Source organism: Rhipicephalus microplus, chromosome X (genome assembly GCF_043290135.1).
Source record: "Rhipicephalus microplus isolate Deutch F79 chromosome X, USDA_Rmic, whole genome shotgun sequence".
Lineage (NCBI taxonomy): Eukaryota > Metazoa > Arthropoda > Arachnida > Ixodida > Ixodidae > Rhipicephalus > Rhipicephalus microplus.
This window is the reverse complement of record NC_134710.1, coordinates 249,028,779-249,100,867: the sequence shown is the minus strand read 5'-3', so window position 1 is coordinate 249,100,867 and position 72,089 is coordinate 249,028,779. Positions and strand designations below refer to the sequence as shown.

Here is a 72,089-nt window from a genome sequence, read left to right as displayed (position 1 = left end):
AGCATGTTTGGACGTGTCGTTTACCTTTGTCGTCTATTCACATGCTGTGATACGAAATTTGGTATATGTGGAGCTAGCGAAACGGCCGCGAGCGTGCTACGAACATACCATGTAGTCATGTTTTGCATGACACGCATGCCATGGTTAGCATGTTTGGACGTGTCGTTTACCTTTGTCGTCTATTCACATGCTGTGATACGAAATTTGGTATATGTGGAGCTAGCGAAACGGCCGCGAGCGTGCTACGAACATACCATGTAGTCATGTTTTGCATGACACGCATGCCATGATTAGCATGTTTGGACGTGTCGTTTACCTTTGTCGTCTATTCACATGCTGTGATACGAAATTTTGTATATGTGGAGCTAGCGAAACGGCCGCGAGCGTGCTACGAACATACCATGTAGTCATGTTTTACATGACACGCATGCCATGATTAGCATGTTTGGACGTGTCGTTTACCTTTGTCGTCTATTCACATGCTGTGATACGAAATTTGGCATATGTGGAGCTAACGAAACGGCCGCGAGGGGGCTATGAGCATAGCATGTGGTCATGTTTTACACGACACGCATGTCATGATTAGCATGTCTGGACGTGTCATTTACCTTCGTCCTCTATTCACCTCACATGAAACCAAATTTTATATATGTGAAGCTATCGAAATGGCCACAAGCGCATCAGGAGCGTGGCATGTAGTCATGTTCTTACATGGCACGCATGTCATGATTATCATGTTTTCACCAGTCAACCTTCGTCATCCATTCACCTCACGTAATATCAAATTTGGTGTATGTGAAGCTGGCGAAACGACCGTGAGCGCACCATGAGCGTATGTCGTGTAGTCACCACTTACATGGCATGCTTGTCATGACTTCCATGATAGCGCCTGTGATTAATGTTCGCCATGCAGTCATGTCATACCATACCAGTTTTGCGAGATGCCATGTAATTAACTGATCGAATCTTATTCATTAGGCACAAGCCTGGACACGCCCCGCCGCGGTGGTCTACTGGCTAAGGTACTCGGCTGCTGACCCGCAGGTCTCGGAATCGAATCCCTGCTGCGGCTGCTGCATTTTCGATGGAGGCGAAAATGCTGTAGGCCAGCGTGCTCTGATCCGGGTGTACGTTAAAGAACCCCAGGAGGTCAAAATTTTCGGAGCCCTCCACTGCAGCGTCTCTCAGAATCATATGATGGTTTCGGGATGTTAAACCCCCTATATCAAGTCAACAAGCCTGGCCGCAACTCAAAAATATCGTGTGATCCAAGCACGAAACTAGGGAATGAAATTATCAGCCCCCTGCCTTTTTTATGTATGGTATACTCAGCAGCTTTTCTTTGCTCAGGTTTATGACGAACGTTATGACAAGGTAAACATGACTTGCATGGTTGAATTACACCAAGGTATTATCTCCTGGCTTTTCTTTTCCAAGTTTCTGTTATGACAACCCTGACGTTGCGCATGAAAGCCGACTTATTACCTGTATTCTAGACAAATGGACTTGCTGACTGCATCTACATAACGCGCTGCGGCAACATAACGTCCACTTGTATAAAGTTTATGAGACAAACTGCCACCAAATAGTAACTGCTGGAGCTTTATGTCCCAGAACCTTGCATGATATGTTTATGAGGGACGCCGTAGTAGAGGGCCACAGAAAGTTTGACCCCTTGGGGTTTTTAACGTGCAGTGAAATTTAAGTACTAAGGCAATAAATTCTTTTCACCTTCTTTGAAACCGTGGCTGTCGTGGCCGGGCTTCGATCTCGTGATGTTTGGGCAAGGAGTCAAGCGCTATGAGCACTAAACCGCTGAGGCGAGTGGACTACTTCTGTATTTGCTGTTAAAATACAAATGTCAACGGCTGCACAGCTCTAATCCAGCTGTATGAAACACTACCTAACTACCTAGACACGCTTCGAAGTGCTCAGAAGTTCGCCGCGTTACGATCAAATTTCTCAACACTTCGCAGCCTTGGTAGCATTGCTTTCAATACCATAGTGACTGCTGAAAAAACAGGTCACTGACCGACCTAAAAACAGAACAAGAATGACGTTTCGAAATCCGTACGGTATCCTTGGTCAAAATCCAAAACAGAACAAGAAGGGCGTTTTGAGATCCATACAAATCCCTTTGTCATAATTCAAAACAAAACAAGAATGACGTTTCGGCATCTGTATGGACCCGTTGGTCACAATCCAAAAACAAAACTAGAATGGCGTTTCGGGGTTTGTAAGGATTCCTTTCTCACAATGCAAAACAAACAAGAATGACGTTTCGGCATTCGTAAGGATCCCTTGCTCACAATCCAAAACAAAACAAGATTGATGTTTTGGAATTTGCACTGATCTCTTGGTCACAATCCAAAACAAAGCAAGAGCGATGTTTAAGGATCCGTACGGATCCCATGCTCACAAACCCTTGCTCACAATTGTGAACAAGGGATCCGTACGGATCCCGAATCGCCATTGTTTTGTTTTTACATTGGTCGGTGACCTGTTTTTTAACAGTGCCTTTACTTGGCCAGACGGTATTCCATCGAACTCTCGACTACCATTGTGACTCTAAGCTTTCACAATTTCTTATTAATTATTAATACATCCAAGCAACCAGGATGCCGGCTGCATGGTGAAAACAGTGAATTTCATTGCATATAAGTATGCACTTAGCAAATCAACATAGCACGTACTCCATCCTCGCATTTGTATTGGCTTGTTAAGCAGCAAGCGAGTGCTTACTGTGAACAAAAACTAAATTAAGAATGGCACACACAAAAGAGCTGAATCGCAAAGCGTTTTCTCTGCGTGCCATTCATTTTATCATTTGTTTATTGTGTCCTGTTCAAATTCACCACGAACCAGTATCAACTCGGCCAGGTTAAAGGCAAACTGCAATATACGCGGCTGATAAATCAACAAATATACCTTCATCTAGATTTCTAAGACACTGCTAGCGCTAACAATGGGTTGCTTTTCGTGCGGAAGTGTAACTTCTCGTAATGACAGTCCTAATAATATTAATATTATGTGAGGTTCCAAAATCACAATATGATTATGAAAAACGCCGTAAGGGACAGTTTCGAAAGTTTCCACCATCTGGTGTTTAATGCGTACGCCATCGCATAGTAAACGGGCCTCTACCATTTCACCTCCACAGAAATGTGGCCACCACGACTGGCATCCAACCCTTGACCTTCGGGTCAGCAGGCGAGCAGCCAAGTCACTATTCACCGAGGCAGACTTATTGACTGACATGCAGAGACGCAGTTTCATTCCGTCTGTGTAGCGGTTCAATAGTTGTATTAAGACCTTTTGAAGAATGTCAGCTACATTCTACCGTTCTAAGAAATACAACGTGTGATCTTGTGATATTCCAATGAGTGCACATTCAAGTTTATAAAAACCAAAATGCCCCATTCATCACCTTGAAATACAATTTGGTATTCATTAAAAACTATTCTTGTCTCAATCTATCTCTCATTCTGCAGACCCCCCCCCCCCTTTTTTTTTTTCAAACCAACTTGAGTCACTGAAGTTGTGCTTGTTCTTATGGGTAGAGTGTAGACTGAGGGAGCCAGATTATAAAGCAGCCATGGGACTAATTGGCCCACTGGATACGGGAACGCTGGCTATAGGCTCATATTCAATAAACCTTATTCGCCCGAACTTTGGTCGCTTTGGTCACTGTGTATGCGCAACGGGCTAACGCCATTCGTTAAGCCTCTTTGACGCCAATGGAAGTCACTGGCATGTACCGTTCTTCAATGATCAAAGAAAAATGTTTATGCAGCCCCGCCGCGGTGGTCTAGTGGATAAGGTACTCGGCTGCTGACCCGCAGGGCGCGGTTTCGAATCCCGGCTGCGGCGGCTGCATTTCCGATGGAGGCGGAAATGTTGTAGGCCCGTGTGCTCAGATTTGGGTGCACGTTAAAGAACCCCAGGTGGTCAAAATTTCCGGAGCCCTCCACTACGGCATCTCTCATAATCACATAGTGGTTTTGGGACGTTAAACCCCACATATCAATCAAATGTTTATGCAGCTCTGGGTGGGATCGAACGCGGCCCAGTTATACCGATACATTTTCCGGCGAGGCGCTTCAAACACGAGATTCGCCGTGGCGGCGCTAGGTGACGCAGCGTGCCCGAAGGGAAGGAAAGTGCTTCACGGGGCGCGATCTTGCGAATGTCGTAAATACAGAAAAATTTTTTGCAAAAATACTTATAGCGATTTATTTGAGGCTAAATTGACTTTTCTCCATCGGATGTACTGTGTTTAAACTAAGTGTCTATTGACTTTTTCTATTGAGTTACACACGAATATGTATTAGGTATCATTTTCGTGAATGAATTGAGCGTCTTTTAGGCGAGTCAAAAGGAATTATTGACCAGCTAGTGACTGTCTGTACTGAGTGTCAATTGAAAGATTTTAGGGCAGTGTATATTTATGTTTCTTCATATGATGTACTGTGTTTATATTAAGCGTCTATTGACTTTTTCTATTGACTTTTAGAAGGATTTCGCCACCTTGTTTTTATAGAATATCATTTTTGCGAATGAATTGAGCGCCTTTTGAGCAAGTCAAAAGGGATTACTGACCAGCTAGTGGCTGTCTGTACCGAGTGTCAATTGAAGTAATTTAGGGGAGCGTATATTGACTTTTATTCATAGGATGTACTGTGTTTAAATTAAGCGTCTATTGACATTTTCTATTGGGTTTCACAAGGGTATTAGCCACTGTGTTTCTATTGAATATTTTTTTTGCGGAATAATTGAGCACTTTTTAAGCGAGTCAAAAGGAATTATTGACCAGCTAGTGACTTTCTGTACCGAGTGTCAATTGAAACAATTTAGAGGAGTGTATATTCAACCATTATTGTGTTCGGTCAAAATCATCTGATATGCAAGCGTGTTATGCAATTGTCTAAAATTCGCGCTCAGGAACGTATAGGCTATTCGCAACATTTCTTGAAAATTTATCACTTGAATATTATGTTTCAGAAGCGGTACCGAATTAATTGATATCAGTGCATTCTTTAAGCAGTTGCTAGCAACAAAATAATGCTGATTATTGAAAACTCACCCGAGCGACAATTTCTTCTTGCGTGCATTATTTCAATTGGATACGCGTTCAGTCCCTCTAAAAAGTTGTAAACTGGGTGATAATTATAAATTAGGATACGGGTACACAATTCACATGAAAGTACCACACGCACACGCACACAACCAGTGATTCACGGTGTTCTATAAATTGTTCAGTACAAGAAGCACAACACAGATCTTTTAGCATCTATGTTTATTTTTATCAAAACGACAATAGAGACGACTAGGATCACTTATTTGGTGGAGCACCTGTTCCCGTATAACTAGGTTGAGGCCTACCAGTAAGGAAGGCAAGAAAGAGAGAAGGTCTTGTTATAAAAATAAAGTATCTACGAGAGGACGGCTTAATAACGTAAAGCCAAATAATTACGCAGTTGATTATTCCAAGAACATCCTACACACAATACTTTTTGGTTTTCATAACTTACGAATAGAACGTATGAAGGCAATGAAAAATGACAATTTTACCTTAAAAATAATCAACCGAGGCACGTGGTTTGAAGATCCAGCAAATACAGTGAATGTTTATCACAAATCAAGGTGACGGCGTCTATTTCCGTAGTTCGCAGAAAGGAAGCTGCGCTGAAGTCTTGCATGTAAGCGAGTTGTCAATTTTTTTCCGCTGGAAGGCTACAATGCTGGGTCTGATGAGCAGCCGTGCCGCCGGCACAAATGTCCAGGTACTGTAACAATTTCCTCACATGCAGCGGAGTAGCTTCTTCACTTTTGAGCGGATAGTCTGCGTAAATCGCAGCACTCACTTTCCTTGAAATCAGGGTAAGAAAAATGAAGATCACCGGACTCACAGGAGCCGCAAGCGTGAATCCGGTGATCGATTGTGAAGAAAGAAGAGTGGTGTGGAGGGATACACCACAAGCGCAAAACGACCGTCTCAAATTTACACTTCACATGGATGTAACTGGCAGCTAATACTGTGAAGCTCGTTTGAGAAATAAGTTTCAAGTTTTCATAACGCAATGTTAAACACTCTACAAATTTTTTTCTTGTTCTATTTTCTTGATCGCAACAGAAAACGGGCTCAGGCGCCTTTTCACCCGTCTAGTGGTAGCCAAATCCTCATGGTTCCTTCACGTTAGTGTCTGCACGGGAAACCACCACTGCTCTCGACTTGCTAAAATAAAGAGAAAAAATTGGCCCCGTATCTGCATGTTCCGCTGCAAACGCCGTCAAAAGACGATATAGTCTTGTGTGTGGAGAGAGTGAACAAAACGTTTCGGTATCGCTTGGTGCCGTTTGGGGTATCGTTACGGTGGACAAACAGACGAATGTACACACAGATAGACAGAAAGACAGACAGACCAACATATCTACGACGAAGTACTCCAAGAAAGACTATCGTCTTTTAAAGAAAGCAGCCAGACCAGCAAGATTTTGAACAACGGAGTGCGCCTTCCACACCCCACTCCTCTCCCCCACATGAGTCGACAACCTGAGCCGTGCTCTCGCAAGGGCTACAGAAGATAGTGCCTTTGTCCTTTCCTTCAACCACACATTCAGGGGGAAAAGGGCCAACCTTTGAAAGACGCGGCGAATCTGCAATCTCTTCGCGTAGAACTGCTACCACAACACGTCCTATCCACAATTCTACCACACTTTTTATGAATAATAATAATAATAATAATAATAATAATAATCTTCATTGTCATCTTGAGTTGCACAAAACAAATAAGAGGCATGTCAAAGCCAGACAGTGGCTTGGAGGACTTGGCCCGGCACATCGGCAGACTAGCGATGACATATATATTGAAAAGCTTTTCATGTAAACAATCAAAGAAAGAATACATGCAACTCATTTACGCTACATAAAAACACAATAACAATCGAGAATCAAATTAGCGGAAGCAATACTACCTAAACAGCAGAAATGTGAAGACAAGCATTGAAAAATTTGGAACAGATTATACCCAGGTATGCAAGAAACTAGAAAAAAATAATAATGCGATAACTGATGCACCATTAAAGAGACCTTAGGCTCTTTCGTAGACTGCGTTTAGTCGTTGCTGAAAAAACACTGTTGGGGATGTCATTAAAACAGTAGAGACATAGACCTTTCTAGTAGCTTTGCCATATCGTGGGAGGAGGAAGACGAAGTGATTCGTTTACGAAACACATCTTGCTCGTCTTTGTGCTTTTCTGGATTTTTCGCCGCAGTTGTGGGGTCTATCACCCCATATATCGTGGTGATGGATGTTCAACCTCACGGGGCACCGTCCGAGTCCGGTTCGACCTCTGGGATTGCTTCGAGGAAGCGAGGAAACGCGTCTAGTGAGAGTGAGGACACTGAGCTATACTCCGCATCAAGCGACGAGTCCTCGGACGACGGCTTCCAACGCGTCCTGTACCACAAGGCTAAACGACGGATCGTCAATGCATCTTCGGCATCAAGCACGACTACCGTGAAAACTGCCCCTCAGCGATGGCCTCACTCTATCCTGTTTGTGCCACTGAAGGCTACCGACAGTCTATGCGGGCTGAACAGGCAAGCGCTCTCTGTGTATCTCGAGAATATTACGCCAAGTCAGATCAAAGAAATACGTCTAAACGCAAGAAAGAAGATCTTGGCAATCGATGTGCTGAACCCACGTGTGCTAAACGCGCTTCAGAAAGTAACGCAACTGGGGAACATCAATGTCAAGTCTATAATACCAGCTGATAGCACCACTTCAACAGGAGTCGTTTATGACATCGCCACTGAAATTCCAGACTCGGATCATGACATCGCCACTGAAATTCCAGACTCGGATCTTTCAGTGCTAATAAAACCGGCAATTGAAGATAACGTCATTGTGAATGTCAGCCGCCTTGGTAACACACATTGTGTGAGAATTACGTTCAAAGGGGACTGTCTCCCCTCCCATGTGAAGGTTGGCCACTTTCGTCACCAGGTCCGACCATTTATTCCAAAACCTATGCGATGTCATAAGTGCCAGAAGATCGGCCTTGTGCAGGGAGCGTGCAGGAACTCCGAAGTGTGCCCCCGATGCTCAGAACCACATACCAAGGACAAATGCAGCGCAACCATACTAAAGGGCCCCAATTGTCAAGGTGCCCACAGTGCATCTTCCAAAGACTGTCCACGCATGAAGAAGGAGTTTACTATTCTTAGACAAATGGTGCGAGACAGCTCTACCCACAAAGAGGCCGCGGAAAAAGTCCGGCGAAGACGACGACGTCACCATAGAAGATCTTCGCGAAGAACGCAGTCAACTACAAGAAGCAAGCCAACGCATCTGGGAACGGCGCCCACTGCAGGGTACACCGCGGCGAACGCAGACGATGGAAGACAGAAAACAAGTAGATATTTCTCTACTGAAGATTGGCCGCCACTTACGCGCACGCAACTTGTGGAAGAACCACATCAGAAGCCGCATTCATCAGAGCAAGCTGCGACAACAGAGGAGCAGCGGATCTTGGATAAGCAAGTGATTGCTCTTCTACGACCCATAATAAATGCCATTCGCACGGTGTTAAATAACATGCGCACAACGTCAGCCAAAAGTGCACTTCAAGTACTGGACGCTCTGAGTCCAGTACTGGCGGCTCTAGAGTAGATAATGGCCCACCAGCCACTGTCTTTCAGGGAAGAGGTCAAAAAAGCAACAATTTTTCAGTGGAATGCACGGGAACTGAAATCACGCATTGCAGATTTCCGTCGGTTCGTTTCCACCAATATGTTTCTTATCATCGTCATCTGCGAGCCAAATTTATCGAGCGCTATTAGACTCTCCGGATACGAATCCTTTATGTCGGCTTGTTATAGTGGAAACAGCAAGGTCCTGCTGTTTATTCGACGTGACCTGACCTACATTATTCGGCCTGTACCACCTGACAACGATAACCAATATATATGCTTTACAGTGAAGAAAAGGGATCTTACTGTCACTGTTGTCGGTGCATACCTGTCGCCATCAAGTAGATTTGACCACAGAAGACTAGGACACATCCTATCATCCACTCCTGGCCCATGGGTGATCATCGGAGACTTCAACGCCCACCATACGCTATGGGGGAGCCCGAAGATCAGCGCAAAGGGTAGAAGTCTGATAACGTTTGCTTCAGACAACGAGCTGTGCTTGTTAAATGATGGCAGCCCAACATTTTTACGTGGCCCTGGATACAGCAGTTGCCTTGACTTGGCTTTTGTTTCTCGAGGTCTCGTCAGATGTGCCGGATGGTTTGCGGACATAGAAACACATGGGAGTGACCACATTCCCACATATGTCAAGATCAGAGGATTATCACCTTGCAAGGTACGCGAAACTATTCAAAGAGTGAACTGGACCAAGTTTGAATCTCTCATGGAAGAACGCTGTCAAGAGAACACCTCATTTGACTTAGAAGAGGTGGTCAAGTCCACAGAGCAAGACACAGTGTGCACCCTCACATGCTCTTCGAGAGTAACCGAATTTGATGTGGAATCAGAACGACTTTGGGCTCTCCGACGGCGTACGGAACGAAGGTACCGACGCACGAAAGCAATCGACGATTTACGAATCGCTAGACGTCTTCAGAAGAAGATACAACGCCGCATAGACAAGCTAGAGTCACAACGTTGGGCAGCCTTCTGCGCTTCGTTAGATCCCCGCAAGCCTTTATCACACTTGTGGAGGACAATAAGAGGGCACCGGACATCTTCCATTCAGCGGTCTCCATTCAAGGCTCTAGCCCTCTCTCAACAGAGATCGGAGGTCAACGTGGCAGAAGAGTTCTGTGCCAACTTATCTGGTCAACTCGCAGATCCCAACATCTCCACGCTCTCACGTGGTGGCACGACATCACACAATCACCACATGGACCAATTTTTTTCTATTCATGAGCTTAAAGCAGCACTGGATTTGTGTAGACGGACATCAGCACCCGGGCCTGATGAAATATCATACAGAGCACTGTGTCACCTTGGTGAGTGTGCGAGGAGTGCCCTCCTCGAGATATACAATGACTCTTGGCGAGAGGGCACCCTCCCAGTTAACTGGAAGACCAGCCGTTTGGTTCCATTACTGAAGCCTGGCAAGTCACCATTGGTGCTCACATCATACCGCCCGATTGCACTGGCTAGTTGCTTGGGCAAAGTGATGGAGAGGATGGTACTTGGACGGCCAGAATGGTTCCTAGAGCATCACAACATCTACCCAGACGCTATGACGGGATTTCGCCGTGGCCGGTCATCAATTGATAGCGTCATAGACCTGGTCAGCTACGTGCAACACGAAAAAGGCCGTAAGCGTCTCTGCGCTTCTTTATTTCTTGATGTTAAAGGGGAGTACGATAACGTCACACATGAAGCTGTCCTCACCGCTCTCAAGGAGGTAGGAGTGGTTGGTCGGATGTTTCAGTGGCTACGCAGCTATCTCTCTGAGCGATCCTTTTTCGTGAAAACCGAGGATGGTGACACTTCGCTACATTACAGCCACCGTGGTGTTCCCCAGGGTGGCATACTTAGCCCTGTACTATTCAACCTGACGCTAATAGCTCTCAATGAGCATCTGCCAAGTACTGTCAGATTGTCAATGTACGCGGACGACATCTGCGTTTGGACGTCTGCAGTAACACGTCTACAGCTGCGACCGCGAATTCAGAGAGCTGCCACTCAAGTTGCTATTTACCTCCGTCAACGAGGTCTGGAAATTTCCTCTGAGAAATGTGCACTAGTGGCATTTACGCGCAAACCAATGCATAACTACAGCGTTCTGATAAACAGCGAAAGAATACGTCACCTCCGATCATACAAGTTCCTAGGTGTTATAATTGACAGAGACCTCTCATGGAGCTCACATGTATCATACATGAAAAGGCGATTGACAGGCATCTGTCATTTGTTCAAGTTCTTCGCTGGAAAGAACTGGGGAATGTCCACAACTGCTATGTTGCGGCTATACAGGTTTCTTTTCCTTGGATTCCTTCGGTACAGCCTACCTGTGTTGACCAACGCAAGTAAAACAAGCCTACGAATGCTTCAAAGTGTCCAAGCTCAAGCACTCCGGATATGTTTAGGCTTGCCCCAAAGTGCGTCAACAGCGGCAACTATCGCCATCACAAGGGACAACCTCATCAAGACCCACATTAATGTGGAAGTGCTGAGGACACATATACGACACCTTGCTCGAACCCCTCGGCATCACCTAGCCTCTCTGCCAGTGGTCCGACCATGCACATCTTACTGCAAAACAGTGACCGCACATGGTGAGTCGATCCCAACTTCGTTCTCTCCTGCCGCTAGACCTGTGACTCCGCCATGGTGCATCGTTCAACCAATGATTATTATTAACATACCTGGCGTCGAGAAAAAGGCCAATTTGTCGTCACCGGCTCTTAAACAGCTCACACTACTTCTCTTGTATGAGAAATATCAAGACTCTACACATATCTACACTGACGGATCGGTTCAGCCGGACAGCTCTACAGGAGCAGTAGTGATACCAAGGTTGGCCACGACAATTAAATTCAAGACATCTCACGCAACAACATCAACGGCAGCAGAATTGGCAGCACTTCGTGCTGCGTTGCAATTTGTAGTTGATCAACCTACACGCAAGTGGACTATTTTCTGCGACTCGAAGGCGGCACTGCAGTCTCTACAATCAGCCTTACGCCGTGGACCACACGAGCAGCTGGTACTAGAGATAGGAGAGGTTATACACCACCTGACTGAGAAAGGGCACCAAATTACATTTCAGTGGTTGCCCAGTCACTGCGGAATCATCAGCAATTAACGGGCCGATCAAGCTGCCCGCTCAGCCCACACAGAAGATCATAAACTGCGACTACCACTTTCTAGAACGGATGCTGCACGAGAGCTCCACAGACTTGCTCGCCGGCAAACCACATCGCAATGGAATCAGCTGCACTTCAAGCATGCCCAACTGTACTCGCTTGACCCTACGCTAAGGCTTCAAGTCCCGTCGAGGCTTCGCCGAGCAGACCAGACCCTGTTATGTAGGGTGTGGTTGGGCGTTGGATTTACCAACGCCTATGCTTTCCGCATTGGGATGGCCGACACCGCAGCCTGTGGCCACTGTGGCAAGGAGGAAACCATTCAACATGTTCTTTGTGAGTGCCTAGCGTATAGTAGGCGGTGACTATGCCTTCGCAAAGAACTCAACAAATTAGATGATCAGCCTCTGTCGGAGCAGGAAATTCTGCAGTATCGTCAGGATGCGACTTTACATAAGAGGGCCCTGAAAGCGCTGCTGCACTTTTTGCTATTGACCGGCCTTGCTGAACGGTTGTAGCTGGGACGTCCTTCCTGTGTGTGCTTTCGTTTTTTTTTTATGAGTGCGCGTGCGTTTTTTTCCTCTATCTAACCCCCCTTTCTTGCCCCTACTTCCCTGGCCCCAGCGCTGGGTAGCAAACCAGATGCCAATATCTGGTTAACCTCCCGGCCTTTCCTTTCTATCTCTCTCTCTCTCTTGCCATATCGTGTTTTGACGAATGGTACAGAAAAGCGGGCACTTTTTCTAAATATACAAGGGGTAATGCATTCGTTTCTGAACTGAGAGCCCCAGAAATGCCGTAATACAACAGTTTGGTTAAAGGACGCTTTGAAAGACGGCAGGTGAAGTAGGGAAAATAAATTTATATTGTCTGTTGAATAACTACTATACACAATGAATTTCAAGATACTTTTTAAAATATTGTCAACCCGACGCTGCCATCGCGAAGAACAGAAAACAAATAAAGTGATGCCATATCATACGATACTATACGCAAGAGCAAGCATGATTGTCATTTTAATATTGGTGGGTGCAATTGATCTAATATTGAAAAGTAACCACGAGATTTTGCGTAGTCTGTCACAAATGTAAACCAAATGATCATTCCAGGACAGGTTGCTATGGAAGAATACACCAAGATATTTTATAGAATTAACATATTCAATGGGAGTACACTTACAGGAGGCGATATCACGGGCATGAAAAAGTAGGGGCACATTCGTAACCATTGCTTTCAATGGATTTTTAAAGCAAATTAATTTCGTTTTTTCTAATTATTCACCAAGCAATTATCTGTAAACCATGACGCAGCCTCATAAACACTGTCTTGTAGTAGTGACAACGCTTTATTGTAACATACATGTTTCGTTAACAGAACAGTGTCGTCTACGTACAGAAATACAAGACATTTTGGAACAGCAGCAGTAAAATTGTTTATGAATATATTAAATAAAAGAGGAGATAAAATGGATCCCTGTGGTACACCAGCTTATAAGGGAAGCCTATTACTGAAAGGTAACTGATTGTGTAACTGCCCTACATAGGAACGATCAGAAAGATAATTTTTAAGAAAGTCGTAGAACGGACCCCTAAAGCCAAGAAAATAGATTTTTTTCAAGCAATATAGAGTGGTTTACGGCGTAAAATGCTTTAGAGATATCAAGAAATAAAGCACAGGCAAACATGTTATGTTCCAAAGCATCATTGAGTTCATCGGAAAATTCCTCAAGTAGATCAATTGTGGCACGACCTGCGACAAAATCAAACTGGTAGCTTGAAATGAGCGAAAATTTATCTAGAAAGGAAGTCATGCATTGCAATAAGAATTTCTTAATGATTTGGGATAAGATAGGTAAAACTGAAATGGGTCGGTAACTATCAAGGCTATCTTTTGGTCCACCTTTAAATAGTGGCTTTACAATTCCTGTTTTTAAGTCTTATGGGATAGAAGCCGTCTCCAGGAATCCATTCAGCATGAAAAGCAGAATTTCTGATAATGCGTCCAGATTCCGCTGCAGCAAAGATACAGAAATACCGTCAATACCTGCTGGTTTCTGCCTTTTGAAGCCGGAAACTATTCTAGTGGGGTCATCTATGGTTAAAGTAATAATAATAATAATAATAATAATAATAATAATAATAATAATAATAATAATAATAATAATAATAATAATAATAATAATAATAATAATAATAATAATAATAATAATAATAATAATAATGATAATAATAACAATAATAAACATATCACCAATTATAGCAAGAATAAAGGCACTGCCTCTCAATGCACAGAACCTACATTGCTGTGAACAACAAATGAACGATATTTTTGCTAATCTCGAAGGCACATTTTTTTTCTTGTCAATGAAGAAAATGCATGTACAACACTTGACTGATACACGCTAGTGTGTATGAAATAAATATCCGTGTACGCAGTTCAGAAGCACGTGCGCCGCACAGCTAGTACCTGAAAACATTTCCTTGCGCATAGTTTTATGTAATATATTGCTGCTCCCCGCAGTGCTCTAACTGTATATATGCATTATGCAGGGCCCATAATGATGAATGCATCGTGCAGAAATATAACTATAATTAAACTGAAGAACACACACACACACACACACACACACACACACACACACACACACACACACACACACACACACACACACACACACACACACACACACACACACACACACACACACACACACACACACACACACACACACACACACACACACACACACACACACACACACACACACACACACACACACACACACACACACACACACACACACACACACACACACACACACACACACACACACACACACACACACACACACACACACACACACACACACACACACACACACACACACACACACACACACACACACACACACACACACACACACACACACACACACACACACACACACACACACACACACACACACACGTTTTGTGCGTTCGGCCCCTGATGTTGATGTAGCTAGGTGTCAACATCCATCATCGGTTATTCCTCATTGAGAGTGATCAATACTACGTCAATTAAACATCTAGTAACTGTGGTTCAGTTGAACGTTTCTTAACGCGTGTCAAATAAATATGTAGTGACTGCGGTTCAGTTGAACATTTCTTAACGCATGTCAATTAAAAGTGTAGTGAGTGTGGTTCAATTGAACATTTCTTAACGCGTGTCAATTGATAATGTTAAGAGTGAGAGTGAACCGGATTTGTCACACGTCATGCCAAATTAATTTTCAAAGAGTGCACTCATCAGAAGATGCCGTTTAATTGACCATCTATTGAGTAAAAAAGGCCTCGATACGTGGTCAATTGAAACATTAGGTTAATTTTTGTAAGAGAAATAATGGAACCGGGAGTTGTTAAACGTGCTAATTATAGTACATACGAATAAAGACTTTAGCTAAGGAGTACAAAAAATATTGATTTTGAAATCAATAGCCGAAATGTTTCGCAGCAGTGAATGGAGCAACCGTGTTTATTATACTGATCTACGTGCCTACGTATACTGGCCACTCCGTACACGTAGGCACTGGATCGCACATCAGCGTCCCACCACTCGCTGAAGCCAACGCTTCTCCTTCATTAAAAAATGAAAAAAATGGAGACGAAATAACACTTAAACATTCCCAAACCATACGCTATTACGCAACATTCACGCGATGTTCTCACAACTCTGCAACGCGTTTACTCGAGTTCCCCCCAGGGAAAGGTGAGCGCGGAATGTTGTCGTTTCTTTTGCATAGGAAACTTGTTTCACAAAGCCTTTCTTTCACTTTACTTATTCTAGAACAAGAGGCACGTAGGCTCTCTAGTACTGCTGCTTGATGACCAGGAACCCTTAACATGCCACCCTCCTAGTGCGGTAGCGACAACAGAAGTTTGAGTGGAGCGTTCTACTTACTGCACCGATACATTGTTTTAGCGCTGGTGTAAGCTGGCAGAGGTTCGTTGCGTCTTGATTACAAAGTTTCCACACAACGTACAAGGCATAAAAAAAGACGATTAAGACTGGGGCGGGTTGAGCTTGCCGCCGTTAAATTATATCCGAGAGCAAATATTTAGACAGGTTACGCTTATAGAAATAAAATTAAGAAATATGATAACACACACACACACACACACACACACACACACACACACACACACACACACACACACACACACACACACACACACACACACACACACACACACACACACACACACACACACACACACACACACACACCCCCACACACACACACACACACACATATATATATATATATATATATATATATATATATATATATATATATATATATATATATATATATATATATATATATATATATATATATATATATATATATATATATATATATGGGAAAGAGTTTAAACCTAAGGGCTCGTTTTTCCCTGTTTTGACACAATATTAATGAGACTAACAGACAGTAATGCCAAGCAATGTATAGGGGAAGTTATTAGAACAAATGGAATGTCAATAAGAAGAAAGGTGGGTGAAAAAGAGCCAGCCGTGACCAGGAAACGAACCTACGACCTTCGAATAACGCGTTAGATGCTCTAACCACTGAGCTATCACAGTGGCCTTCCCTCACCCCACTTTTTTGGGTTTATATGTGAATTTAGAAGTAGGAGTAGGCCTGCTCATGGCTGGCTCTTTTTCACCCACCTTTCTTCTTATTGACATTCCATTTGTTCTAATAACTTTCCCTATACATTGCTTGGCATTACTGTCTGTTAGTCTCATTAATATATATATATATATATATATATGTGTGTGTGTGTGTGTGTGAAGGCTAACCATTGTTTGTAAACTGTCACCTTATGGTGTGCGTGCTGAAAATAAACATGATGCGGCGGCTGCTTTTCCGATAGAGGCGGAAATGCTGTAGGCCCATGTGCTCAGATTTGAATGCACGATAAAGAAACCCAGTTGAAATTTTCGGAGCTCTCCACTATACTGCGTCTCTAATAATCATATGGTGGTGTCGGGACGTTAAACTTCACATATCAAGAAAAATAAACGCGATTTTAATCCTGTTCTTTATATTATTGTCAATTACGATTCACGGAATTTTTTTCTCTTTAAATGCCAAGACCTCTTCCTCGATCAGCCGTGTAGGCCGCGCACTTGTTGCTGAAGGCAGTTTGAAGTGCTTATCTAAAAAAAAATGTAATATATTTTTAAAGATTTCAGACGTAAGGTCACCTGTTTATATGGAAACGTTGTAGGGCGTATTTGAGCTGTACGGCACCTGTCTTTCACACCTAGATGCTATTTGATTCTCGAAAAACTGCCTCATTCAACTTGTAGAAAATGTGGTAATTATACGCATATTTTACCATAACTCATGGATCAGTGTTTTTTTTTTTTTGGAAAGATGGGGGGGGGGAGCGGTGCGGAAATGTCAGGTCAATGTGTACTGCGCTCTTGCATGGGCTTGTAGGTGTTCCTATTATACACATCTTGCAGCTGATGTATATGTCAGAGGGAGGCGTTCAAACGTTCTCAAATCTCTTTCTCTTTGACTAAGCTTATAATTATGACGGAATCACCAGCCTATTTCGCGGGGAAAACGATACTGAGCATTGCATTTTAGGAACGAGCAGTAATAGAGGCTGACAACAGTGAAGTAATGACAAGTGATTGCTTTTTTTCTGGTTTCTTTGTTTGATTTTACCTTAATTTAAACTCAGCTTCGTATTCTATGTTGCTGAATAGTGGCCTCGGTACCCGACAGATAATAGTACGCCAATTGTAAACGGGGTTGTTATTGGCCTGATTTGAAAAGGAGCCCAAACTCAAACTAAAATTTTCCAAACATGCCGTTTCAGTAAACTATGTCTCCAAATTTATTGCCAAGTAAACACAACTGGTAATATGAGTGGAGTTCTTATCATTGAACAAGAAATCATACTTCTTGAATACATGAACGAGCATAGAAATAGGAGCAAAGTTTTTTGTCTTCTTGCTTGGTCCTAAAGTTGCCAATAAGTAGCAAAACTAAATAATTTATGACAGATTTGTTGCGCCAGCGTAAATTTTATGGAGAATAAATAGAGTTTGTTCCAGATACACAGTAATTTTCTAACATTCCAGCAAACAAGACAGAAGGAACATTAAACGTTGAAGCAGTTTATCCTCTACGCCACAGGCCGAATATGATTTGTAGACTTTACGCATTACTAATCCAGTATTAGGATGTGGAAATGTGGTTGAAAATGAACAGCCCATCAATTTTCTCGCTGCTCTGTTTTTCTCAAGTTCAAACAATTTGCCCGCTGCACATCAGAATGTGAAACTTGCGTGCAGAATCAACATAGATGAGGAGCTCCGTGAGCAGCGTAATAGCCACGCCTTTGGTATCATTCTCGCAACATAGACACTCCGTAATGGGAGACGCGTCGCGCAATGCGTTGGAATTCCTCGATGCGCACCAACCTGCATGGAGGGGGGTAGCGTACGTTTGCTACTGCAAGAAATCTTCGAGGTTCTGTATTTTCTGTGCAGACAATACAAAAATTGGCTATTTAACACATCAAACAGGTTGAAAAATAGCCAGAAAGAAGACACGACCTGAAATTTACGTCGCCAGACGGGGGCGTAAAGTAGACATTCAAACGCAACGTAGCACAAACGGCGACATTGATGTTATTTTTATTATATTATATGATTCATTTTCATATCTGCACAGCTTAATATCTGCATACCCTCTCCTCATTGTTTACGCTGCTTGGCATTCTCAGAGCACATGAAAAGATCATCATCATCATCATCATCATCATAATCATCATCACAATCTTTCTGACTGTGCCCGCCGCAGGGCAAAGGCCTCTCCCACAATCCGTCAATCAACTCAGTCTCGTGCTTGCTGCTGCTACGTTACACCTGCGAAATATTTAATCTCATTGGCCCACCTAACTTTCTGTTTTCCGCTCACGCGTTTGCATTCTCTGGGATACCAGTCGGTTGCCCTTAAAAATGAGTAATTATCTTGCATACGTGCTACGTGCCCGGCTCATGTCTATTTCTTCTTGATTTCAACATATGATATCCTTAACCCTTGTTTGTTCCCTGACCCTCCCTACTCCCTTATTTTCCCGTAGGGTACCCTTATAATATTCCTTTTCATCGTTCACTGCGTCGTCCTTAATTTAAGCTGAACCCTCTTTGTAAGCGTCCAGGTTTCCGCTCCATAGGTAAGTACCGGCAAGATGCAGCTGTTATATATCTTCCTCTTGAGAGCTAGTGGCATATTACCATTCGTAATTTGAAAATGCTTGCCGAATACAATTCACCTCATTTTTATTCTTCTAGCTACTACACTCTCATGGTTCAAGTCCACGGTTACTACCTGTCCTAAGTAGACATATTCCTATACAAATTTCAGCGTCTCTCCACCTATCGCAAAGCGCTCTTTGCGGCCGAGACTGTTGCACGTTACTTTAGTATCATGCATGTTAATTTTCAGACCTACTCTTCTGCTTTCCGTGTCCAGTTCAGTAATCATGAGCTGTAATTTCTATTCTAAGTTCCTCATCAAGGCAATGTCATCAGCGAATCGCAGGTTATCAAGCTGCTCTCTAGTAACTCTTATCTCTAACTCTTCCCAATCTAGGGCCATGAAAACACCTTCTAAACACGCAATGAGTAGCATTGGGGAGATCGTGTCTTCCTGCCTTACACCCTTATTAATTGGGATTCTGTCGCTTTCTTTATGGATAATTATGGTGGTTGTGGAGATAATGTAGATTTCGCCGAGTATGTTCATGCAGGGTTCTTTGGTGCCCTGATTCCACAGTGCCTACAAAACAGCTGATGCCTTGACTGAGTCAAACGACTTCTGGTAATCTATGAAGGCTATGTATAGGGGTTGCTTGTATTCCGCATATCTGTATTACCTGAATGACAGTATGAATATTTTCTACTTTGGAGTGGCCTGTACGAAATCATGCTTGGTTCTTTGGTTGATTTACACCTAATATCGCCCTAATTCTATTAGGTATTTGTTGTAAATAGCTTGTAGAGAGTAGACTACAAGCTCATTGGCCTGTAATTTTTCAAGCCCTTGACGTCTCCTTTATTATGGACTAAGAGGATGCCAAGTTGGTTACCGAGTTTACTGGCGGAACATGGGAGAGGCGTTTGTCCTGCAGTGGACGTAGTCAGGCTGATGATGATGATGATGAAGAACATAATGTTGGCGTTATTCAAAGATATGGTACCCTTCCCATGAAGAGATACTTCGTATGTAAGGTGGCCAGTTTTTCTAACACAATTTCTCCGCCATCTTTCAGCAGATCTATTGTTAACTTATCCTCACCACACAGCCACGTATTGCCTCTTTGCATTTCGTTTAGGGCTTTCATTACTTCTGCTGTCATTACTGGTAGAATGTCGAATTTCGCTGAGATAATATTGCTTTTTACGATGCCATTCTGGTTGTTTCGGCTTCTGTACAGCTCTTTGTAGAACTCCTCCGCCACGTCAACTATTATATTCATAGTGTCAAGACGTTACCTTCCTTGTTCCTTAATGCATACATCCAATTTTGGAATATATGCGCAAGTTTGCCTTCGCAGCTTTTAGACTTCTGCCGCTTTTTACGGCCTGCTTGATTCTCTCCATGTTATATCTTCTGATGTCGCTTACCTTACGCCTATTGATTAACTTCGAAAGCTCCACTAGCTCTATTTTGTCGGTTGCATTTGAGGCTTTCATGGTTTGTCACGTATTTTCGTCTCCTGGGATAGTTTATCAGTGTCTTTTCTAATGACTGAACCTCCTACTTTTATTGCACACTCTTTGATGATACTAGTGTCATCGATTGGCAGATTGAGAGTGAACGATGAACTCTGCGCTGGAGTGCTGCATTCTGGCAGGGGCAACAGAAGGGAAACTACTAATGGAACACACGCAGTTCCTCTGGAGCAAATGGCAGGGTCAGAATGGAAGGCGATTGTGCGTCTCTTTTCGTGCCTGAGTGGGCACGCTGGGCAAAGAGACGCTACGCTAGCAAAACGTCAGCTCCGACGCGAGGGGCAACTGACGCGACCGGCGTTCGTTGACGCACCCATAGTTGGCACCATTTCAAGGCACGGGGTGCTTGCGACTTCCGGTCGAATCTGCCAATTTACGCAGAGTAGAAAATGTTGCTCCGCGGAGTAGATTTCGCGACGCAGCTGCTTCAGATTTGCCAATGAAACGTACAGAGAGGATTCACATTCTGCCTATGCAATAGACTTGCTCCGCATGGAGCAAAAGAAAGTATTACCGGAAGTGCTTCGAATCTACCTGTGGATGACACCATGTGTTAAGGCTAACATCGGTTTTATTTATTTACTTAAATTTCACCTACATCACCGTAATGCATTGCGTGGGGGAGGCACAGACAATAATTGACTATACAGTTTTCAATCGAAACAATAGATACAACAAATACAACAGCACTCAAGATATTTTAAGAGAAAAAGAAAAACACTCGAATGTTGGTGAGCGAAAACAACGTCACAGTCATGCATTTGTAAACACCCACATGCTTCGAGACAACAAACCATTCTTAGTGGCAGTGATATTGTAGGCGTTGTTACAAGGAACAAAAAAAGGATTCATTATCAGTTTCATTGACGAGATCATCCGGTAGACGGTTCCATTCCTGTATTGCTTTTACGAAAAAAAGAACTACTGAAAGAGTGGGTTTTGTAGCGGTATATTCTAATATTTTTCGTGAATGGTCTTGACGATTAGAGACGTACGTTGATGTGAACAGATAATCAAGAGGGTTGATGGCATTTCCATTTTAATATATACGATGAAGAAATTTAAGCCTCAGTTTCTGCCTCCTTACCATCAGTGTCTCCCATTTCAATGCTCGTTTCATTTCTGTGATGCTTGCAAAGGAATTATAGTTGTTGCTAACAAATCTGGCTGCTTGGTTTTGAACTTGTTCCACTGTGTCAATCAAATATTGCTGATGGGGATCGCAGATTACGCAAGCATAATCTAGAATAGGTCTTACATACATGAGATAAAGGGTTTGTTTCACGGTCTGTGAAGCTTGCCAAAAATTTCTGCGTATGAAGTATAGCATCCGGCCTGCCTTGGTCACAGTTATGTCAATGTGTTTATTCCACTTAAAATTGTCAGATATATAGACGCTAGATACTTATACTAAGATTCATTGCTAATTATTGGATTATGTATTTCGTATGTTATGTCTAGTTTACCTCGCTTAGAGCCACGAATCTATTCTGAAGCGAAACTTTGGATTCTTCTGCTTTCCCTCTCGCGGCTATCTCATTAATTGGCTTCTTGCGTATTAGTTTATGCCTTTCCTTTTTTTAAACTTAGACGAATCCGAGTTCTTACCATGTTCTGGTCACTGCATGGGATCTTGCAGTCTACTTCGACAACCTGTACAATGCCTGGGTGTGCACATAGATTGAGGTATATTTGATTTTGAGTAGCGCCGTTATGACTCCACCACTTCCACTTCGGTTAGCACGTTTTCTGTAGAATGAACTTAATATCTGTAAATTGTTATATCCTGAGAACTCCACTAACAAATCCTCTCTGGCATTTCTAGAGTCGATCCTATATTACCTCACTGCATGGTCTCCGGCCTGTTTCTTGCATACTTTGGCATTAAAGTCGCTCATCAGTATAGTATACTATGTCTTTATTTTATTAACTGATGACTCGACCTATTTGTAGAAGTGTTAAGCAAATGATCATTATGGCTTGATGTAGGCACAGGGGCGTGTACTACCTTCATCTTGTACCTTTTGTTAAAGTTAATTACGATACTTGCCACCCCCTCGTTGATGCGATAGTATTCCTCTATGTTGCAGATCTAATTGGCAGACCCAACGTACAGAGAGAATCGATGACATGCGAAGCACGTATGAGGGAGGTTGATATGTCACTTTAAAATCAGCAGAACGTAACGAGGTGGAGGCAAATTATAGCGCACATAATTTCCATGTCATGATTATCAAGTTTTGACGTTTCATCTAACTTCGTCATCTATTCACGTCCCGTGATACCAAATTTGGTATATGTGGAGCAAGCGAAACGTCCGTGAGTGTGCTATGAGTCTAGCATACAGTCAAGGTATACTTTACACGCATGCCATGATTATCATGTTTGGACGTGTCATTTATTTTCGTCTTCCATTCACGTCACGTGTGAACAAATTTGATATATGTGGAACTAGCGAAACGGCCGCGAGCACGCTATGAAGATAGGATACAGTCATGTTTTACATGACACGCATATTATGATTATCTTGTTTGGACATGTTATTTTACTTCATTGTGTATTCAAATCACGTCACACCAAATTTTGTATATTTGTAGCTAGCGAAACGGCTGCGAGGGTGCTATGAGCGTCGCATGTAGTCATGTTTTACTCGACACGCATGCCATAGTTATCATGTTTGGACATGTCATTTATCTTCGTCGTCCATTAACGTTACGTAATATCACATATGGTATATAAGACGCTAGAGAAAAAGCCCTGAGCACAACAGGAGTGTGGTATTTTGTAATGTTCCTACATGGCACCCATGTGATAATTATCATGTTTGGACGTGTCAATTTCCTTAGTCGTCCGTTCGCGTTACGTAATAACAAATTTGGTATATGCGAAGCGACCGCGGGCAAGCGAAACAACCGTGGCCGCACCATGAGCGTGGCGTGTAGTCATGACTTACATGACATGAATGTCATTATTTCCACGTTAGGGTATGTCGCTTGTGTTCGCCATGCAGTCATGACATGCCATACTTGTTTTGGAACATGTCAAGTGAACTAAACTACCACAAGAGCAGCAAGGCCATGTAATGTAAATCATGACATCCATGACATACATTACATCATTTTTATGTCATGACTAGTCACTTATGCTCGTCATACAGTCATGTTCATACCCAGATATTCAGGACATTGCTTTTAGTTCACCGTTTTTCACACCACGAGGCGTACAGACCTTCATGCCATACATCATAATGCACACCACATCTGCAGAGTTTTTTTTTCGAGGTTTTACCATGATCAACGTCCACTTTCTCACAGATTTACCAACAAGTGATTTTTTTACCCCTTTTTGCTGCTTTCCTGCACTGTTTGTTTGCGAAAGCTCTTCAGAAAAAATCCACCCATCGTAATCCTACGAAATTGAAACACAAAGAGAGGTTGTTCTACCGTATGTACCACTAGAGTGCAATTAGGGAACAACTTATCGTTGCGCTACAATTAGCTTTCCAAATATCACCCCATACATTTTCAACGAATACACAAAATTGTCTCGAGAAAAGAATCCAGCTGGCCATTTAAAACTAATCACGTTGTACAGCATATAAAGACGTTGTCAGTATTAAGTGCCTGAAGCGCGATTAGCAAAAAAAAAAATGACCCCGTATCTGCATGTTTCACTGTAAATGTCGTCGAAAGACTATAGTCTTGCGCCTGGAGAGAGTGAACAAAACGTTTATTTGATGTTCTGCGCGAGAAAATCGGTGAATGGTATTCTGGGGGCGCTGCGTTAGAGTGCCACGATGCGTGCAGTGGAGGCAAACGAGTGCATCGAGGCACGTGAGACATGAACGCTATCTCTGGCAGGTATCTCGAAAAAACGAAGTGCGCGGCCTGCGTGCCCGTCTTGGAGGCGATAAGGTGTAGAACACAAGGCGACGGGTAGGTGCCACCACTGTGTCGTCTTAGCAAAGCGTTGTAAATAGTTGCCTTTTCATGCATAGCATTGCATTGTCACTGTAGCGTGATGAACGCTACGATCCTTAGAATTACTTATGTATATCTTTTCTACTATAAAGAGCCACATACAGAATATTGAGGTGTTGTTATTGTGCCTCAGATATGCGCAATATTTGCTTTTTAATTGACAATCACAAGTATGATCGCCAAAACTTGAGCATTATTGGTGGGCTCTGTTCATTTTAGCCGTTTCAAGTACCGTTTCGGATGACAGACAGACATCTCCCCCGACATACATACATACATGCATGCCTACATACATACATACATACATACATACATACATACATACATACATACATACATACATACATACATACATACATACATACATACATACATACATACATACATACATACATACATACATACATACATACATACATACATACATACATACATACATATACATACGGACAGACAGACAGACTAAAATTTTTGCGTTGAAGGTCCCCAAGAAAGACTATCGCCTTTGAAATTAGGCATCGCTCAGTAATCATTTTTGAAAAACGCTCCTCATAGCGTTACGCCCGGTGCTTCCCCTTGGGATCGGCTTTGCCGCACTAGTAGATTTCCCAGATTGCTGGACATATACCAAGCGATTCGGGACATTGCTTGTAGTTCACCATTTTTACACCACATGGCGTACAGATCTTCATGTCGTACATCATAATGCACAACACATCTGTAGACTTTTTCTGAGGTTCGGACTTGATCAATGACCACTTTCTCATCAATTTACCAAAAAGGAATTTTTTTACCCCTTTATGGCTGCCTTCCTGCACTATTGGTTTGGGAAAATTCTTCAGGAAAAAAATTCACCCAGCGTAATCCCACGAAATTGCAAACACAAATGCAGGTTGTTTTACCGTACGTTCCACTAGAGTGCAACGAGCGAATAACTAATTGTTGTGCTACAATCAGCGTTTCCGGTCTTCTGCTTTCGGCCGGTCTTCTGGCTTTCGCTGTGCCTGTGCTGTGCCTTCCGCGCAAGCCTGGCGTTTTTGATATGTCCATACTGTAGGGGAGCACGAGATGGGATACTGTTATTCTATTTCCATTTTTTATGGCCCAAGCACATAGCGACTTTATGTGTGTAAAGGAGGACACCGGCATTTGCCCCCAGCCAAAATAAAGTTGAGCATTGGCTAGAATGTAACGAAACACCACTAATTAAAGTAAACACATTTATAAATAGAAGGTAATGGTTAAAGTAAAGATTTGTACGATGCAAATGCGGTATCAGAGAGCAAGTTTAGGAAAGCAAAAGACGAATTATTCGTCAAGATACTTAATGAAAGATAATTGAATGATACCATTAATAGAGGAGACTGTCTACTCGTGGGTATGTTTTATCAAGATGGCTCATACTCACAACACATCAATCTTATTTCATTCATCCTTTGACTTATTGGACTGGAAGGTGGTGAAAAAAACAATCCTAGAGGATTGTCAGTGTATACAGGATGGGAGAAGGCCATGGGGGCCCACCAGTTCCACTACTGTTTCGCAGGTTCGTGGATGCAATTTGGAAGAGAGGTACGGTGGGGGATGTGGATGAGGAGAAAAATATAGAGGGTTTGGAAAGTAATATAGAGTAATGATATGTTGTTTAGTGGAAGGATGGGAGAGGGTGTGGTAGAGTAGGCGGAAGAGTGTTGGATAGTATTGTGTAAGAAAGAAACAGTTGAAGACGATGTGACTACCACCGGGAATACTAGCACCACCTCTTCAAAGACTGGGCTTGCGACTATCACAACCTGATCTTTCATTTGGAGCATCTACACTGGGTTTCAGCCACAGGGATGTTTTATTCGCTGTTCAAAAATACATCACTGCGACCAAACGATTTTCTTGCTAAATTACTGTCTCACTATTTTTCTTCTTTTTTTTCTGCAAACTTGATATCGGTATTTTAAATCAAAATTAAGTTACAAAAAATTTGTAGGAATGACGCATTGCTGAAAGTTTAGGGCAAATTCACCTCATAATCGGCCAATCTCCTTCTTTGGGTACGAGCCATTTGCACAGGGAAACAACAACAACAACAACAACAAAGCACGAGCAGGTGCCCGGCCGACACACCAGCGAGCATTTATTGAACATTCTTTGAATATGTTGAAATGTTAGGTAATGTATATATTTACTTGACGTAGAGTTAAACAATTTCAATTTTATGTTACGAGATTTCTGGCCTTATAGAGGTTTTTTTTTTCATCCAGTCTCTCACCTTCTATAGATTCGGGGCTCTGGTTCCATTGGATCCAACAAGTCTTGAATTTCTGGGTAATCTTGAAGGATGAAGTTTAAGCCACTTTATTATTATTATAATTTTTTGCTTGTATTTGCGTATCAAGTTTAGTTAGTGTCGGCGTCAATGTCACTTCGTGTCTTTTGTGATGTTTTGTATACTGTCTTGATAGTCTTCGTTTTTTTCTCTTTGAGTTTGAATTACAGTGCCTGTGGGAAATCCTCGGCCTTTATTTCCCACAAACACTATGAATGCATACAATAAAGCTATGAAAGTCGATGACCAAAAGTGAATCAGAGTTCTAGGAAAGTAAACCAAATGTTCACGAAACACCAGTGGCTAGTGCTACTAAACACTAAGATAGCATAATTTTTTTTCTTTTTTTAACGACAGAAGGCCGACGATGTGGTCTTCCCGTACCCATCGTGGGAACGCTCCATACCCAGTCTTGTCCTTACAAACAATGGGGCGAAGATTCTTCTGGACCCTGAATAAGTTTACTGCTTACATACCTGGGCTACAACACAACTGTGTACGTGCCATTGAAAACTATCGCTACGCGCGTTACAGATATGATAGAACCTATCAGTTCTGGTGGAACAAGGCTTGCAAAACAATATTCAGTTATGCCAATTTTGCCTAGATGAAGCAAGTCACCTAACATAAACGTGAAAATGACTCAGAGAAGAAATTCATAGTGATAAGTTATAAAATGCATAAGAAGCAACCCTGATTCTCTTCTCTAAACAGCAGCGTTTCGTTACAACGAAGCTGTCATTTCTTGTCAGTCAACCAATGGACCACTTTCACGTTCGTGACGCCCCCTGGAGCGCTCTTTTGACAACGTAATGTGTGACGAAGGCACCGGAAAGGCAGGAAGAGTGGCACGAGATTGTTTTCTTTTTAAAGCTTGTGGCGACTTCACGGCAGTCGTTGCACTCCTTCATTCGCCCAACTTGATGGTTGCGGCTTTCTCTGAGCGTGATAGGCGTAAAAAATAAAACTAAAAAGAAGTCTGCCTGAAGAGATTCAGGGGCCCTTTGACGCTTCGCATGTGTCGATCGGCAGTCGGTGTGTCCGACCCCTATACACTTTCACGCCACCGAGTCTGTCGCCGACGGATACCGAAGGGTCGTCTTGCTCGGATAGCCAACACTTTCACGCCACCGAGTCTGTCGCCGACGGATACCGAAGGGTCGTCTTGCTCGGATAGCCGATGTATTGCATACTTCGGTGCACCAGAACAGCTGCGTAGACAAGGATGAGTGCTGTGCCGTTGACGTACAACCTGCAGAATTTGCACCACTGTGGAGAGTACTTTTCGGTATTATCACATCGAGAACATGTTTATTACAGCCCTTACACGCTCAATTACTTCTTGGCATATGCAATACAGACAAAATGTTCACAGGAATTTGGGAATCTAGTCTGTGGAAGATTTCCAAGTGACGCATTCATCATGGCAATGAGTGACAAGGCCGCTGATAAACATTTTATGGGGCAGGCTGCCTATGATGGGCAGTGAATGCTGGTGATTATAAATCCATCGCAGGAGATAACAAACTGACACAACAATTAGAGATTGCTGATGATCACAGAGGACAACAAAGCAGAAAACTGGACAAGTTTGTATGTATTCATCGTTACTGGAGAGCGCACAATAACGACGCAGACAGAGGACTATACAGTAAATATTGACGAGAGTGGAATTCACATTAGCGCTTTGCAAATATTGGAAAACAATCAATCGACCTGTAGGGACCACCACTGCCGTTTATCATATTTATTTATTTATTTATTTATTTAATGCCGACAGCAACCGTTTGGTCACCAAGGCAGGGGTGGTGACAATGAAGAGAAGGTTACATTTGTTACAATTTAGTGCTGTGTTATACCAACAAAAAAAAACACGGTAAAATACATAAGCACCGAAAGAGTCATGCGATGAAGAACGATGCTAAGCTTGGGATTTCGAACGGCATAATAATAATGTGGGGGGAGGGGGGCTTAACGTTCCAAAACCACCATATGATCACGAGAGAAGCCGCAGTGAATGGCTCGGGAAATTTCAACCAAGTAGGGTTACTTAACGTGCACTCAAATCTGAGCACACGGACCTACTGAATTTTCGCCTGCATCGAAAATGCAGCTGCCAAAGCCGGGATTCGATCCCGTGACCTGCGGAGTAGCAGTCGAGCGCCATAACCGCCGCGGGGCCATTCAAAATAGAAGAGCCCAACATTTGATGCAATGAACAATCATACTATAAAAATTGCAATGAACAATCACAAATAAGTAAGTCTCTTTAAAAAAAATCGCACCCGCAAAACAAAAGCAGAAAACAATGGCCAATAAAAAAGTTCAGGCGCTGACGTGCTCACCACCTCGCTTGAGAGCCAATTCTACTCAATTTGGTCATTGGGCAAAAAAAAAAAACAAAACAAACATCACAGGCATTTGTTCTGCATTTGCGGCACTAAGATGCACCTTGTGTTTCGTTCTAGTAGGTCGCGACGTATTAAAATGCTTGTAAACTATGATACTCTAGTTTAATCCGACAGTTATTTATGTTGCACCTCATCTTGTCATAATGCAACTTCCGCCATGACGCGATTGGGTGAAGACCTGAGACGTGCCTACCATATTCATTGTAAGTGGAACAAGGCGCCTTTTTCTGTATGCGTTTTTTGTGGCTAATTCATGTTTTAGCGTATATGTTACCCAAACTACATCGGTATATTCATGTAATGGTTGAATAAGGGATGTGTATGCGACTAATTTTGTTTTGCTGTTACAGTGTTTCAAGCGATGCATGAGCAACCAGAGGTGTTGCGAGGCTGTAAAGACAATTATTTTGTACACGGAGCTCCAGTTTAATGCATAGTCAATAGATAAATTTAAGTATTGAAGCTGTTGAACACGGTAATTAGGTTATGGTTTAATTGCCTGCGTAGGAAGAACTTTTTTACGTGTTACTGACCTCTGGGCGCACTTCACAGCAGTCATCCCGCACGATTGCCAACAATTATTTAGAGTCATTAAATAAGTAGACTATTAGTACGCTTTGATCCTCCATTGCATCAATATTGTGATAGATGACACAGTCGTCTGCAAAAGGACGGTTGTTCACAGAATAGGTGATGGCTAAGTCGTTCAGATAAATAAGAACAGATGGGGCCAAGGACGGTGGCTTGAGTTACCACAGAAAGGACTGGTACTGCTTAAGATTTCAATTTTGCAGTTCACAACGTGTTGAAAGTGATAAAAATATAACAATCAGGCCACTATGCAAGATGATTGTCATCTAAAGTGCTGTATGTTTTGCCATTATATTTGAATTGTACACATGGTCAAATGTTTTTTTGGAAATCGAGAATGACTACATTCATTTGACCACCTTCATCCAGCGTTGCGATAAGCTCGTTCGTAATAAGAAGCAGCTGCGACCCCATCGACGGGCCCCGCTGAAAACCATGCTGGATACTCACGAAAACGTTCAGAGTTTCCGTAAACGGGTTCATATGTTTAAGTGTGAAGTTTTCGATTACCTCGCTGGCAGTTCGCTATTCAAAAATTGGCCTATAGTTTATTGAAATATGCTTATCAGCAGATGGAGGAATCTATATCACCCGTGCCATTTTTCAATATTCAGGAGCGTCATCTTTATGAAAACTTCCACTGAGGATAATAAATAAAAATTTCGTGCACCATTCAGTGTATTTGTAGAAAAATCAGTCTGCAACATCACCCGGCCCGGATGACTTAATCGCGTCAGCGTTAAGGGCTAAAAAAAGCCTTGTTGGCTCATACGAGGTAAGGTACATTTTGACTTTTGCTATAAATTCGGCAATGGTATGTGTTCTTCGTAGAAAATCGTTCAAAAATTGGTCACTAAAAGCTTGCGTTATTATACATGTATCTGTAACATCAGAGCTGTTATGGCGAAATTTGCATAGATGCCTCTCTTATTTGTTAGACGCCTCCAGAACGTTTGCGGATTTGCATGCTAAAAAGTGATACTTTGATGAACCAATGTTTTTATGAAATCGATTTCGAGAAGACCCTACAAGTCGTGAATGGGAAGGTCTCTCTCTCTCTCTCTCTTTCTCTCTCTCTCTCACACACACACACACACTCTCTCTCTCTCTCTTTCTCTCTCTCACACACACACACACACACACACACACACACATATATATATATATATATATATATATATATATATATATATATATATATATATATATATATATATATATATATATATATATATATATATATATATATATATATACATTGCCACAAGGCAGTAGTGGGATTGGGGCATAAAGCGGTAGAGGGTCTCTGCCTGAAAGAAAAGACTACGAAGTGGATAGAGGCTGGTCCCAGCCCGCCTGTGTGCCAGCCATTGTCGCGTGTGTAAACATCGTAAATATCCGCAAATATACGTTTCCTTGTATGATTATAGGTGGAGGGTCTGGGTACGCCTACCTGGCTCTCACGGCAAACCAACACAAAACTTCGGAGTGGTCGCCACCTTCATTTTCCTGGAATGGCTCAACAGGCCAACCCACAAGAGCAACAGCAGCCGCAGCAGCACCGGCCTCCTCTGATTCTCCTGCCTCCACGAGACACCGGAAACTTCTCGGGCTCAGGCAAGGATAAGTCGAATATTGGGTCGCATTGTATGAGCGCATGAGCGAATACTATAGGTGGGACCGTAGTTGATGCTGGCCAACGTTGTATTTTACTTGCGGGATACGGCACTCATCTGGTATGAGACGCATGAGTAGGAGTTGACCAGCTGGAACATTTGCAAACTGAAGCTTGTCGAGTTGTTCAGCAGGCCATTTGGGTGACAGCAGGCCACGAGAAAAGATCTGGTATGTCGCGTGCAGACATCGACGGAGTCATATGTGTCTTATATACTGTACGTATTGGGCCTCTGTCGAAAGGTGGACGAGAACATGAGCGAAACTGACCAAATCGCCCACATATTAAAGGGAATTGCCGACGAGGCCTTTAATCTGTTGATCGTTAAAGATCGCGCCACCGTCGACGCGGTGTTAAAGGAGTGTCAGCGCTTCGAGCACGCCAAAAACAGTCGCATAACCCACCCGTTTGCGTGTCTGCTTAATACTGCAGCCACTTCGACCTGCGAAAACTGCCCCAAGTTCACGCAAGCTACATCATCCGAAAGCTACGTCACCCGAATCGTTCGCCGCGAACTCGAAGCAATGGCTCCTGCAGCCATCGCTTCCAATGGCCCTCAAGATAACGCATCCACCGTCTCCCTCATCTAAGCTGTCGTTCGCCAAGAAATAGCAAATCTCGGCATCACACCTGTTTGCGCTGTTCGCACTACCGAGAGTTCGGCTTCGGTTAACCAGATCCCGGTGTACCCTTCACGCTACCCTTCCCGCTACCGGAACCCTGCTGAATGGAGGACGTCGGTTGATCGACCAATCTGCTTTCACTGCTTTCGCGCCGGACACATTGCGCGCTTCTGTTGCAATTGTTGGACGTCCAATTCATCCTGGAACACTGGGGCATGGTGTCGCCTTGAAGGCAACTCTCGTCGTTTTTCTACTCTCTATGATCCCCAGCCTGTTGTTATTAACGTTCAGGGCCGAAGGTTCAGCCGGTCACCATCACCCCAAGGCCGCCGATCTCGCTCGCCGATGATTCCTTGATCCAGGTCCCCTGCACGACCTCGACCCTCAACCTCGGGAAACTAGACGATGAAGCTCCCAGAGTTGATGCTGCATTACCGACCCGGTCTGCAAATACTCCGTTGACAATTCCTACACGCCACAGTATTTTGGACCTTTTGGTCGATTACGTAACCGTTACAGCCCTCATAGACACTGGCACACAAATTTCAGTCATGAGCGCTGCTCTCTGTGTTAAACTGCAAAAAGGGATCACACCTCCTCTTAAGTGTGCAGTAATGCTTGCCGATGGGAGCACATCTACCGTTCTCGGCATGTGCACCTCTCGCTTGTGTATTGATGGCCATCAGACCGTCGTATTGTTCACCGTGCTTGAGCAGTGCCCACATGATGGGATTCTCGGTCTCGACTTTCTCTCTGCGCACTCTGCCCTTATCGACTGCTCGACGGGCCTTCTTCAGCTGGAGCTGCCTTTTGACGCCGCTGTTACCCGTGATGCTCAAAGTCGCCTTTGTGCCACCGAGTTCCTGCATCTTCAGCCGCAAGCCGCGACTTACGTGCAGCTCATGTGTGATCCGCCTGTGCACGATGGTGAATGTGTCGTTTCACCCACTACCGACGTTGTGCTAAAGCATTTCATTGCTGTCCTTTCACACCGTGGTGAGAGTACGCCACAACCAGACCTATTTGTCGCTTTTGAACTTTGGTTTCTTCGCGCACGTGCTGCCTGCTGGTATTAAACTAGGCGTCGTGTCGTCGTTGCAAGAGTGTGATATCTCTGAACTGTCAGCTGAGCAACCTATTCCGCCCGTCAACTTGCTCACTGCGCCCAACCTTTCAAGCATTGACATTGCCAAAATGATAGCGCCAGATCTTGCGCTCTACGAAGCACAAGAACTCCACCATCTTTTGACATCCTATGTGGACATATCCGATCTTGACAACCGCCCTTTAGGCCAGACATCAGTTGCGACCTTTCGCATAACACCGGCGATGCCAACCCAATACATCGCCGCCCTTACCGTGTCTTCGCTGCCGAACGCTCTGTCATCCGGAAAGAGGTCTAGAAAATGCTCGCCAAAGGCGTCGTCGAACACTCATCTAGTCCATGGGCATCCGCAGTTGTGCTTGTTAAGAAGAAGGACAACACATGGCGGTTTTGCGTCGACTATAGGCATCTCAACAAGGTCACTAAGAAGGACGTTTGCCCCTTACCAAGAGAGTCTCTGATAATCATATAGTGGTTTTGGGACGTTGAACCCCACATATCAATCAATCAATTACCCCTTACGAAGAATAGATGGCGCCCTTGACTGCCTTCATGGCGCAAAGTCTCTGCCGCCTTTGGACCAAGATAAAGTTCTCACTTACTCACTTTTCTCGCCCATTGCCCTTCGATCTGGTTATTGGCAGATCACTGTTGACCCACGGGACATAGAAAAAAACAGCATTTGTAACCCCCGATTGGTTATATACATTTAACCAATCCGGACAAAATTTGCGCAGAGACCCAATTTCCCACACCCTCTTCTCCTAAGGATGTCCGGAGCTTCCTTGGTTTGTGCTCCTATTTTCGCCCCTTCATACGGAATTTCGCCGATATTGCGCGGCCTCTCACCGAGCTTCTTAAAAAAGACGTCCCATTTACTTGGAATTGGCCTCAAAGTGCTGCATTCACGGTGCTCATTGCAGCCCTTACGACTATGCCAATATTAGTCCACTTTGATCAGACTGCAACGACAGAAGTTCACACTGACGCGAGTGGCCACGGAATAGCTGCTGTTTTAGCTCAGGGTCAGCATGGACGTGACTGCGTCATCGCCTACGCCACCACCTTTTGTTCCCTGCCGAGAACAACTATTCCATCATTGAAAGTGAGTGTCTTGTTCTTGCTTGGGCTGTCACTAAACTTCGCCCGTACCTGTTCGGCCGCAGTTTTACTGCTGTAACTGATCATCATGCGCTCTGCTGGCTTTCGTCGCTCAAGGATCTGACGGGGGCGGGGGCTGCGGCGGCTGCATTTCCGATGGAGGCGGAAATGTTGTAGGCCCGTGTGCTCAGATATGGGTGCACGTTAAAGAACCCCAGGTGGTCGAAATTTCCGGAGCCCTCCACTACGGCGTCTCTCATAATCATATGGTGGTTTTGGGACGTTAAACCCCACATATCAATCAATCAAGGATCTGACGGGGCGTCTCAGTCGTTGGTCTCTCCGCCTCGAAGAATACATTTACTCGGTCGTGTAAAAATCTCGTCACCTCCATCAGGAACCAACATCACTTCCAGCTGGCCTCCTTCATCTTATTGAGATCTCTGCTGAACCAATTTACCGCGTAAGGCTCGACCTTCTCGGGCCATTTGTCACTTCTGCATCCGGCAACAAATGGGTTGCCGTGGCGACCGACGACATGACACGTTACGCGATCACCCGCACTCTCCGAACCAGCTGCGCTACTGATGTCACGTTCTTTCTACTGCACCACATCATTTTGCATCACGGTGCTCCTCGACAGCTTGTTACTGACCAAGGCCGATACTTTTCATCTCGCGTCATCCAAGATATCGTACGTTCCTGTTCCACAAACCACAAGTTCACAATGGCATATCTATCCACAAACTAATGGATATACAGAGTGCATGAATCACACTATCACCCACATGTTATCGATGTATGTTTCTCCAGACCACGGCGACTGGGACGCACTGTTACCCTACGTCACCTTCGCTTACAACTCCTCGAGACATGACACCACAGGCCATTCCCTGTTCTACCTTTTTATGGACGTGAACCCTCTCTGCCTCTTGATACACTCCTTCCCGCTGGTTCAAGCTCTCTGTCACATACGTCCGCGATGCCATAGGACAAGCCGAAGCAGCACGACAGATTGCCCGAGAACGACTCATACTTTGTCAAGCCTCTCAAAAAGATCGGTACGATCGTCACCACCATGAAGTTTCGTATGCACCCGGTTCTCTAGTACTCTTGTGGACCCCATGCCGTACATCGGCCTCTCAGAAAAGCTCTTATTTCGCTATGACGGACCATACAAAGTCCTATGCAAGGTCACTAACCTCACCTGCGAGATACAGCGAGTCGTCGATGAAGCGCACTCAACGCCACCACCATCTACTGTTGTGCACGTCGTAAGACTGATACCTTATGTGTCTCCCAACACTGCGCTTTCATGACAAGTGCCGGGTCGGCGCTTTAACGCCGCGGGGTAGTGCCACAAGGAAGTAGTGGGATTGGTGCATAAAGCGGTAGAGGGTCTCTTCGTGGAAGAAAAGACTACGAAATGGATAGAGACTGCGTGCCAGCCATTGTCGTCGCGTTATCCACAAATAAACGTTTCCTTGTAAGAATATATATATATATATATATATATATATATATATATATATATATATATAAACGTTAGAGAAAGTATAAGGGCAGATATTAAACTGAATTGTAATGTAATTGTGAAGAAAGAAAAGTGGGTGAAAAGATAACTTGGCTTGGGCAGGAACCAAACCTGCGAACTTCGAATATATATAGGCGGCGAAACAGCCACAACACCCGTTCGTCGGTCAAGCTGTTCAATTCCCTTTCTTCTTCGTCGTTCTCCGCTTCGCTACCCTCCCCGCTTCTCGCGCAAGCAGATGAGCGGCGTTTCTGTGCTGGCCCTTTACACACGGCCACGATGCGGACCTGGCAAAGAAAAATGAACAACAGTTCAGTCCAAACGACGCACTCGTCTTTTGAACCATGACAATATATATATATATATATATATATATATATGTATATATATATATATATATATATATATATATATATATATATATATATATATATATATATATATATATATATATATATATATATATATATATATATATTTATTTTCAATACTGCCAGTCTCATTCCGAGACCATAGCAGGTGGGCGTACAGATTGTACATGCAGGTGGTACATTAACAGAAATGTAGTGAAATGACAGTCATCACAAAGTACAAGCGCGAAAAATATACAAATTGTTTACATCTGCAAAGACAAAGAAACCATCACCAAAAAGAACACAAATTTTGCATGAAGTGCAGTGGTACACAGGCAAACAAATAGCTAACTTCCAAACACTCCAGTTGACACTTGTACACTCCACTAATACGCTTTCACTGGTGGCGCAATGCTTCTGGTAATGCGAGTATTGCCGCATTAAGAGAACATATTTTCTAATTTTAGTGCAAAGTCGGATACCGATTTCGCACTAGTTATGGAGGAATCCAAACAGTTCCATTCCCTTATGGCAAGTGGAAAAAAGGAGTGTTTGAACGCGTCATTGCGGTAGGAGTACTCTTTCAGTGTGTATGAATGTTTGTGCCTAATAACGCGGGAGTCTGACGGACGGATGTACAATGATGGGTCAATTTTATAATGGTTGTGAAGTAGCTGAAAAAGAAATTTAAGGCGCGCTTGTTTCGCTCGAATCGCAAGTGTTTGGAGGCCAGAGCTTGCTAACATATTTGTAGGAGAATCAGTGCACTTATATTTGTTGCAGATGAATCTTGCTGCCTTCCTCTGTACGTTTTCTAGCTTTTGAATGTTAGTGACTGTATAAGGAAACCATATTGTGTTAGCATATTCTAATACCGGTCTTACGTAAGTAGTATAGGCTAAAAGCTTGGTTGAGTGAGGGGCCAACCGAAGGCATCTGCGAAGATAAAGGAGCTTGCGCAGAGCAACCGAAGTAATGTTAGAAATGTGCGTATCCCATCTGAGGCTTGACGTTATCGTGACGCCTAAATATTTGTGCGCATTCACCTTTTCAAGCCTGGTGCCTTTAATCCTGTAGTCATACTGGATAGCTTCTTTTTTTCGGGTTATCGTCATGCACACTGTTTTTTTGGGGTTAATCGACATTTGCCACATGTCGCACCAGTTGGAAAGATGGTGTAAAGAATCGCTTAGTGCAAGGTGATCTGAATGACTGTTAATTTCTTTGTAAATAATGCAGTCGTCGGCGAAAAGCCTAATGGTGCAAGAGATACTGTCTGTGATATCGTTAATAAAAACAAGAAATAACAAAGGCCCCAAAACGGAGCCTTGTGGTACTCCGGACGTAACAGGCAAGTTTTCTGATGGTACTTGGTCATACAGGACATATTGTGAACGATTAGTTAAGAAGTCCTTAACCCAATTTGTTAATATTCCATCTCCAATAATACTTCGAAGTTTTGCAATTAATTTGTTGTGGCATACGGAATCAAACGCTTTTGCAAAGTCTAATAGTATAATATCCGTTTGCGTGCAGTTGTTAATAGATAATGCTAAATCGTGAACAACTTCTGTTAGTTGCGTGGTAGTCGATAATCCACTGCGAAACCCGTGCTGGCAAGATGACAAAACGCCATTACTTTCTAAAAGAACGGTTAAGTGTTTCAAAATTATATGTTCTAATATTTTGCATGACGTGCTGGTTAAAGATATTGGCCTAAAGTTTGAAGGATTATCGCTATTTCCTGCTTTGGGAATTGGTACTATTTTAGCTTTTTTCCAGTCGTCTGGAAGTTTTGCTACGGCGAGAGATTTGCGGAAAACCATACCAAGGTATTTGCTGCACCATTCGGCATATCGCTTAAGAAAGGGATTGGGGATGTCATCTGGTCCCGAAGATTTTTTGGGGTCTAGGTCGAGCAAAAGAGAAAATATTCCTTCATCAACTACATCTATAGGGCTGATTCCAATATTATTCATGTGTGCAAGCTGTGGAATTTTTCCGTCATCTTTTGTAAAAACAGAGTGGAAATAGTTGTTGTACATATTAGATTTCGCCGTTTTCTGTTGCAACGAAAGTTCAGGACTGCTGTTTTTTCTACGGCTGAAATGCTTCCAGAACATTTGTGGGTTACCAGTAATGAATGACGGTAGCGTTATTTCAAAATAATGTTGTTTTGCTTGCTTTGTTTTGGCCTTAAAGTGTGAAATAGCTGTTTTTAATTTTGATGTATTCGCACTGCAGCACTGTTTTTTTACTGCTTTCCGAAGTCGTTTGACTTTCCGCTTTGCGTGTAGAATTTCTCTTGTGATCCAGGGGTTATGTCTTTGCGGCCGTGTACGCCGCAGTGGTATAAATTCATTCATGCAGTGCAGAACAATGTGCTTGAACCTTAGCCAAAGGTCATTTACAGTTGTGGCGGGATCACAGTTCAATTCCACAAACTCGTAAAACTCATGGGCTAAATAAGTTAGTACGCTGGCGTCGTCTGCTTTACTGAAGTCTGGGACATGGTTTACTGTTGATTGCAGGTATAATCTGTGATCAAATATTAACCGGCAAACAGGCACTCTGTGGTCTGAAATGCCCTCTACAACATCAACTTGAGTGTCCACATGGCTAAGGTGACTACTAATAAGTATTAAATCTAGTACACTTGAGGCTGTTCCTTGAACACGAGTTGGGCATGAAACAATTCGATGGAGGTTGAAATTTAACATTAAATCAAATAAATCCTCTGATCCCTGTGAGGTGTGGTGCATGGTACTCCAGTTTATGTCAGCAAGGTTAAAATCACCCATTATCACGACTGCAGAGCTATGGACATGCTGCTGAAGAAAATTGTGGATGGAAACTATGCATTTCGAACCAGAGGATGGGCTACGATAAACGCAACCCGCCACTATGCTTGTGCTATTGCACAAAATTTTGCAGAAAACCGCTTCTGTGTCCGGAACGTCTGGCAGTAGTGTGTATGAAATGGAACGTCGAATTAACAACGCGACGCCTCCGCCTCGAGATAGTCTGTCTTTTCGGATGACAGAATAGCTAGGGGGAGTGAATTCGTGGTCGAGTATATCTGATGAGAGCCAGGTTTCTGTGATTGCTACAATATCTGGTTCATGAAGTAGCAACAAGTTCTCAAGAGAACTTGTTGTATATATATATATATATATATATATATATATATATATATATATATATATATATATATATATGGCACAACGGGAGCGTTGTCAACAAAGATGAATATATTTATTTATTTCTCAACAGTTTCGGGAGGGGTCCTCCCTTCATCAGGGGATGAGTTATACTGACATGAACTTCCAAACTTCGTTGCTGCCGCGTCCCTCTCGCCTTGAAAGATGTTTGCGAGAGTAAGAGGGACACAAAGAGCCATCCAGGGTCCCAGCAGTGATGACGTCGCCACTCCCACCAGCGAGGCCTTACAACACCAGGCGGACGAATGCGGCGAAGACCAAGGCGGCGGCTTCCAAATGACACGGGGAAACAAAAGGTACGGGCAGTCTTAAACACGCATGGTCCCACTCATTTCTATCGATTGGGAAAATCATTGAAAAGCGGGTGAAATACGAAAAACACGCGGAACAACTAACCAAATATTTATCTCACGAAATTGCAACTAAGGGCCTCCGCCTAGCCTGCAACCCCTCAATGTCTACACTAAGTGAAGCAGAAAGCGGGAAGTGGGAAAAAATATTACTAGAAGCGTCCTTGCAACTGACTCGGGTAATTGCCGACCATAGTGAGCGTAAGGCCGCCGAATACAGTGTCACGGAGGCCACGCAGAAATCGGTATCTAATCTCGGAGAGCATGAGGCAAGAGAACTGGAAAGATATGAACTAAAGAAGAGAGGCGAAATTTCAATAGTAAAAGATAGAAAATTCAAGCGGGACTCCAGTAGCTCCACTGCTCTGCAACAGGAAAATAGGAATTAGGCCGTACAAGAACGCCAGGGACCACCCGTACCACAACCTAACTTTGAGGAGAAAAATGGGAACTCGAAACTACAGTGCAATCCTAATCAAAACATCCTTACTCTCAAATATGACGCTGAAACTCCCGTGCCACGTGATAGCCAAGAGCAGCCGAAAACTTATGAGAAAAATGTCATCAATCTGTCAAACACAACACTCACACCCGCTCAGCTTCAACTTTTGTCGAGAGGCTTAACCGTTTGTCCATCATCCGGTAGATTCAATGAATTTGAACTGTACCAAGACCTCGATAACTTTGCGCGTAATCTCCGCCTCCGTGAATACTTTCATGATCGCAAGGACTGTACGGACGAGAATAGAGTGATTGGTGGTGACAGATCATGGTGTCCGGGTGAGCAGAGGGACAAACACCTCGATATGTATATATCAGCAGTTAAAAAAGATATCATCAGAGCGTATGAAAAAAATCGGCCATTTCGAAACAACATATCAAAGTCAGAACGAAGGGCACTCGATGAACTACGAAAAAACACTGGAATTACTATCAAACCGGCTGATAAAGGGGGCTGCATAGTAATTATAAACACGTCGGACTACCTAAAGGAAGGGGAACGACAACTATCATACACAAAATTCTACAATGAACTTCCAACGGACCCGGCTCCCGAATTTGAAAGGGAGATAAAAGTAACCCTAAATAATCTCCGCCGGGACGAGAAAATTACCGGCAAAATGTTAAAAGCAATGTTACCGGCCCATTCTGTTCCCGGTCGATTATATTTGCTCCCCAAAATACACAAGGCAGGTAATCCGGGACGTCCGATAGTATCCAGTAACAGCACATCAACAGAAAATATATCAGAATTCATCAATTCCTTAATAAAAAACATCCCCCCAAATTTTCCCTATTACCTAAAGGACACAAACCACTTCATCTGCGAAAATTCAAGTCTCGACATCCCAGGCGGCAGTTTTCTGGTGACCATGGACGTCTGCTCACTGTACACCAACATACCCCACCATGACGGAATAGCGGCTATGATTTCTGAATATGTAAAATCTGACTCATCAACTAGTGTAAGTGGTGAGGTACTGTTTACACTTCTTGAACTTGTACTAAATTATAACCATTTTGAGTTCGATGGCAAGCATTTCCTTCAGGTCAGCGGCACTGCAATCACCACGAAAATGGCCCCAAATTTTGCGAGCACCTTTATGGCTTCACTTGAAATCTCATTAATTGAGGGACGCACCTTGAAACCTTTCTACTACAGAAGATACTTAGACGATATTTTTAGGATATGGAACCATGATGAGGGAAGTCTTTTCCGCTTCATAGAGGATTTTAACAAGTGCCACCCGTCAATAAAATTCACGCACAAAATTTCTAAAACTAGCATTAACTTTTTGGACGTCACTGTCACGGTCGAAAATGACCGCTTGTCAACAAACCTTTACAAAAAGCCTACAGACCGTCAAATGTACCTACATTTCAACAGCAGCCACCCAAAGCATTGCAAAACGGGTATTCCATATTCTCAGGCCTACCGGTACCGAAGAATATGCACCGATATGCGGGAATTTGACAGACACGCGGAACACCTAAAGCATTCCTTATTGAAACAAAATTATCCGGAAGACATCATTGACGATGCCATACTACGTGCTCGCAACGTGAACAGGAATGATATAATTAAGGGACCAAACAGAGTATCTAAAACGACTTCCCAAACGAACCTTGTACTAACTTACTCCTCATCAGCGCCACGAATCAACAACATACTTTCCCGCCATTTCAACATAATCAGGCAAAGCAAACGACTAACTTCTATTTTCGCGAAGCCACCTCACGTGGTGTACCGCCGGGATAAAAATCTGAAGGACATTCTTGTCAAAGCAAAAACAAACACCCCCAAATTTCAATCAGGGTGCCATCCCTGCGGAAAAGCTCGATGCAAGGTATGCCCACAACTGGTCACAACACGTGAATCCAAAGCGAACATCTCAGATTTCACATTCTGCATAACTGAAAGCCTTAATTGTGACTCCAGTAACGTAATATACATGCTACATTGCAACATCTGCGGACAAGAATATATCGGCCAAACAGACACGCCATTTCGGCTGCGGTTCAATAATCACCGGTACCACGCCACTTCACTTCCGAGGCTACCTTTATCTAGACATCTGCGACTGTCAAACCACAGTTTTGAAAATATCAGCGTAACTCTTTTGCAGTCCGGTTTCTCAAACAGACGCGAACGCGAACAGCGTGAGGCATATTTTATTTTCAAATTTCGAACATTAGTAGCCGGCATCAACGAGGACCCCGGAAAACTCAACTGCCTCTGAGAAGTAAGCCAGGAGGAAATTCGTGACAAAGGTTGATAGCTGGAGACCATAATTTTTTCTGACTGGCTCGTACGTGTACACTGTCCTTTCTTGTTTTTTGTTTTTCTTCTTTTTTTCTTCCTTTTTCCTTCCTTTTTTTTCTTTTTTTCCACATGCACATACAAAGTGTTTACGTTCGCCTACCACTTCATGACCATTGAAGGGAAACGGACGAAGATTAAAGGTAAAAAGCCGACCGACCCATTAAGGGGAAACCCTTTCTTTACGCACGCCGCACGCCGACCGACCCATTAAGGGGAAACCCTTTCTTTACGCACGCCCTCACGGACCCTCCCGCCACCGCGGCGACAATCTTGGGTGGCCCGACACACGTCGATAACTGAACAGCACGTGATAAGAACCGTATGTGGACGTACACGGACAGTTGGTTTCGTTCTCAGTGTTGACAGTGGTTTTTCCTCTTTTTCACTTTCTTTCTTTTCTTTCATTTTTCTTTTTCACCTTGTTTCTTCCCCCTTTTTGTTTTTTTGTTTTTTTCCCTTTTCTAGTTCTCTCTCACTTTCGCAAACATCTTTCAAGGCGAGAGGGACGCGGCAGCAACGAAGTTTGGAAGTTCATGTCAGTATAACTCATCCCCTGATGAAGGGAGGACCCCTCCCGAAACTGTAGAGAAGGGTATATATATATATATATATATATATATATATATATATATATATATATATATATATATATATATATATATAATTTAATATAATAATATAATGTTAATAATTTTATAATATAATAATATGTAATATAATATATATAATATAATAACAATAATAATAATAATTTATTATTATTATTATTATTATTATTATTATTATTATTATTATTATTATTATTATTATTGCTGATATCAGCAGAGAGTGACAAACAAGGAACGAAGCAAGAGAGCAACAACAGACAGCACGAGCGCGCACTGCTGTACCAAGTCAGATAAGACAACCTTTCGTGCTGCTTCAATGCACCCCTCTAAAATAACAAGGCACTGGCTGAGTAGCAGGAAATACACGCCGCAGTGGTTCAGTGGCGATGACGTTCAGCAGCTGTGTGCGAAGCTGCGAGGTCTATTACCGGCCGCGGAGGCCGCATTGCGACGGGAGCGGAATGCAAAAAAAAGTCGATATGCATTAAAGAGGCCAGTGGGTGGACACAGTTATTGCAGAGCACGAGGTACATTACGACATCTCTGATAACGCCGGAGCTGCCTTTGCGCGTAAAATCTGGCGAATATATTGACTAACGGGAAATATAATCCCGCCCTGTTGGCAAACATGTATTCGGTGACTCGTTCAGCAAGATTACTAATTTTGTCTATTGGACACGTCACGCCAATTATTAGCCTGCGTGTGCCTCAACCAGCGAGCGGTCGTCGTTAGCCTTCTGTTTCCCGTTCACCGGAAAAAATATACGAAAGGTGAGCTGGGTCACTTCAGAGCGAGTGCGCATTGTCGCCGTCGCTGTGATACGGCAGCAATGAAATAACAACGTCTGCACACTGGTGGCTGTCGTGACAACGCTGATAGTGCGATAAGACTACAGTTCCCTTTGGAAGGTCGACGTGGACTTTCCGTATCACACTTGGTTCTCAACGTGCTGTCTACGCATCCGTCGTAGCAAGGTATGTATATATGCAGAGACTGTGCGCATGTCGAGAAAATCAAAAGCAGAACGTATCGTATAGCTCGAGCATAGCATGTTGCATTTTTTTTTCATTCTTTCGTGCAAAGGGACGTACAGGAAGCCACAACCGTGCCGTCGAAGCAGGTATCAAAACAATTTAATGTGCCGTGCCACCGTATGCTGTCAAGTCGCGAGGATCTGTTATTAGGGTTCATTCATCAGCGCTGGTTTACCTTTACGGTAAATATACGGAAATCACTTGCTGCAGTGGGTGGGGCATATCATTTCTTATTTTTCCCCCACCCGATTAACCCCGCCTTTCCTACAAACACGCACACACGAACGTACGCAGACTTACGATTCCCCGGTGGTAAAAATTACTGTGCTCTCTATAATGATATAGTGTTATCAAACACTGCTAAGCAGTCTTAGTGGAGTCTGCGGAAACCAGCACGGTGGTGAAGGGTTCCGAAAGGGGAAAAAGACAACCGCCCGTTTGTAGCACGAAGTGACAAGAAAGTGCATACGCATTTCTCAGAAAGAAAAACCTTTAAATAAAAAAAAGGATGACCATAATTTTAGAGTTGGTGGTCCCATGCCGTCAATTTCCCACAGGGTGGGTGCCCTCCCAAGCGACTATGAGCTTCTTACTGCCGAGCACCAGGTCAGAAGTGCGCTTATATCTATTTAGCCAGTAGGTGCCTGGTGTCAGCAATTCTCTGCCTCCCACATCACCGGCGGATGCTCAGCTGTTTCACAAAGGCTGTGGTAGATTAAGGTACGCCTAGGTGCCTTCGCGGAACCTTATGGGGCTACCCTTCGAGATGAGTACCAAGAAACAGCCACCCCGCCGCGGTGGTTCAATGGCTGAGGCACTCGGCTGCTGACCCGCAGGTCGCGGGATCGAATCCCGGCTGCGGCGACTGTATTTCCGATGAAGGCGGAAATGTTGTAGGCCCGTGTGCTCAGATTTGGGTGCACGTTAAAGAATCCCAGGTGGTCGAAATTTCTAGAGCCCTCCACTACGGCGTCTCGAATAATCATATGGTGCTTTTGGGCCGTTAAACCCCGCATATCATCACCATCATCATCAACCTAGAAACAACTAAGCGCCAGGTCAGTATACTCCTCTACTTATAGGAAAAAACCGGTGGGTTCCCGCTTGGCATTGGGAATCGAACCCGCTACCACCCTCATTAGAAGCGGACGCTCTAACCTTGTAGCCACCGCTGCGCAGTAACCACTTCTGAGAAGCAAATTGGATCTGTACATGGAAAATCGTTTCATTTACAGTAGAACATCACTGTCAATTGGTTAGTAGACGCTCTTTTAGTTTCAGAAGCCCTTGGTTAGTAGACGCTCTCTTCTAACGAAAGTTACTGGTAATCATCATCCACAGACTATATAATGCCCACTGCAGGATGAAGACCCCTCCCAATAATCTTCAACCCACCTGGCTCACCCTGTTTCGGGCACGCTGGTTTCATTTTATGCCTCGTAACTTCTTCAGTCTCGTCGCCACCCCTAACCGTTAACAGTTTTTGGTTGCGCTTCTGATACCTTAGCATCCATTTTGAGGTTCACACGAACCATCGGTGACCTGCACAGGCTCATTTTTTTCTGTTGATATCTACTTGGAGATCGTCGCCCTCTGCGTGTACTCTGATGCACTGTGCTGTCCTTTTGTGTCTTGGAATAACGCCAATAATTTTCTTTTTGTTCTATTGCAAGATGGGTGGTGCTTAGCTTCTCAAATTTGTTATTCTTCAGGCTTTCGCTTCATTTTTCATAACTGAGACAATACTTTCTGAATGGCAATGACGGGAGGAGGTGTCAGGTAGTTTGTAAGTATTTTCAATGGACATGATAGCCCGAGGACAGTGTGGTGAGTGATGGGCTACAGATATAGTAGCAATTAGTTTACTAACGAAGAGGGAGTTTTTCTGATGAACAATCTTGATCGAAGGCGTTTGTTCTCTGAACTACTTGCACGTCATAGTGAAGACCACGGCGTTAGAACCATTTCTAATCCTGTAGGCGAGACATTCTTGCTAGTTCTCTATTACCAATTCATGCATTGAAATTGTTAATTGTTCAAGTGTGGCAACCTGTGTCCCTTGAAAGCTTGACCCATAAACGTTCAAGCGTTAGTAAGCTGGTTCGTAAACATACTGGTGCTCCTTTGAGAACAGAGTGTATATGTAGTATTCGTGAATATGAAGGGTTCTATTAAAATGTCGGTTACTATATTACCAGAGCGATCATGCTGGTGGTACATGAGAATCAACAACTCTTTCAAAGTATACTTGCACTCCTTAAAATAAAGATTCACTTATACAGTAGACAATGAGAGGGGAAGGAGCTAAGATAGGCAAAATTAGGTACGTGGCCTCCTATGAGGATTTTCGGGCATCTTTGCAGATCGCGTTGCGTGGCTCACCAGCTGAGCAGCGTGGCCTAAAGCCCCAACTCCGAGCAATACAGCAGGTAGAAATCTGCAGTGAGACACAGTTTCTCGGCTGCTGCTAGGCGGTATTACAACTTGTAAACCGCCAGGAACTGATTAAAGTTATTCACTCACTCATTATGAGGATGTAATGGCAGATTACTAACATAATGACATTTCGAAGACCTTAATTGTAATTAACTCGAGCTCCATAAGCGTACAATGATCAACCAACCTTTCACTAGGAGGTATTTATGTGGCCCGAACATTTTGTGAGGATTATGCAGCTGCTCATGGAATTTCCTCTTTATTCCTGTGGATGAGTGAAGCTCATTTTAGTCAGAAAGCCGTGCTCTGAGGCAGTATGCGAATGTTGAATTCTCAGCGCTTTTTCTCCATCTGAAATCTCTCGTCAAGCGTTGCGCATTTCTAGATGGGGGCGAAATTAGCATGCCGGGTGCACCGAGCTCAGATTGTCATTGTCGAGCAGACTGGCTGTTTCCCAGTACCAAAATCACGGTCGCTGGTGCGTGTTCAAACGTAGTGTGCCTCTGCGAAGGCGCCTTTAGCGCTTATCTCGCGCATGATCACGGGTGTCTGCACAGCTCACACAGAGCCCTGGAGTATATAGCGTTTATACAATACGACTGAACAAGTGCCAGAATTTATTTTCGTGGGCATTTTTTTGCATTCTTTTTGTACTTCATCTTTATCTTACGACAGCCGAATTCTCTAACCGGGGACACGTCACTGCAAGGCAGTGCACGGGAGGCAAAGGGTGTAGGAGAATAGTGGGGCCTTAATAGACAAAGGCGTGCAGGCGCGCGGTAAGCGTGAGATGACGCAAATTCGAAAAGACACTTCGTACGCTGGTGCATTAAACTTGTCAAAAAGCGAAGCTTCTGTTCCGAATGAAAGGGTGCGTACGTACTGCCAAGCACGAAAATATGTGATCAAGAAAGCATGAGCATTACGTTATCGAAACGGAAGTAAATGCATGCAGCCTCGTGGAGACAGATAACACAAGCTAATTTAGGAAGCATAGAGTTTAATACAATAATATCTAAACGGGAGTCGGGCTCTAGTGTCTACTCAGGCGCTTGTACCCCTATGAGAATTATGGGAAGTACAGGCTTCGGCTCTGCTTTGGGTGGATCACACTCTTGAGATTCGCGACGCTTGTTTGACGAGTGTAAAACAAAGTGATATGAAGTTATTTTCAGTCCGAACCTGCTTCATTATTTTGTACGTAAATCTCATTGAAGAAAGTTTCCGTCACCATGAGATAGTAGAAGTGAGACTTTGACAAATTTAGCCACCAGGGCACGCATTGCTCTGCCATTGCGTAACAAATTCGATATCAAGACATAATGAAATATTTTTTTACAACACTTCAAAACAAACACTCTTGTCTTTCCCTCGAAAGTCTACATTTTCTATTTATTGAAATATCACAGCACTAAGGGAAAAACACTTACCATATGATCTGCTGCGATGCCAGGTGCTTTATCTCAGTGGTATGTCCCTAACGCGCCACTCATTTTGTTGTGAAGTCGAGTCAAAGGAGTGTAATGGTGCATATGCTTAGCTTTGTCTTCGCTTTGCAGCTGATTCGACAGAGTTTTGGCAAGACGCACTTACGAGAAGACGTGAACTCGATGCAATATTCTGCACTTGCATCATACGCTGCATCTATGGGTAGCGGTGAGTGGACGATGCTTTGGTTAAACTTGAACTGGTATAGCGCATTACGGGGAAGAAGAAACGACCGAGCAGACCAACACAAGAGGACAGACCACTCTGTCCTCTTGTGTCGGTCTGCTCGGCCGTTTCTTCTTCCCCGTAATGCACTATACCAGTTCAAGTACGACGAGCCAACTCGCCCAATCTTCAACACTCGCTTTCGTTAAACTTTCACATACAACCCGTAAAGCTCCAAAGTCGCAGAAAATCAAGAGGCCTAGTGGTCTTCAGCAACTTTGAGTAACAAAGGCACTGCTTCATTCCTTTGCACCGCGCCCCACTACCCATGCTGCGCGAAGAACGAAGCTGAAACTGTAGAAAAGATCCGTAGGCAGTTTGTTAGCTATCGCAAGCCAATACGAAGCCTGTATTTTCCATAACTACCATTGGGGTAAACAATCACCACGCGAGATTACTCTTTAGGTATTTTTTGTATGAAACTCTATGTTGGAAAGACTTCGTTTGTGATTGTGGGCGTACTTAGGCCTGCTTATCGGAATCTGAGTCACGCCTGTATGCTAGCGGCCACTCCCCATATGTATAATAAGCATAAGATTACAAATGAGTGCCCCTGTTTTCTGACGTGTTGGCTGCATGCGCTGTTGCTATCTACCCGCGGTTTATCCCCTTCCCCCTCTGAGTGTCAGGTAGCAAATGAGATGTTTGCTTTGTTTAACCTCTTTGTTACATTTTCTCCACCCTCGCATGCCCCGCCGTGGTGGTCTAGGGGCTAAGGTACTCGGCTGCTGACCCACAGGTCGCGGGATTGAATCCCGGCTGCGGGGGCTGCATTTCCGATGGAGGCAGAAATGTTGTAGGCCCGTGTGCTCAGATTTGGGTGCACGTTAAAGAACCACAGGAGGTCCAAATTTCCGGAGCCCTCCACTACAGCGTCTCTCATAATCATAGCGTGGTTTTGGGACGTTAAACCCCACAAATCAGTCAATCATCTCCACCCTCACAGCCTCGAATTCTTCTGTTTCCGGCCTGCGTGAAAAAAATGAAGTGGTGCGTATGCGATACGTGTTGTCGCAAATCGGATAAGTTTCATTATGTTACAAGGCATCGAATATGTCTGGTCGCGTGCGCGAAGTTCATGTTCAGAATGGCGTCACTTCTACTATGTACAGCTGAATATCCACATTTTTAGTTGCGTTGCATGTCAGTTAGGAGTAATTGTTGTTTAACAATCCAGGACCAAGATAAGAATACTAGGAACGGCGTTGTGAAGGGCTCTAAAAATTACATGTACTGGTGTTTTTTATTCTAATCATTGTAGTGTTTAGTTTACGCTAGTGGTCACCTCAAATGCAGCTCTGATTTGATTTTATTATATGCCCTTATGCCTGTTCATTGCAAATCATCGTCTTTTTTATCTTTTTATATTTTGAAGGCCTGTACCTACTTTATTTCTTTTATTTTTATTGTGTTTATCACTTTCTAAACATTACAAATGTGTATCTCCTCTGCTAAAACCCTATTTGAGAGTTGCAGCATTCAAAAATAAGTATATTTTAAATAATTTTATAAAACGTGGCTGATTCCTCTGTTTAGGAATCAGTATAACATGAATGTGAAACGTGTATTCAGAGAGGTAGTTAAGTGTTTATTGTGGATTGTTTTGCCACAAGGGCGAAGGAATGAATGCTAAAGAAACAAATTGCAAAGTCACGTGAGGAAGAGCAAGCAGCTCGGAACTTGCAGTGCGCACCTCAAGCAGAAAGCACGCACTAAATGAGCACACACAGGAAAAGCGTTTAAAATCAACTGTCACAGTTTGACATTAAAACCGCGTTGCTAAAAAAGACAGAAAGACACGTGAAACGAACACACAAGTATACCAGCACCTCCTTTATTTTATAAATGCCAGCCAGATGCGCCCGATCCAGCCATTCACCTCCCTCTTCTCTAGCCTTTTCCTGCTCTCTCCCATCACCTAGCCTTCGCGCGTGCTTTGCGGTAATGGTGAGAGAACCCCTTATATGGTGCCTCAGGACGGAAATCGGATTAATTATTGTTTTGTTCAGTTGTGTACAGATCCGTGGGGTGGCGTCTTGAATTCCTTGTGTTCACCATGTTGGCGGTCACGCTGGTTCTGTAAAAGATTCGGTGTTTGATATAGCGCATCACCGTTCTTAGCAATATGCGGGAAACCAATTGGGAAACGTCACTTCAACGTTTCTATAGGCACTGCTTGGTGACGCGGCGGCGACATTGCTTTGAGCCATGAAATACGAGCACGAAGGCACAGATCTAACAGACGTATGATTTTGGAGAGGGAAACACGTCTATTGCATCCACGGTGTAAGAATATACAGTTGCTGACACTTTCCCTGCAACGCGTTGAAAAGCGCAATCCCATCGCGTCCAAATAATGTTTGAGCCGTTATCAGTTATATCGTAGATGTTGCATGCTACGACGAGCAGGGTAAGCCGTCATGGAGGAGGAAGAAAGTTTAAGCGGAAAGACAGGGTGGTTAGCCAGTTCTTAGACAAGCTGGCTACCCTGTGCTGGGGAAAGAGGTGAGGGGAATAAAAGATGTTAAAAAGAAATGTTGTGAAGAGAGAGAGAGAAATCTTAGCAACACGCTCGGCAGAAACGTGCATGCTGCTGATTCTGGGTCTCTTTGTTGGCATGTGTGACCACATTGTTTTGAAGTCAGGCTTTTTTCTTCGCGCATGTCTAATTCTATTCTGCCGACGAAGGTGACATCAAATTGCTAAAAAGTTCTCGAAATGGCTAGAACATGTTTTCTACCGACTTGTCGTTCTGGCTTTGAAATTGTCCGGAGCGTGTCCCTCTCTTCAAAGTGCCATCTGACAGTGATCGTTTGATGGTGCTCGTTGACATAAATATATATTTGAATCCGAATCGCAACATCTAGCCATGAACAACCGCGTTGCTTTAGTGTGGTGTATGTGAAATTCTTGCGTGGTTCAAATATTTATATTTCGTGCCCCAACTGCATTTCCCTTGTGCTCTTGTTATGGAATACTTGCGTGTTTCAAATATTTACTTATGTCGCATTCACATTGAACAAGTGCGAGTGCTTCAATGATTTCCTTTGTCAATGAATGCAGTGGAACGCATAAAATACGTTTAGGGTGCAGTAGGGAGTCTTTTTTGTTGGAGGGTAATAATTATTAATGGTGGTTTACGCGTCCAAACCATGATTTGATTACGAGGTACGGTATCGTGGAGGGCTCCTGTCTGATTTTGACCATCCGAGCTGTTTAACAGGCACCTACATCTAAGAACGCGGAAGTTCCTTGCATTTCTTTTCCACGGAGAAGTACTTTGATGGCGGAATAGCACGCTGGCTAACAGTTTTTATTTATTTTTTTTTGTCTCGAGCGATACTGTGAAAAGACGAAAATACTTGTGCGCATGAGTGGAACTATCCGTGTTGACGACGTTCCCACCCTGCACAAGGCACTTTCGTGTTAATGCATCTCTAAACCTAGTAAAATTCTACCTTTTATTCTGAAATAAAAAAAAATGCCCTTCGCACTTTGAGTGTTACTCACACCACTTGGAACGAAAACATTGGGGAGGCAGAGGAATTTGAATGCACCAGCACTGCTCTCTGGGTACGTTGGCCGCGGCGCTATCTGACGGCTCGCAGCACAGCGCGCCCGCGAGACCGAACATTATCTGGCCGCTCAGGCGCGCTCAGAGTCAACACCTGATTATTCTTACACCATGATTGCATCCCTGTGGGAAATCGCTAGGACGCATGTCGGACGCAAGGAACCCTACCCCTAATGTATAGCATCGCATCACGACCACTCCATGAACTAAGGCAGACCGACGGCTCCCGTGCATGGGAGTGCCAGAGAAAAACATGTAAAACAGATGTTTTTAAGGATTTCAGTAGAGACAGGTGGGAGGCGGCCCTGTCCAGCCCAAACTAGGAGGAGGGGGGGGGGTCAAAGAGGCCCTAGTGGCCCGCTCAAGGACCGGGGCGCAAGCCAGTGGGGTTCTAGACTAGGAACTCCACGCATTTCTCAATAGTAGTAGTAAAGTTTTAAATCATCATCATCCCGTGAAGGAGCACGTGTATCCATTGACATTGAATGAAATAAAGGAGGCGTTGGCTCTACACTTCGCACGTCAGCATAAATTACACATATCGGTAAGTTTTGCGAGCCTAAGGTAAAACCCAGCGCACGTAGTGTCCGCACACTTTCTGTACTTATTACGTACCCACTAGTGCTTATTGTGTGCAGCGCATTAAAATACATTATTGTGACCATTGAATAAGACAGAAATATCCCCATTTCGAGTGAATAGGTGTCATTTCTTCTAAGCACACAAACAATGCACATTTTAAGTAATCTGCATAAGCGTGTGTGAAACAAATAAACAGCACAGAAAATATGAGTGGTATGCTGCTGTTTGTTTTATCTGCAGAAGACGCCATGAGTGCCTAGTAAACGTTGTAAAAATAAGTTCCCTTTATCTGGTCATAAGCCGATAAAATTTACCTGGCGTTGCTTGAGGCGCATTCATCAATGATCTACGGGCTCACTTTAGCGAAAGCACTTAACAATAAGGGGCTTACGAAAACAGTTTTTAGTTCAAACTTCGTGCTATTACCAAGAAAATGGCGTTACTTGTGCAGCGGAGATTGTGTGTTGGTTTTATTTATTGTTTTGCAGGAAGTGTTACCTCTTCACACAGAAGCTGCTAAGCCCCATGAGCAGCAGATGAGCTGTCATTTTATGAACATATGGGCTTCTGTGCAAATTTCGCTATTAGTTGCATTTACTTTGCGTACGGTGCGCACAGAGGTAGGTCGCTTAATTTATGAGAGAATAACCTCAAAATAATTTGCGCCCAAGACATTCGTACGAGAAATAAAAAGCATCATGCAGACTTTGATAGCTTATGATGTTTGATTGACAGGCCTCCAAGCCTGAATCCGAATTCACTCAGCAATTATTTTGTAAGAATACTTTGACATTGGGTGGCCACCTTCGTTAGCGATGCGCCCAGCACCAGGGTTGGTCGAAATTTAGTCTTAGGAGCTGGTCCAGCAAAAGAGGTTTTTTTTCGAGTTTGGTCCTGATGTTCATTACCGTAGTTCTTTGCCGCATCCCAGGGGGGAGCAGAAAACTGGACTGGATAGTTAAACACAATGATGTAGTACGTATACGTGCAGTTTTCTGGCACAAGACTCGCGAGATGTCCTAATCACGGGCTGCAGACAGCGTCGTTTCATCGCATTGAACCGCACCCTGGTGGGGTGCGAAGAATGACTCATGCACGCTGGAACAGTTGGCATTCTTCAGTGCTGAAGTCACAGTAGGCCTTAGTGACGTCTGTGGTCGCGCTTGTTGAAACATAGCTAAGAAAATAATTATTAGTTGTAAAACAGGAACTCAGACAAAAAAAAAAAGGACATGGAGAATCCCTCATTCGTAACACTATTTCGATGCTTCACTTAATAAATCCTCACGCATGGGCAGTGCTACAATGAAATGTCCTAAAAGATATGAACAACGCGGAATCACATCCTATTAGCTAGAAGAGCACACTCGTTTTCTAAAAGAGACAATGAAGAAACGCTGCATTGGTCTTCGAAGTTCATTATGCACATAGCATCTTCTAGTTCCCGAGCACTTTGTTTTGCTTTCTCCGTGAAAACTGCATGTTACGCAGCAAAGGCTCTCACATTCACTTGCAATGATACGCCTTTTTGCTGATGGGATGTGATTAAGCGTAATTCGTGTCTTGAAGGCTCATTTGTTGTAGTATTGTGCACATGCATGAGTGTTTATGAAACCAAGCATCGAAATAATATATAATTCATTTGTTAGTGTGTGCTTGTTTCTGTCTTTTATTTCATCCGGGTTGCTGCTTTGCACCCAAGAATTACTTTCCCAGTTGCACTTAACACCAGCAACGGCAACGACGTATGGTTGCCGTTGATATTGCCTTCAACGTTGCGGCGTTGGAAAAGCCTCTGGGCAGCTCTTGTGCCACATACAGCAATGTATGCCAGCAGCAAGGTATTGGGAAAGCACACACTCAAGTCCCAGTAACCCACCATCAATGTGTTTATGTTGTTTCATCAGCGCGCCAAAATACACATGTGAAACAGCAGGTCAACAAAAACAAAGCATGTGGTCATTCCATACAAGCAGAAGTCGACCCACGCAATCGAGAAAGTTGGGGACATGTTTGGTGTCAAGGTCGCGTTTTCTGCAAAAAATAAACTTGGCAGTATGTGCCCAATCGTTAACCAGAACTCGCGACTTAAGAAGTATCGTAAATTAAAGCATGAACAAATGCCCCAGTACCAAGTTGTCCAGTGATATGATATAGATACATTGAACCACTGGGACGTTGTATTAATAATGTACTAAGAGAACGCAATGCCCCTTTCAAGATTGTGGCCAACACTAATCTTGTGATGTGAGTGCTTCCCAGTGGTCACAAACACTAAGATCATTGAAAAGAATTCCCATAAAATTAACAGAAATGTAGTAGAAGCGCATGATATCGTTAAAGAAAAAGAAGACCATCAGCGAAACTTCAGTGGATATGCCTGATAACAAAATTAATTTGCTCCAGCAATTGTTTCCACGTTCTTACGCAGACAAGACAGCGGCAGGAATCCGCCCCGCCACGGTGTCCTAGAGATTAAGGTACTCGGGTGCCGACCCGCAGGTCGCGGGATTGAATCCCGGCTGCATTTCCGATGGAGGCGGGAATTTTGTAGACCCGTGGGCTCATATTTGGGGGCAGGTTAAAGAGCCCCAGGTGGTAAAAATATCCGGAGCCCTCCACTACGGCGTCTCTCTTATACATATGGCGGATTTTGGAAGTTAAACCCAACATATCAATCAATCAGTGGTAACAACCCATGTCATATGTTCCGGCGTTTTTTTATGTTTGTCAGTATGATTCAATAAATTATTCAGTCGTGAGTCAGTGCTTGTTGTGTGTGTCATTCTTTCTCCTTTCAGTCCAGACGTTTTGTTTCGCGCAGTTACATCGAAGTATAATTATCGTTGTTGCAGCTCATCCCACTCCCTCCTCCCCTTCAAAGTTTCGTACACGTATGTAAAAAAAAGTGTCTTCGACAACACCACACTTACGCGATTCTTAAGAGAGAAAAGAAGATAAAAGTGAGCCCCCTAAGTGTCTGCATCATAGTGCGACACCTCAACAGTAACTCACGAGGAAGGGGGTAAGGAGGGAATAAAAGGTATAGAGATAGAGAGAGGGGGAAGGAGAGAGCGAGGTGCAGGAACAGCGACACCCAGAAGCAAGGAGAAGATAGGAAAGATGGACGCGGTCGCAAGAGTCCGAGGACGAGGCACCACTCAGCTAGAGCTCTTGTGGGCGTCAGGAGATGGTGTAGGGCGAGCAAGTCGGCCAGAGCAGCGCTGTCGTCGGAGATCGTGGGGGCACAACCGGTCGGCACGAAATCCAGAGACCGAGTCTGAACCCACATTTCTCCAGTAAACTGATTCACGCGATGGTATTTCGTTTCGTAGAACGGCACCATGACAGCGGTGGTCAAGAAAGCAAGCTTATTGCGAAAGGTTGGGCTTAAGTGTGGTGAAGTCTTTTGAACATTCATCCTGGCGTGGAGGTTGCAGTGCCCTGATATGTGAAGAATTTCGTCAATACCTTTAGAAATTAGGGAAAACACTCATTTATGGGACACAGGAGCCTCAAGATCAAATAACAGCCGACATAAGTGCTTGATAAGGGCGTGGCTCTAACCCCAGGAGTTCGCAGATTTCTACATTAGGGGAGCTAAGTTTCACCCCAGCGTACACTTTACCCTTCTCCACCTTTCGTGATGGTAGAGCTCAAAAGCAAACAAGATCTGAAATGATGACGGGCTTGTCTAAATGGCCTGTGATGGGTCCCCAGCTTTCCGGGGTAAAAGTGGGGAGTAAACAGCTCTTGGAATGCAACATCAGGGCTACTCGGCAGCCTTGATAACGAAAAGGCATGCGTAACCCTGCACATTACCAATGGCGTAACCGGCCTGAGGGAGCAAAGATATGAGGAGGAATGGGCACCCATTAGATCATTAGAGGAGAATTCGGCCGCATCCAAGAAGGCTGGTCGCTTCCTCCCTAATTCTGAACCACAACTTCGGAATCATTATAGATTCGAACTAGACCCAGTGCCTCGTTTCCAATTCATGATCCGAAAGAGCAGCTAAAATGTCACATAAGAGAATCACTGTCTATCAAAACGCGAACCCACATTAAAGAATTGGCCAACTAACGTAACCACAATGTCTTCATCATGGAGTATCGATTTGTACGTCATGCTCGAAAATAGCCACGCGAAGCGGCGCGTTATTCGTAGGTCACAGGTCCGGTCCCTGCCACTGGAAAGTAATCATTTTGGTCACATTTCTTTCTTCACATTTACATTACGATTGCTTCTAATAACTTTCTGTCGCGTCATTGCCCAATATTTCTGATTCATTATTTCGTATAACAAAGTAAACGTGCCTTGAAATTTACACTGCTTTCCTTCGCCTAAAGATATGAGGTTTTTTTAGAAATAACGTTAGAGCTACAACTTCGAGGATCAACTGAGGCTCGTCGTGACAACCCAGGATGTGGCCCGAGCTCAGAGTCTGAACTAAGAGCGCAGGTGCGCAGTTATACACTCAAATACGTCCATTGTGTCCGTCTTATTGATGGGGAAGGTGAATATCGCAACATGAATTTTCGGTGGTCCTAAACAAGGTTGAAAATTGATTACAGCTTAGACTTGGATTCACTGCATACTGTGCCCTGTCCTGTATACGTATCTTCCTCTTCCCATCCATGATATTAGCTAGCTAGTAGCTCAACTCCACTGCCCCCCCCCCCGGCTTTCAGGCCACCTAACCTTCTTCCATTCTTCATGGAATCCAAACTTCAGCAGCCCTGCCCAACAAAATGATGTCACATTTTGTGACACTTCAGTATTGGTACCACATTTTGATCAGTACATTATATTGTTATTCAGCTTGTGTACGATTTGCCGATTTAATATTTCAGATGACGAAATGAAGGTATAGTTTTGCGGAGAAGCGAGGTGTTAAGCGAAACAAACCGGGAATCGCATAGTTTAAGCGCTCTTTTAAATGTGAATGCCAAGAGAGGCGTCGGTGCAGCCGAAATGAACAATTTAAAGTTTTCACTGAAGGACGCTGTGTTCACGCAACTTCTGCTGCGCTACGACTCCACGATACAGTATATTTCATGGAGCAAATGAGGAGCCTGAAACAGCTCTTGTGTTCGATTATTCTAACGCAGCTAACCCCTGGGCAACATGAGCTACGGATATCCGCAGGCGCAACACCAGTACCAACCCCCGCCACCTCCAGGATTTGGGCCTCCGCAACAGGGGCCGCCCCCAGGCTACCCCGGCTATCCGCCACCGCAGCCCGTAGCGGAGCCCTACTTCGCAGCATCGGCGCCAGTCAGCGACACATACCAACCACCTCCGGCACCCGTCCCTCAGCACTTGTATCCGGTGCAGCCGCAGCCTGGAGGCTACTACGTGCCGCCGGCGCCTCCAGCAACCGTGTACGTGTTTGCCTAACAGCAAATGGGATGCATACGAATGGTGTTTACGGGACAGGCAGCAAGGATATCACATGGCGATGAATACGTGCGTCACTTCTGAAAGGCACTGATAATTAGATGGGCCTTTTCCGGGTAGGCAGTATACGCATGCGCGCCGGCCTTGAGGAGGCACGCGCCATGATTTTTGGTGGCCAAAACCATAGAGAGCTCTGGCACTAGTGTATATTGGAGCTGCTACGCACGACGCTTCAGCGAACATGGAAATGATGGGTAGTACACAGATTTGTCTAATCTTCGTACTTCTGGCCTGATTTTGGCTTCGTGTATGTTCGTGTGGCTTGGGGCTGTTTTCTCATGAAACAAAAATCAACAAATTTCAGTGGTTGCGCTTCACCACTTCATTCTTTTGGGCTTATCGTTTCGAATGGGGTCATGAAAGTGAAAACAATTCGTTCTTTCTTTCAAAACAAAATCGGAATTAGCAACAAACGAAGCCACAAGTGCCATTCGCCGCCCAGAAGTACGAAGACTAGGCAAGTCTCTGTACTACCCTTCATTCACATGGTCGCTGAACGATCGCAGCGCTAGAGCCCCTATAGTAGAGTGGCTAGAATCGGGAGTTGTGATGAATAGCCTCCGAAGGCTGGCCCAAAACGACGTTCCTGCCACGCAATGGCGTTGTCAGTGGGGGCGCCGTACTTTTCTCGCGTCGACTGCTTGCCTCTGGGCAGTCAAGGGATTCGAGTACGCGTATTGAACGCTGGAGCGCTTTCGATGCTGATGGGCTTATTTTTTAGTATTGTATACTTAGAGAAACTATGAAAAGCGTGTGATGTGAAAAGCAGTTTAGAAGAATGGCTCCCGCAGACTGGCGTGATGGAACAACCATGCGTGTGTCGCTCACAGATCAGTTATAGTGTTTAGATTGTTACAGTAATTCAAAGAGTTGAAGTCAATGCAGTTTTTCTGAAATGCAGAAAAAGCATGTCTGAAAACAGAATACTGGTGGTTTGATAGATGTTTATTGGAAACAGTACGAGAAAACATTCCCCACCTTCTTTGCTTTATTCTGCGTAGCATGCTGGTTGAGCCCTCTAAGCAGAAAATGAACACGCGTGATTCTTTAGTCTGGCTCTTACAGCTCTGCTGCTCACGAGGCGTGTCTCCCACCGGGCTGTCAAACACGCCAACGTGTTAAATTAAAGAAACCTCCACTTTTATACTGGCTTAAACATTTTAGAATTACATATGTTCCTTGGCTCAAAATGCCTTTCCCAAACTGCAGAATTCTCCTGCAATGGCTTGTCGGCCGTTGGTACGACACGTGCCCACTTTTCTAAATAATCCTTGTGGGCAGAGTCGTTGTGTGTATCGCGGTGTTATTTACCATCAATACACGTGGCGTGTATTGATGGCTTTGTTTACCAAAACACTGCCGCGATGTCTGTCTTCATGTGACAGAAAAAAAAAAACTGCTCGACAGCGTCGATGATTCCGACAACGGCGATCTGTACAGTAACAAAGGAGGTGTTGACGAGGTTTGTATTTGAATTGGTCGCCGGATCGTTGTACGTGAAAATGTCAGTCATGTTCCCGGATACAGGAACGCTATATGAGCATATGATTTCAAGAGACTCTTCATGCAGACTGTCTAGAACGATGATTTAGGGGTTTAGTATTCAATCCCGTTTGGTCGGCCTTCTATTTAGGTGCGTGCGAGGCCATAGAGCAAGGAAAAAAATAAAAAGAATTCGGTGATTCTTTGACTGACAGAGCCACATAAGACACATACTCAAGCTCCCTTGAATACATGTTTTAACTTAACAGTCTTTTTGAAGGCTTCCTATCGCATCGGCTTCAAGCTTTCGTGAAGACGAAGTGAGCGCACAGCTGGCGCCTCTAGCATATCTTTATTATTTAGCCTTTTTCTTCTTTTTCACAATTCTTACTGCAGTCAACCACGTTGGATTTTTGTGCTTATGCGACACACATGTAAAAAAACATGCCGATAAGACACCAGTGCACCAGCGCCAGTGCAGCCAAATAGAAGATACCTTATTTTAACGCAGGACTTGTAGCCGCCGTCGCAACCTGGCACAAAACACTACCTCTGCGTTTTTTTCTTCCCCGTTCGCCGGCATTCTTCAGAGTGGTTGAAAAATAGACAACATCCGCTGACACCATCTCTTTCAAGGAATCGGGAAGTGATAGAAAAACAGGCCGCACTTCCCTGAAAGCAACCGCTAACTGGCGCTGCTCTGTATGAGACACGAGAAACGTATGCTCATAGTGGAGACATGATGCCGACGGCGCCCCTGACTGACGCGTCAAATTTCTCCCCTGCTGCGAGAACGCGCAGTGGGGCCTTGCTAGGCAGTGAGAGCGCCGCCGCGGACATCAAACCTCTCTATTCTAGCCACCCTACCTCTAGTTAATTTTAGGAAACTCTACGTACAAAACGTGACGATGGATGAATGCATGCTATGAGCGTCTTTATAATGGGGCGGGGACATGTGTGCCACCAGGCTCGCAATAAGAAAAAAAAACGAAAAGAAATCTGTCTTTTTATGTTGGCCTAATGCCTCAGCTACTTCGAATAAATCGATCTTATTATAACAAAGAAAAATATAAATTTGTGTTTCATCTCTCTGCCTCTTCAGGCAAAATGACCTCATTTCCCCACCATTTCTCTCCTTTATCTCTATGACACCTGCGGACCAAGCGACATCTGGTGCCACAGTCAAATGTTTGCCCCAAAGAGAGGCGCGAACGCAGACCTCCGAGATGGCCTACCGGAATTCGGTGGACAATTTTGGAGTCCAAGAGCCCCTAGTTTAGATTTCGGCGATCTCCACTTGGCGTGCTGTTCAGACAAGGAAAAGACCCATTAAATAGACAGTCACTTTAAGCGAACCTTTCATCAATGAACGATTGTTGGGGCTTAACATCCAAAAAGCACACTATACTTATGAGGGATGGCGTAGTGGAGGACTCCGGAATTATAGACAACCTGGGGTTCTTTAAAGTGCACCCACATCCAAGTACACAGACCTCAAGTATTTTCGCTTCCATCGAAAATGCTAACCCAACCATTGACCTCATTCTCTAAGTTCAAGTAGGTGTCACCTCACACATTGCGACAATTTACCTCGAAAGATGATTCACCTGTTTAAGTAACCCATGGCTGGATGGGCATTCCTTAAGCAGTCCTCTAGTTCTACGCCGCCTGAAGAAGCTGACATCATATCTGTGGTTTGTTATTTTCGAAGAAAGCTTTTGAAACTTTTCTTTTGAACGTGGTACCATTAAGGAGCTCCTTTCATAGAAATTTCAGTGTCAGTGTCGTTGGTTGAGAGCGAAAAAGTAATCTTATTCTTTACCAAAGAATCAAGAAAGACGCAAATAAAAACAAATACAAAACTTCAAACTAAGAGAGTATCAAATATAGGCCGTTATACAACAAAACTAATGTTTTAAAATCGAACCACGCTATTGGTTGAAACTGCTAAAAAATAAAGAAAACACTATATGAAAGTCACGTAATTGAAGAAGTCTCCTTAACGCACCTAATATTGCGGGACAGAGGCCCGCAGTTGCGCCAGGCGTCAAAACACGTGAATTACATAATGAGCAAGTGCTCTAAACAGCAACCCATCATAGAGCACTAAGACATATTTATTCATCACCATCATTAGCAGCAAAAGTTTGAACAAAGGGATCAGCGGTGTAGGCTGATTTGCTGCCTGATACGGACGCGTAGTCGGCCTTTCGCCGATCCGCAAAAGGAAGAATTACGGCGTAGTGGACAGTTACCAACTGTCGTATACTCGCAGTAGACACATTCTAGGATAGCTGCATGGGAACGGCCAATGCTACGTGTACAGTGATTCGTTTCCTTACGGCATGGTTGAAGCCTGTACCGAGTGGTTGTTCTTTGAGAAAATGTTTTTGTGAATAGATTGACATTATTGAACCATTTCAATATTTACTCAGCATTCTCGCTCTCTTTGCAGGGAACTTCAAGCACACGACTATGCCCACTCTGTAAATGACTTGCGCGTCCACATTAGGATCATACCCTTATATAGAAAAGTCCTTTTGGTGCTCGATAAAATAAAAGAAAGGAATGAGGATCTCATTTTAGCAGAAAATTCAGTGACCATTACGAAAACGCCGCTTCCCATTTGTGTTCTTTCTTGAGCCACGCTTGGCGGGCCAGTTTGAAGATCATGGAATCTTATGAGCCATTAGTATTTTGAGCAGACATGTGCTCAAATAGTATATGTCTCCACCAGGTATTTTTTTTCTCATTACAACGCCGAATGTGCAGCACAGTTTTTAATTGTTTTGAACTGGTGTTTTAAGTAGTGACGTATTGTTTCAGGGCGATATTCATTTATGTATTACTTCCACGTAATGAATTAGTGTAAAACATTGATAAAGCAACACTGCAAAGATAAACATATAAAAACAAAAAACTACATTGAATGAAATAAAGTCAAAAGAGCATTTGACAGAACCACACGAATTTTTCCCTATGCACTTCATGTTTTAGAACCAGAAGATGTATTTGGTTTCCACAACCTTATATTTTTTAATTTTGAGAAATAATTATGGATTTCCTTTATGGCAGAACGCACGGATGAGGTTTATTTTTACTCCCGTAAATCATCCTACACTCTTCGGCCTTAATAACACGAAACCAATGCGCGGTCATTAGAGTAAACGTATTTCTTCGCTTGCATTGCGTAGGTTGGGAATTTACGACATTTTGAATTTCTGACGGGCCAAAGAACGGGGGCGGTGGCAGTTCTGGCCATGATCAAAGTTAAGGCAGATAGGGTGTGCCAAGTGATTAGAGGTGATAAATCAAAAGTGAATTAAGGTGAATTGCATATGAAATAAGATTAAAGAAAGCTTAAGCGTGCAATGAAGTCAATGACAAAACTAGGGTGCACGCTAGTCAATAAAACATAAGTGATATATTTCAATAGTTCTTAACCAATATTGTAAGTAGTGACGTATATGTGTCACGATGATATTATTTTTGTATTGTTTTCTCTCACTGAATTGATGTGAAAGGTTGCTAAAAACTTTTCAGGGATAAAATAGTCAAAGTAATTTGTTACGAGAGTCGCACAAGACCATACATATGCTTTGCCTGTGCTGTTTGAGAGCTCGTTTTGAAGAGTTATTATAGCGTTGAAGTCGTGGGTGTTGGCTGCGAGCAAAAAATTCGTATAGATGCAAGTAGTACGCATCAGGGGCTCGAGCCGGTACGAAATCCAGGTCTTCGGCGCTTCGTACGATGAGTCACATTAAAGGAATTAACGTTTCGCGGCAGAATTCTACAATCGCACCTGGCGCCACACCATTTTATGCGCGCAACGTTTGGGCGATGTAAAGTCCGGCCCATTTTAAAGCGCTCAGCAATACTTGGCAAAACGAAGAGATATAATGTAGTGGGCATTTCATGATTTTACTTGCCGTAGGCATTCTAGAAAACGTTAAAACTGGCAGTGTTATGCAGACAGACGCTCCTTTCCACGCGGTGTGGTCGAGACGTCTACCGAGAAGCGAAGCATGGCGAGCAAACGAGAGGATGATCCGAACGGAGTCCGATTACACTGTCGCGATCCATTCTTGGAAGGGAAGCTCAAGTCTCCTCAAAGCATTTCGGAGAACTTTTTACAAGTTGCATTCTATTTCTCTTTGCAGGATTGTGAAGGAGAAAGAGGACAGTTGCGCCAAGGACTGCTGCTTGTGTGCACTGTGCATGGGTCTGTGCTGCCTGTGCTGCCAGGACTGAGCCGTAGCGAACTTCACGTGCACAGGCTCTTCGTCACGGCAAGGGTTACAAAATATCGTGGCCCGGTCTTTTATATTTCGACAGGACGACGGTGCTTACCCAGCGATCGTATCTGTAATGCACGACACTTGCAGATGCATAAATAGCAAGACAGTCCACTTGAGAAAAGAAAATTTCGCGAGAGAGAGTTTCAACAAACGGTGTGCTCTCTTCAAAGAGAATCAAGAAAGAGCAAGCCCCTGATTTTGGAAGCTTCTCATTAGCGGGTAACTCACGACACTGATCTGTGATAAAAAGATAAACCATTATTAAAGCGCTGGTGAAGAACCAAGAACTTTTTTTAAGTTCAAAACTTTTGTGCATACATACTGTATAACACTGCCCATTTGCAGTTTAGCATCATGTCTAATCTTGAATCAAGCAAACAAAAAACTTACCAACAGAGTTCTACGTGCTTGGTTGCTCTCTCTCTTTCTCTCTCTCTCTCTCTCTCTCTCTCTCTCTATATATATATATATATATATATATATATATATATATATATATATATATATATATATATATGTGTGTGTGTGTGTGTGTGTGTGCGTATGCAAGGACACGGATACGTGCCACCGCCTTGTCATCTGTCTTCGACTCTGAGTAATGTAGTAAGTGATTGATCTAAAGAGAAATGCCTTTTCCTTCTTATGCGCTTGCCGCTCCCATTTTCCGATCTGTAAAGGCCCGTACCGAAGATCTATGCCCCAGAGTCTGTGGATGACGGCTAGGTGGCGGTTGCGCAGAGGAAGAGAGGAAGTGAGTGAGATTGCTTCCTTGCTGAATAATGTATCGCAGTCGAGAGTTCGTTGTTGGTGCGCTGACTGAGAAAAATCGGGTGCTTATGTTCATTATTGTTCTTGGCGCTATCGACGCCAATCGGTGTTATTTTGTCTGTAGAGTTTTCATTTTTGCAGAAATACATGAATCCTTGAAGTCTGGGATAAATTGCCCTGGAGGAATCACACAGAAGTGGCAATTAGCTCTGCACGAAGAGAATGAATCACCGCGTCATTAAACTGCGCAGTCGAAGCCCCCAGAAATAAAATGGTCCACAAAACAAATCTTTCTGTGCTCTAAGTAATTTGCAGCACCTTGGTGCATTTAGAATTAGAGGCTGACTTTTAAATGACTCGCGCTTATAGTATGAAAAAGTGCACATTAAGAAATGTCATGAAACTCATTCCTGCTCAAAAATCTGCTTATAAATGGATAGATGGATAGATGCTATGAGCGTCCCTCTTAAAACGGAGCGGTGACATGTGTGCCACCAGGCTCGCTAAAAACAGAAAAAGAAATGAAAACTTTTTTTAAATATTGGCCTAATGTCGTATCTGCTTCGAATAAATAGATCTTATGATAACAAAGAAAACTTTATATTTACGTTCCATTTCTCGGCCTCTTCAGGCAGAATGACCCCCTTTTCTCGCTATTTCTGTCCTTTATTTCTACTTTTCTGCCACCAATTTTCTAACCGAGCTCAGACATGAAGGCGCCGCCTATCAACCTGTCGTGGAACTAAGCACTTGGAACTCTACGTTGCGGAACTCTTAGCTGGCGCATTTCACTTCCCAAAGTTGCTTCGCAAAAAATTAGTTTCACCGCAAGGGAGAATCCAAGAATGCGACAGCAACAAAAATTGGCAGATCCCACGTGCAGTGGGAATCGACCATACGCCAAGCATGAATGAGAAGTGTTGATATGTCACTTAAAAAGAAGTGCAATGGTACGAGGTGGAGGTAAATGATGCCGTACACGACTTCCGTATCATGATTATCATGTTTGGATGTGTCGGTTACCTTCGTCATCTATTCACGTCACGTGATACCGTTTTTTATATGTGGAGCTATAGAGAAACGGGCGCGAGCACGCTATGAGCGTTGTATGTTATGTTCTTACATGACACGCGTGTCCGGATTATCATGTTTGCACCAGTCATGTGTTTCGTCATCCATTGACGTCACGTAACATCAAATTTGTTATATGTGGGGCTAGCAAAACGGCCGCGAGCGCATCATGAAGGGCCCAATATACTCCAATGTAGCGTTGACGTGCGCGCACGCTGGGCACTGCGACACTACGTTAGCAAAACGCCAGCACTCTACAGTCTGACGCCAGGCGCGACGGCAACCGGCGCGAAACGCGACATGCTGCACTTCGCGCCCATGCCATACAGTCACATTACTCTATGCAAATGCGTTACCCAGACAACACTGCGTCTCCCTCTTTTCGTGACGGAGGGATGCCGGACGCGCTGAAACGTGCATGCGTCATTGCAACGCAGCGCTGCACGCGCCTGCGAGTATATGGCACGACCGGCGCCTGGCGTGGCAACGCCGGCGTGACGCTACGAAATGAACGCCGGTAAGCACGTGCGCCGCGTCATGTCGAAGTGTATTGGTGCCTTGACAGTGGCATGTAGACATGATCTCACGTGACACTCATCTCATGATTATTATGTTTTCACCAGTTACATACCTTCGTCATCCATTGGCGTCACGTAATACCAAAATTGGTATTCCATCACAGCGATCGGAGCTGTGACGAAAATTCACGGATTAGCTATTGCTGTGCTGTGGAGCTTCGAACTACGAAGGTCAGGAAGGTCAGCGTCGCTACAGTGACGAAAGCAGCAGCTGCCTGGTTCTGAAGGATGTCGGCGTGAGGGGCCCCGGAAGTGGCCGTCGACCTAGGGGGTGCCGACTGAGGCTGTCCGGACTTGCCGCAACCTTGCACAACAGTTCCTCGGGGGACTACAGCTCTTCCACTTCAAGCCAGAACGAATGTGGCCCACACCAGTCACCAGAGGCAGTCATCGATGAGGTCGTTGACAAGTTGGGTTTGACCAAAAAAGGTGAAGATGACGGATAAGACCGGGACACCAGCAATAAACAGAAATGGCACATTGAGGGAAAACTATACCGATGATGACTGTAGGAGCTAGAGAAGGACGTCGTCGACAAGCTCGATGAACCATCGACACGGCTAGGGCACGGAGTCGACGTGAAAACGCGACTAACTGTAATAACGTTTCGTTACCGAAACTTCATTTTGGCTGTAGAGAGATTGGGCCTAGTGATAGAATTTGACTCGAATAGAAGTTAGTTCTAGTTTCGCTGTATAGCCCGTTATTGTGTGTGTGTATTTTTGCGTTTTAAGGGTTTGTTCAGATTTTTGCCATTTTGTGTACTGTCTAAAAGGGTTTGCCGGGTGACCTCCCACTCGCTTTTCTTTCTCAACTGCATCTACCACAAGCGTTCACGAGAGAAATTCGTGACATTAATTGGCAAGCCTGTGCCAGGATTTTTCCCTTGTGTGGCCTTGTGTGGCATTTTATCGTCGTGGGTTACAAGGATAGATTCAGAGAAGATACTGAGAGTCATTAGGAAGCGAAAGCTCAATGAGGATGAGGGATTAAAGTTCACTGAATAGAAAAAAAAACGGCTTAAACAGGAGGTCGAGGCAAAACGCGCTGAACAAGGGAAAACGCGCTCAACTAGAAGCAAAGCATGCATTAACGCTTGAAGCTTATGCACGAGAAAAACAGGAACTTTAGCGCCAACTGCGATTGGCACAAGCGAAAGGGTGCATTATAGACGGGAGGAGATAAACCCCGCAGAAGGTAAATAGACAGAAGTATGGGCACCCGATGTAAACAGTTCCGATTCCGAGGAGCTGAAAGGCGTTGAACATGCATGCGTGTTGTGCAAATGAGACGAGGTTTGTAAGCAATGAACTGAAGGGAACGAGCTCAGACGCTGCAGATAATAGTAGAAAGGCAGCAGATGCCACTGTTGTTAACGAGGGCACGGAGAGAAAGCGACGCCTACAGTTAACAAAGAGGGAGGGCATAGCGCTTCGTTGATGAGCCCGTATATTGAATAAAGAAGCATGTCGAAATTGCGAGAGAACACGAGAGAGGAGAGAGTATGACAAAAAGAGTGCCTCAACCGCGCATAGTTGAATGCGAAAAATCAGAGGAGACGCAGAAAGCTCCAAAGGTACTGAAACGTCGAGGCAGTTACCAGGACGCTAAAAAAGTGGCTGATAGACGCACAAGATCAAAAGAAAAGAATGCTGCGAGAACGGCTAAAGTAAGTTTGACGTATTTGAAAACAGAGAAGGTTGTGAAGAATAGGACGCAACCTGAAAAAGTTGGTTTGAACATGTGTCGAATAAACATAAACAGTGGGAGGAGCTGTAGTGAGCGTACGAGATGGTTGGTAGGAAGTACGCACAGGAGAGAGTTGAAAAGGGCGCGGAATGTGATGAAGCACTGATTTCAGCCGGTTGTCTTCAATTGGTAAAGGTTTTTGTGCAAAATAGATTCTTAACAGCAGATTACATTACGAGTGACATGATAAGTCACCTTAAGCTGAGTTGAGCTCATTAAATATAGTAGATATTTTGTGCGGGTATTGCAAATTGTACAGATTTTTTGGGTATCTTGAGTGTTCAGTATAGTGCGCAATTATTCTTTTCAGTGTATAGCCGTATAGTGTTAGATAAAAAACGGGTGGACCTGTGAACGGTCGAGTGTAGTGTTTTATGCATGTTGGTGAAAGTGTTTGACGGTGCTGTGCTGTGCCAAGTGAATATCAGTGAAAATGTGTGGCGATGAAAGGTGGCGCGCCAACCCGAGCTCGTTTGGCCAAAAGTCCGAAGAAGACGAGGCCGAAATCACAGGAAGGAAGAACAAGATAAGTTCTTTTAGAAGAAACTCTTAAACATGGGGGGTGGCAATATCATGAGTAAGAGGGCACAGGACACGTGCTGGGCGCTGGAATACGGCGAACGTGCGCGAGACCCGACGGTGGGAAGAGTCGCCACAGTCACGTACGAGATTGGTCGGAAAAAGGCTCGCGGCACGTGACCAGAGCTGTGATGGAAAATCACGGAGGCTGAGCTGCCACTGTACTGTGGAGCTTTGAACTGCGAAGGTCAAGAAGGTCAGCGTCGCTACAGCGACGAACGCAGTAGCTGCCTGGTTCTGAAGTATGTCGGTGTAAGAAGCCCGGGAAGTGGCCGTCGACCTCGGAGGTACAGAGTTAGGCTGCCCGGACTTGCCGCAAGCTCGCACAGCAGTTCCTCGGTGGACTACAGCTCTTCTACTTCGAGCCAGAACGAATGCGACTCACACCAGTCATCAAAGGGAGCCATCAATTAGGCCATTGACGAGTTGGTTTTGACCAAGCAGGCAAAAGATGATGGATAAGACCGGGACACCGGAAATGAACACAAACGGCACACTGGGCGGAAACTACACCCTTATAACCGCGTATCTTTTATGTACAACTTTACCAAAATTTATCTTTAAGCCTATAAGTTACATGAGTCGACTTTTATTTGCTTTTTGCCTTCCCAAGGTTTGAAGGTTTACATGCTGATTCACAGAGCTTACAATATAAATTTAATGGTATATGGCTCGTGTATACCTTCAAGAGTGACTTTTGGCACTCACTGAGTCTTCGCCGTATACGTTTATGAGTTTACATTCAAGGGGCAAGTGTTACAGCTTCGGCGAGGGTGATCGGGAAAGAAAATCCTCTTGCTCCACTCGCGTACAAGCAGCCCTGAAATGGTTTGGTGCTTTTGTGTGCTGGAATACTGGCAAGTGTGCCGTCCACTGCGCGCGGCAGTGTGGATGAGGTGGCTGTTAGAGCGAAGAAGTACTTACAGGGCCGTGGCATTAAAAGGTGTGCTACTGCAACGTTCGCAATAATGAGAACAAAAAGTATGGTACCTGCTTCTGTACATCGTCTCCTGCATCGTTTTCTGCCTATTCCCGCTACTTGGCGGTCGTGATTTGGAGCAATGTTTACGAAGGGCTGCGAAAACATAGTGGGTCCAGGAAGGCGTGGCGTCATTTCTAACGCGCGTCAATAACGATGGTTTCTCGTGCAGATAGCTGTATCTGCGCTCGCAAATTCGATGGCAGACATTCGACAAGTTTTCCTCCCTCCCTCCCTCCCTCCCCCCCCCCCCCCCTCTCTCTCTCTCTCTATATATATATATATATATATATATATATACATGCTGGTTTGCTTCCTGCTCACGGCAAGTTGTCTTTTCACCAACTTTTCTTTCTTCCCATTTACTATATCATTGGTCTAATAACTTTCCCTATGTATTCTTTGGCAAAATTGTCTGCTAGTTCTCATTATATTGTTTCAAAACATGAAAAAACGAGCCCTAAAGTATACACTTCTTTCCCTTATTCATTAACGAGGGTCTCGTACTGGCAGACTTGGTGCCGTTAGGTTGTACACGAGGGACTATTGGTCAACTCCCAGCTCGTAATAAGTTCACGTGCAACGTGACGCCAAACAAGCTCATAAAGAGTGTGCCACATTCGCCTCCATGGCTACAGGTGGCGCTGACTGACACTGCCACGTTTAAAGCAGCACTGACATCAAATTTACTCATGTCAAGATTTTTGCGTCAGTGAGTAGCTATAGACCCCGTAGCAGCGATCCGTGACCTAAAACGCAACTGAGGGATGAATAACCATCACTTTTATTGATTTATATTACTGGGATCTAGCACTATTCGAAAACGGTAAATGTAACACTGCTGCGCGCAGTTACACAGGCACTCATTCTCGTTTTATTTTATTTCACTGTTCTTCAAGTTATTCAACTTCGAACAGGTGGCACCACCATCAAAGCTGAAGCATGTAAGCGCTATCTCGCTAAACTACGAGGCGCTCGCCACAACGAGCATTTACGGCACGATAACGCTATTCTCTTAACCTCTCTATCACGCTAAAGGGCAACTATAAAAGTATAAGTATAAATTAGTAATTTCAATATATATATATATATATATATATATATATATATATATATATATATTACGTGTGTGAGTGTTCTTGAAATCCCGGTGCTGAATCGCATTCAGAAATGAGCCATATATAAAATTGGGAAACGTATTTCAAATGGCAATGTTAGACATTGTAAACTAAGCCTCTTATGTGTGTTCTTTGTGCCCTATCCGGAGCCAATATTGAGAAGATGACGCTGATGCCATATCATGTTACCAGCCACCATAAGCGGTTTATGTGGGATATCAAACGGAAAATCTTGAGCTGTATTAGCAGAAAATAAGATATCATTTTACCTTGCCAATTTACTGAAACCGACAGTGAAGTCAATGTTCGAGACCGCGTTGCTTCCCAAAGTAGGGGGTAACTCATGAGCGTATAGATCTTTTCTCGTGGAACTCTCCTGGTAAGGTATCCGATACGCCCAGTCAGGGATCTCAAAGGTACGCTAACGAGAAACGTCAAGTTGATGTGGAATGAGCAGGGGCATCGAAGAATGTATGCATGTTGGTTAGTTGTGAAACGATAAGTTAACAAAGGAGATAACGCGGAAATCGAATATCTCTTATATACTCAATGCATCTCGCCCCAGACTCCATGCTGAATGAAGGCCGTCACGAATCTGATGGCTTATTGTGAATTAGAAAGCACCATCACATGTCACCACACGTGCGATTGGCCGCTGCTTGTTTGTAGTGAAGTCACTGTTTTTATGATTTCCGCGATTGATGTGGTTGCAGACATTGAACCTCGCAGTGAAAATCTCAACATAGATGCAGGAGTGCATTTCAGTGAGTCTGTATTGATCCCCCGTGCACTCGCGGTGGCAGTCGCTCTTCCTGAAAATGAACCCCGACTCTGCCATTTTCGTCTACGGCATACGTGAAGTGCCCAATTGCCAAATGCTGTTTATTTACACACGTATTTATTCTTTAGCTGTTATTATGGCATTTTCGTTTTCAAAACTCGGGTAGAGGCGCCCTGGTGAGAATCGTGGCAGAACAGTAAGAACAGAGCTATGCAGAGCCGTTCAATCCGTCCGTGGAATGCTGCACGCATCCGAAGAACAGGTGGGAGGGTACCAGTGAGAAGAAATGTAACATGAGATCAAAACAATCGAAGCCTCATAATTTGCGGTGGTACAGTGGTAGAACATGTGGGAAATCTGACGCAGAATCACTGCGGGTGCTGGCTCATATAAACTGTCTCAACATAACTGGAGCCAAACTACACCTGTGGATGCTGTTATTTCCAACATGCTAACCGACAGAAGCACGAAAACAAAACAAAATAAATGCGCAATATATCAAGATGACTAACTCTCGGCAAAGAATAGCTGGACTGTGCTTGTGATGATTACG

The 72,089-nt window shown here is 44.0% G+C and overlaps 1 protein-coding gene across 1 annotated transcript; it reads left to right on the top strand.

Annotated features, from left to right (window-relative positions):
- The first annotated feature begins 44,149 nt into the window (after positions 1–44,149).
- LOC119186300 (uncharacterized) lies at positions 44,150–64,969 on the top strand. Its single transcript, XM_037434976.2, has 3 exons — positions 44,150–44,308; positions 57,785–58,057; positions 63,776–64,969. Exons 2-3 carry the CDS (start codon positions 57,801–57,803, stop codon positions 63,864–63,866), a joined length of 348 nt encoding a protein of 115 aa, XP_037290873.1. The 5' UTR covers positions 44,150–44,308; positions 57,785–57,800; the 3' UTR covers positions 63,867–64,969.
- Positions 64,970–72,089: the final 7,120 nt, after the last annotated feature.

Excerpts from the sequence above, each read along its gene's own strand:
- LOC119186300 (XM_037434976.2), top strand. The coding sequence starts at position 57,801 with ATGAGCTACGGATATCCGCAGGCGCAACACCAGTACCAACCCCCGCCA. Across the intron at positions 58,058-63,775 it reads CCGGCGCCTCCAGCAACCGT|GATTGTGAAGGAGAAAGAGG; the intron begins GTACGTGTTTGC and ends TTCTCTTTGCAG.